This window comes from Nuphar pumila, chromosome 4 (genome assembly GCF_984573655.1).
Source record: "Nuphar pumila chromosome 4, dmNupPumi1.hap1.1, whole genome shotgun sequence".
NCBI classification, from domain to species: Eukaryota; Viridiplantae; Streptophyta; class Magnoliopsida; order Nymphaeales; family Nymphaeaceae; genus Nuphar; species Nuphar pumila.
The window spans coordinates 59840141-59912229 of record NC_143252.1 but is presented as its reverse complement, the minus strand read 5'-3'; positions in this window follow the sequence as shown (position 1 = coordinate 59912229).

The following is a 72089-nucleotide window of genomic DNA, read 5'->3' as shown; positions in this document are numbered from 1 at the left end:
GCGCCATAGCTATGATCAATATTGATTCGCTTCTAGCTTTTCAACATCGTTGAATATTTCTTTCGCTAATCATGCCAAGGATATTTCTTACATCCTTTTGGTTGATCAACAGAGAAAAGATCTGAATTTTATCTCTTTTCGCAAAAAGCTTCTCCCTTTTGGAAAGAATACTAGAGGTAATATGAGATGATTCTTCTGTGCGATAAAATATTGGAATCAACACATTTTTAGCAAATTGGCAAAGTTTTCGAGAATCTCTTTGTGAAATAATCATTCAATATAGATTTTGATGAGAACTTTAGCTGAAATTTACAGGAATGGTGTGAAAATCAGAATTTGGAAGTCTTGACTGGTGAAAGACACTAGATTTTGGAAATCCAGACCAGTTATAAGAAACTAGATTTTGATAATCCCGACCAGTTATGAGAAACTGGATTTTGAAATCTCGACCAGTTATGAGAAACTGGATTTTGATAATCCCGACCAGTGAAAAATACTGGATTTGATAATCTCGACCAGTGAAAAATACTGGATTTGAAAATCCCGAGCAGTGAAAAATACTGGATTTGAAATCCCGACTAGTGAAAACACTGGATTTGAAATCCCAACCAGTGAAAAAAATACTGGATTTGATAATCCCGACCAGTGAAAAATACTGGATTTGAAAATCCCGACCAGTGAAAAATACTGGATTTGAAAATCCCGACTAGTGAAAAATACTGGATTTGAAATCCCGACCAGTGAAAAAAATACTAGATTTGATAATCCCGACCAGTGAAAAATACTGGATTTGATAATCTTGACTAGTGAAAAATACTGGATTTTGTGATCATCGCAAAATTTTTCCTCTCTTATATCTTTCTCTCTCTTCCTTCTCTTTTCCTTTTCGACCTCTATTTTCCTCCTCTTTGAAGGGAGTAAAATGAAAAAAGTCAGAAAAGAAGAGAGAAGAGAAGAGAAAAGAAGAGAGAAGAGGAACTCTTTTGCGGGGTCTCACTTGACCTTGATTTGAAAATATTTAGAAAATAACTCACCTCCGTTTTTGAAATATTTGGCGAGAAAATGGAGAGACGGGATTCGCTCGTCAGTACGAGGTTCGACCGTTCCTGGCGCCTTTACCAGGGGTAATCGAACCAAGAATCGAATTTATGCCTTTTTGCTTTGCCTAAATATTATCTAAGAATTTATCCTAAGTCTAAATGCACAAAAAATCATGCTTGTGCAATGCAAGGATGTATGCTCTTTTCAAAAAAATGGTTTCTTGGAAATCTCCAAGTGTTCTGAGATGAACTTGATGATTGAATCTAACTTAGAACTTGAGATAGATCAGGGATTTGAAGTTCTAAGTCTTTGAAATAATCAGAGCTGGAAAAATAAATCTTTGAATTTTGGAATGATTTGAAGATGAGAGAAAAAGGGAAAAGGAAGGAAATTTCAAAGTCAGAAGATGGACTTTGAACTTAGATTTAGGAGAAGAGATAAAATTTGAAATGGAATTGAGTTTAAGATTTGAAATCAGGATGGATTTGAAAAATCCAAATGGTATTTAAAAATAGAAATGGATTTAGGAAGTTCAGATGAGATCTGAAAATGGAATTGGATTTGAAATCTAGAATTGGGAATGGAATTGGATTCTGGATCCTAAATAGAATTGGATCTTAAAATGGATTTAGGATCTGAAATCTGAGATCCAAGATAGAGCTGGACTCTGAACCCTAAGATGGATTTGGATCTGAAGTCTTAGATCCAAGATGGAGTTGGATTCTGGATCCTAAAAGGAATTTGGATCTGAAGTCTGAGATCCAAAGTAGAATTGGGTTTTGGATCCTAAAATGGATTTGGATATGAAGTCTGAGATCCAAAGTGGAAGTTGAATTCTGAATCCTAAAATGAAATTGGATCTGAGGTTTGGAGATGGATTCTAAATCCAAAATGAAATTGGGTCTAAGGTCTGGAATCTGAGATGTAATTTGGATCTGGAGTATGAGATCCAAAAGTGGAGTTTGTATTTAGAAATCTGGATCCAAGTTGATCTAACTTTGGATTTTGGACTTCTCCAAGTCTAAATAGGACTTTTGAAGATGGATCTGGGTTTTGAAACCCAGATTGATTTTAAAATTTAGGAATGGTCAAGCTTCAAATTTAATCTCGAGCTTTTGATTTTGAAGATAAGAAGATAAACTTGAATTTTGAATTAAAAGATGAATCAGAAACTTTCAAAGTTAATTTGAACTTTGAAGTTGAGTTTGAATTTGGAAATTTGAAGTTTTAGAATATGAATTTGAAAATTTCAAAGTCAAATTTGGACTTTGAAACTGAATTCTTGAATCTTGAAAATAAGATAGAATTGATTGTTGAATCTATAGAGTAAAATTGATTTGAGAAGTGAAGAAAGATACTCAAAATCACTTGGAGTTTTTTTTTAAAAAAGAATTTTGAAAACATGATGTAATTCTACTTTAAATGATGAATGAATTTAAATAATTTTGAAATTGGATTTTGAAAATCATATTTCATTCTTTAAATGAATGTAAATAAGATTAATGATATAATACACTCCTGACTATGGTCATTGGATGTATTATATAATAATCATATCCAAACTCAAATGAAGAATAAAATACCTTTTGGTGCTTTTATAGAGTTTAAAATGAAATTAATTCTCAATATATCCTGACTATGGCCATTGATATATGTATTGAATTAATTTTAAGTTAAACTCTTATAAAAGAAGAAAATATTTAAAGAAAACATGATGAATTTTGAAAAGGATCCAGTGTGGATCTAGTGTTATTTTATAAAAGATAAAAATACTAAGTTTTGTTTACATACTGACTATGGCCATTGATGTAAATCATCAACTTAGGATTAATTACCTCTTACGAAATGGTGCACGTGCCATTCGTGTTTCACCATTGTGAGATTTTGAAAAATAAAGGTAAAAAGCATGAAAATAAGCAATTTATGATATTTACAATGCTCATTCATTCTATCTAAAACAAGAAATGTAAATTTTCATTAAGATATAACTATTACAATACATGAAATTGAATTTATAACTCCAAATAATGACCTTTTTCACATATTCCCTTACAAAACACTTAGTTAGCCAAATGCAAAATTTACAAGATATAGAGGAGGATGTGAGATGCTATGTTTGTGCTAAAATGGCCATGTAAAATAAGAAGTGTATGTGCTAAGTGAAATGCTTAAATACACACACACATATATACATATATACATATATATACATATTACAAGTGATATGTTCAGGAAAGGAAAATTTAGGTGTGCCTTTTATACATGACATGCTTAGGCTAGTGAGGAGGGATATTCTAAAAATGCATGTACCAAATGAAGGGGTGCAGGTACCTTGCTTAGGTATAATCTCTATTGTATGAGTTGAATAAGCAGAGAGGTCTTTGTTGAAAATGGAAGTTCAGGAGGTTCATGAATATGATGCAATGAATATGCCAGTGGTGACACGGAATGAAGCTAAAACAGTGCAGCAAGATGGTGCTACATATGTATGGCCATGGAGAGCTGTAGATGTGAAGCTCGCGCCACTGTAAGGCGCAACTGAAAACATGGGGGGTGTTACCTACAAGGGATCATGCTGCCAATGAGTGTATAGCAATGGGAAATGAGTGCATGGTAGTGAATGTAGAGGGTAACAATAAACAGGGTAAAATATATTGCTGACAGGATGTTTGACAGGTGTTTGTATGGGTTTGCAAGCATGCAGAAAATGAAGTACTGTGTGGGTGTATTATTGTAGGGAAAGAAGAGGCAATTAGCGATATACAGTGATATCCTCAAATGAAAAGGTGATGCCGTAGAGGCATATGCCACTGATGGTGTAGAGGTAATAAGGTACTGAGGGTGATGGTGTTGGTAAGTGAGGAGCTGGAACTATGGGTGACAGGAGCTGGAAATGTAAGCTATATACTGCAGTAAGTGAAGCTATAGATGAATGTAGTGAAAAGGCATAGTGCAGCCAGGTGACAAATAAGGGAAGCATAGGTGCTGTGAATGAAGGGTGCCGAAGGTGACTGTGTTGTTGGTAAAGATGCTACATATGGCTGATGTGGCTGTGCTGGAGCATACTAGATAAATAAAACATACGCTAGAACTGATATTGGTATATATTACAAAATGTTGAAACTGCTATTACATGCTTGGTGGGAAAAATCAAGAAAGCATTAAAGAACAGAAAAAACTTACCGTGAGGGGCAATTAATGAAAGCAAAAGGCATTTGAGAATCACTGCTCCACAACAAACAAAGATATGGAAAGAGAAAAAAAAAACTCAAATGTAATACACAATTAAATTTAGTTGTAAAACAATAGTTATGACACACTGAAAGTGCACTAGGATCGAGGCAACGATCACTAGAGGGGGGGTGAATAGTGCTTTTAAAAATTGTCTGCGGAATATTTAATGATTTTGCAAATCTCAAAGCAAACACACAAAGAACACAAGATTTTATCCTGGTTCGGTCTAACCCGACCTACATCCAGTCCCCAAGCAAAACCCGCTTGAGATTTTCACTATCAACCTTGTAAACTACAAGATCACACAGACCATAACTGGTCCTACTTTCAGTAACAACCCTATTGAAAGCAAACAACTCCTTTACACCAAGGAGTCCTTCTTTTTACAGAAAAAAAGTAACAACTTACAAAAACAACCTATGAGCCTTCCTTTTGAATGCAAATGAGATGCAATTGGCTTTTGAGGTTGTTGAAATACTCTTACTCACGAATTCACTATCTCTCAAAGTGATTTGAGTGAAAAACTGAAGTGAAAATATCACGTGAGTGAGAAAACAAATACTTGAATGAATAGGAGTGAAAAGCAATAAGTAAATGTTTCAAATCGATTGAATTCTTGTTGTTTTTTAGTGTACAATGCACTCATATTTATAGTTAAAGTTTTCCATACGTTGAGAGTATGAAAGGGTGTCAAAACTGTCCATTTTGAACGATCAAAACGTTTGAAAAACAAAAAGACACGCCTTTTTGAAGTTTCAGGAAAAATGGCAAAATTAGTCGACTGAAACATCTGTTAGTCGACTAATAGTTAGTTATTAGTAGACTAACAGTTATCGTCGGTCGACTGATCTGTTAATCTAGCCGTTTGAAAATCTGAACTTTTGAAACTTAGTCGACTTGAGAAAAGTTAGTCGACTGATAATATCATCAGTAGACTGAAAAACTTTTTAGTCGACTGCTGCTAAAATCTCATGAAAAACAAACATTCTGTTCGGTCGACTGATAAAAAGCATTAGTCGACTGCTGCTAAATTTTTCAGAAAACACATGTTCTGTTCAGTCGACTGATAAAACCATTAGTCGACTGTTGCTAATTTTCCAGAAAACAGACATTCTGTCCAGTCGACTGATAAAACCTTCGGTCGACTAATTTGACAAAAATGACTTTTTAGAAAATATGGCGCGAAAGGATTAGTCGACTGGTAAGTCTATTGGTCGACTAATAAACATGAAAATTTAAGAAAAGAGCTTTCTAAAAAGATTTTCATGAGGGTTCTTTTTAGAAAAGTTTTTCTAAAGACTTTTAAGGTGAAATGCAAACTAAATATGCACTCTAAGTAAGGCTCTTACAAGAATCTAAGACTTTTAATGAATTAAACATTTGCACACTAGTCTTCAAAGATTCTTCACTGAATTCTTCAATTTCTTCATAGCCTTAGCTGAAATGCAGTTGATTCTACTTGCTCATCATCAAAACCTTGTACTTGAAGTATCATGTATGGCTTCATTGTCGTAACAATCTCCCCCTTTTTGATGATGACAAACTTAATCAAAGATGAAGCATTTAGATGCATAGATGGAGATTTTACTCCCCCTATCAATATGCTGTAAAACATTAAAAGTTAGCACATTTAAAGCACATATATCACATATTGATTGGTTTGCATTTCCATTCATCATTTCTTCATGCATTTAGAAATAGATTCATTCAAAGCTTTCTGTTTCTCTTAATTTTGCATTTCTCATGCAAGATATCTCCTGCAAATTCAATTTAATGCAAGATCTTTTATCTTTTTCTCCCCCTTTGTCATAATAAAAAAGAATAAGGGCAGAAATAGCATAAGCAAAATAGAGATACACGTTTAAAATATTACAACCCATAAAGTATGAAAGTTTAGACAACAAAGATTAGAAAAGTGAGTTGAGCAAATTCTTAATGGCAGTTATATCCTTCTGAATTGAAGCAAGTTGTTGAGTCACATCTTCACGAAAAGTGTGTTGATGCAGCTCCAAAGCTTCCAGTCTCTGCAAAACTTCATCATGGTCTTGACTTGTCGAAAATTTCTTTCTTTTTGCATGAGATGAAGGTGTCGCAGAAGGTGAAGGTTCAGAAATTGATGGTTCATTAGGATCAGATGGTTCAGTTTGATCAACATTTAAAGGAGGCAGATATTTAATTTTCATTCTTTTAAAAATTGTTTGATCAAAGAACTCTTTTTGCTCAATGTATTTTTCATTTGTTAAAGGAACTTTAAATGTCTAAAAATACGGGTTAAAAGACAACCATAAGGAAGAAATGGTGTTTGTTTCCACAAATTTGTAAAATACACATTGGCCCAGTTTACAGAAATATTTCCAAATAAAACATAAAGAGCCGTAGATAGATCTGTGGAATAATAATCAAAAGAACCAGTTTTAGGTAGAACGTTATGGGCAAGGATTCGTCCAGCAATGCGTGCACGAGTTTGAAGATTAGTATTTTTGAAAGGAGGGCAGTGAGGTGCTCCTGAAAGAAGAATTTGTTCAAAAACTCTTTCATCATTCAATTCAATAGTGTTGAAAAGAGTGTCTGAAGGTGGAATTTCAAGAATTTCTCCAAGTAATTTCGAATCAAACTCAATTTCAACATCACGAACAAGAGAGGACAAAACTCCAGTTTCATGATCCATTTGTAAATTCGTGTAAAACAAGTGAATAAGAAACGGATAGTGAAGGGTATCTGCACAAGCATCAAAAAGATGTGAAATACCAGGAAATAATTCTCTTATTTTGTAACGAGAAAACAAGTGAAATAGAACATTTCGGCCTGGTAGAATAGGTAGTGCAGAAATTGATCCAAAAGTATCATAGAGAAGAGGATTGCGAAGTAATCTTAGTGAAAAACCATGTCTTGAAGTAGGTGTAGGAGGAGGAGAACCTAAACCTTTTGCAGATGCAGACTTCGTACGAGGCATGGTTAAAAAAAATAGAGTTACCAAAAACAATGACGGCTTCCAAATGATTTCTGGCAGAAGTAGAACGCTGTCCGACGATGTGAAACAAAACCAGAGGAGGATACAATGGCTGACGGCGAGTGAGAAGTCGGCCACAAGGGGATTCCGGCAATGCACTGTCACACAAGAGGGTTCCGGCGTGTTTTGAAGATGCGCCAGTTACTGCAAGAGGATTCCGGCGTTTCAAGATCACGACCAGAAGACTCCGGCGTCTCCTTGTTACGGTAAGAAAATCCCGGCGAAAATGGAATCGAACGGCACTCCGAGGGTTTTTCGGAAGAGAGAGAGGAAAGAGACCAAAAGGGGTTTTCGTTTTTAAGGGTTTCGTTTTTAAGAAAAATGAAAAGATACAAAAACGAAGTGAAACGATGCTTATTTTAAAAAGAACGGGTGTTTTAAAAATCCAAGGGGTATCGGGTCCCTTCATTTAAAAATTTAAAAAAATTTAGTCGACTAAATCTTTATCGGTCGACTAAGAATGTGCGACTCATTAAAAATATCATCAGTCGACTAGAAATATATCGGTCGACTAATATGGTGCGATACATTCCAAAATTTAAAACACCAGTCGACTAGAATTTTATCGGTCGACTAATATAGTGCGATTTTGAGATTTTGTTCAAAAATCAACATTTTTATAAATCCAAAAATGAGCAAATACCTAGTTCTCTCCTAATTCTCATAAAATCTTCATTTTTAAGAGGTTTAGTGAAGATATCGGCATGTTGTTCTTTAGTGGAAATAAAATTTAACGAAATATCTCCTTTTAACACATGATCTCTTAAAAAATGATGTCTAACTTCAATATGCTTAGTTCTTGAGTGCTGAATAGGATTTTTCGAAAGATTTATAGCACTAGTGTTATCACAATAAATAGTTGTTGTGGAGTAATTCAAACCGAAATCTTTTAAGGTCTGTTTCATCCAAAGTACTTGTGAACATGCTAAACTAGCCGCTATATATTCTGCTTCAGTTGTTGAGAGTGATACTGAATTTTGTTTTTTGCTAAACCAAGAGACTAAGGAATTTCCTAAGAAATGACAAGTTCCACTAGTACTCTTGCGATCAGATTTACTTCCTGCAAAATCTGCATCACTATATGAAACTAAATCAAAGGAAGATGATTTTGGGTAAAACAATCCAAAATCTGAAGTATCTTTCAAATAACGAAAAATTTGTTTTACTGCAGTTAAATGAGATTCCTTTGGATTAGCTTGAAATCTTGCACACATACAAACACTAAACATAATATCAGGTCGACTAGTAGTTAAGTATAATAGAGATCCGATCATACCTCTGTAGAGCTTAGTATCTACACTTTTACCAATTTCATCTTTATCAAGAGAAGTAGTTGTACTCATAGGATTCCTTCTTGATTTTGATGAGTCCATCCCAAATCTCTTGAGAAGTTCTTTTGTATACTTAGCCTGATTGATGAAGATTCCTTCTTCAGTTTGCTTTATTTGAAGTCCAAGGAAGTAGTTTAATTCGCCCATCAAGCTCATTTCAAACTCTTTCTGCATAGCTTTAGCAAATTCTTTACAGAGAGAATCATTAGTAGAACCAAATATTATGTCATCAACATAAATTTGCACAATAAGAATATCTGAATTAAGATTTTTAATAAATAAAGTGGAGTCTACTCGACCAATGGAAAAACCAGATTGTTCTAGAAAATTTCGTAGTCTTTCATACCACGCACTTGGTGCTTGTTTGAGTCCATACAAAGCTCTTTTCAATTTGTAGACTTTTTATGGATATTTCTCATTTTCAAAGCCTGGAGGTTGCTCTACATAAACTTCTTCATTGATGTGTCCATTTAAGAATGCACTCTTGACATCAATTTGATATAACTTGAAGTTCATGTAACTAGCAAAAGCAAGCATCATTCGAATTGACTCTAATCGAGCCACTGGTGCATAGGTTTCATCAAAATCTATGCCTTCTTCTTGATTATAGCCTTGTGCCACTAGCCTTGCTTTGTTACGAATGACTTCACCATTTTCATCCAGCTTATTTCGGAAGACCCATCTTGTTCCAATTACCGGATGATCGTTTGGTCTATCAACTAGATCCCAAACATCATTCCTAGTAAATTGGTTAAGTTCTTCAGACATGGCCAAAAGCCAAAATTCATCAACACAAGCCTCATTGATATTCTTTGGTTCTAATTTAGATATGAAAGCAACATTTGCAATATATTTTTCTAACTGCCTTCTAGTTTGGACACCACTCTTTATTTCACCAATAACTTGTTCATGTGGATGATTAGGAACTTCTTTCCAAACCGGTTGAAGAGGAATATTTTCTTGAGAAGTACTCTCTATCAAGGGTTCTTCTTGAAGTATTACTTCTTCTCCTTCGCTTAGAGGTATAACCTGCTCACAATTCTCATCAAATGCAACATGTAAAGATTCTTCTACCCAGAGTGCTCTAATGTGGTCATAAACAAGAGAGTTAATAAAATCAGAAATAACAACAGGAAAGAGAAAAAAAAACGAGAAAAAGGGGAATGAAGAAGAAGATAAAAAAAAAAAATGAAAGATAGATGCTGAAAATTAAACAAATTAAAGAGAGAAAAATTGTTATAAGGGAGAGAACACATCGGAATCTGGTAATTCCTATTGATATAGCAATTGATGGGTCGATCCTGCTATACGCAGGTCGATCCCATCCTTAATGCTTCGTAAGTGGGAACAAAAGAGAAGACCAAAAAAAGATCTGAACAGAAGGAGAGAATGCAATAAGGAGAAAAGGAATTTTTGTAGAAGATCGAAAGGAAGGAGGAGCGCTTACCTTCTTATGACTCTATTAATGTTCGGCCAATCTTCAGCCGGGTGAAGCGGGAGCATCGGAGGAGGGGTAAAGACGATCTGAAAGAGGAGAAGGGGTCGAAAAGAAAGGCTGTGGAGGGGTAGAAGACGGGTCGTAATGGAGGCCAGAAGGGGGAAGGGTGAAGATGGATACCGATTGGGAGCCCTGCGTGCACTTTTTAAAGAGGAAAAGGGGAAGGTTCGGGAGGGTAGTCGGTTGAAGATAAGCGGCGACGGAGAGAGGGGTTGGGAAAAAGGGTTTCAAGAGTTGAGAAGGGGAGAGAGGCGATGGGGAAAAGGGTTTCAAGCCGAGAAGGGGAGAGAGGCGATGGGGAAAAGGGTTTCAAGCTGAGAAGGGGAGAGAGGCGATGGGGAAAAGGGTTTCAAGAGAGACATCCTGACGACTTTAGGGCTTTCTTTTTTTCTTTTTCTACACCCCCCTTCGATTTTACTGATTTTTCCAAAACGAGCCTTTTCAAAAATGGATTTTATCAAAAGAATTATTTTTCAAAAAGGTGGTTTTTTTAAGAACTTTTTGTATTTTCTTTTTTGATTTTCCTATCTTTTTTTTTCTTTTCTTGAGATTTTGAATTTTCGCTCTTTTTCTTTGAAATTTTCTATTTTTTTGTATTTCTTGAAAACAAAACTCTAAAAACTTATGGGATTTCTAGACCATTTATAAAATTTTACAAATATTTACCAAAGAAGGCTTTACTGAGGATTTGAGTTTATTTTTGGAGAATTTCTTCAGAAAATGGGTTAGGAAAAGTGAGTTTGGATCCCAGCGAATCCGAGAAATGAATGAAATTTTTTGTTAGAAATTTACCTGATTATTCAGAGAAGGTGAGTCGAGGCAAAAAGGGGATGTTGGAGTTTTGGAAAATTTGGGGTGTTCACAGATGCCCCTCTTTGCTGCTAAGCCGGTTGTAAGCCGAGCTTAGTGGCAAAGAAGACACGCCAAATTTTCTAAAAAAATGCCCCAGTCAGAGAGGCTGAACTGGGTGTGAAAGAATTGGTTTTGAAAAGCTTTATTTTTCAGGTTTTGTACCTTATCTTGAAGAGGTTTTTGGGGAAGAGAACGAGATCCTTGAGAATGAAAATAATTTGAACAGAAGAAATTGAGGAAATCGTGATGGGACTTTGGGGTGAATATCCTGAAATGGTAAAAGGAGAGATTTTAAAGAAGTCTCATGACTGAGACAAAGATACAAATTTTTGAAAAGACACAGGCTTTAGCCATTAACCTGGATGGGACATTTTTGAAAAATACCTCGTGAGACAAGGTTCAGGTAAAAAATCTTTATTTTGACTGGATATACAAAGCACAAATTCCTTGATGGGGAAAACCATGATAGGACTGGGAGAAGTAACCTCACCGGAATGAGGCAACTCTCTTTGAAAAATACAAACAACGCTAGGTTGCATCAAAAATAGACATTGAGCATTTATTTCATTTTTGGATAACCAGAAAATTTTGCCAATAAGATGGAATTGCAATTGATTCAAATGTTTGAAAGTGTGCACGTATGTGCGAAAGATATTCCCTCTTTTTACCTAGAGCATTTTCTCCAACGAGGTTAACTCCCTGGATTTCAGAGTCAGATTCAAATATTAAAGTTGTTGAGTTTCTTCAAGGAAATTATCCATTTCCTTCACACGAATAGAGAAGAAATATTCTTAATTTCATAAAAGCAAGTAGTGAAAAGACATTGATGAAAGGGATTTCGCATAAGAAAAGATGATTTCTGGCAATTTTGGCAGTTTGATATCCTGGGACTTTTCCATAATGATCTTTTTGGCACTCCTTTTGAGACATTGGGGAAGTTTGTTACATCATCCTTCATTTTGGAGATGTTCTGGCTTTTCTTTCTTTTTTGAGGAAGGGTACGACACAAACTCTTTCATCTTAGAGATTTTCTGATCCTTCTTTTTCTCAGGGATTATATTGGCTCATTGGTTAAAAAATCTCTAGATGATAGCAGCAATCAAATATCTTTTAGGGTTTGTCGGGAGGCTCAGCGCAGTGGCCTTCATCTTGGCGGTGATCTGAACGTTCCCTAGAAGGATTTGTCACAAACTCCTTCATTTCGGAGATGTTTCGAATCTTCTTTGGCCCAAGGGGTCAAACTCACATATTCGTCTTCATCTTGACGACAATTAAGAGATCTCCTTTGCGAATATTTGATTGAAGCTTAAATGAATGAAGGAAGAGATACAAATTGAGTGGATTCTTTTCATCGCTTAGGGTATTTCTACTGCCTGATTGCCAGAAAATCAACTTAAAACATGCGCCATAGCTATGATCAATATTGATTCGCTTTCGGCTTTTCAACATCATTGAATATTTCTTTCGCTAATCATACCAAGGATACTTCTTACATCCTCTTGGTTGATCAACAGAGAGAAGATTTGAATTTTACTCTTTTTCGCAAAAAGCTTCACCTTTTTTAAAAGACTACTAGAGGCAATCCGAGGTGATACTTTTATGAAAACAAAATATTGGAATCAACGCATTTTTAGCAGATTGGCAAGATTTTTAAGAATCCTTGGTAAAATAATCACTCAATATAGATTTTGATAAGACTTTTGGGCTGAAAATTTTTATTTTGGCAATTTTGATCAGTAAGACTGGATTTTACAGGATCAACATAAAAATGAGGTTAAGTTTAAAGAATTTGGTAAAGGACCTTGGAAAAAGAACTTTGCTAAAGGAACAATGTTAAACTAGAATTTGAGAAGGATTTTGCTAAAGGAATTTTTGGAAAAAAAGATTTTGGTAAAGGATCTTGGTAAAGGACCAGCGTTAAACTGGAATTTGAAATTTGAGAAAATTGGAATTTTGAAGGACCAATGTAAACATTGGAATTTTTTGAAGGACCAGTGTAAAACTGGAATTTTGAAGGACCAATTTGAGCAATTGAAATTTGGAAGGACCAATGTGAACATTGGAATTTTGAAGGACCAGTAAAAACTTGAATTTTGAAGGACCAATTTATGAAATTGGAATTTTGGAAGGACCAATGTAAACATTGGAATTTTGAAGGACCAGTGTAAAACTGGAATTTTGAAGGACCAATTTATGAAATTGGAATTTGGAATTTGGAAGGACCAATGTAAACATTGAATTTTGAAGGACCAGTAAAAACTGGAATTTTGAAGGACCAATTTATGAAATTGTAATTTTGGAAAGACCAATGTAAACATTGGAATTTTTGAAGGACCAGTGTAAAACTGGAATTTTGAAGGACCAATTTATGAAATTGGAATTTTGGAAGGACCAATGTAAACATTGGAATTTTGAAGGACTAGTGTAAACCTGGAATTTTGAAGGACCAATTTATGAAATTGGAATTTGGAAGGATCAATGTAAACATTGGAATTTTGAAGGACCAGTGTAAAACTGGAATTTTGAAGGACCAATTTATGAAATTGGAATTTTGGAAGGAGCAATGTAAACATTGGAATTTTGAAGGACCAGTGTAAAATTGGAATTTTGAAGGACCAATTTGAGAAAATTGGAATTTGGAAGGACCAATGTAAATATTGGATTTTTTTTTTTTAAGGACTAGTGTAAAACTGGAATTTGATGAAGGATTTTGATGGAGGACCAGTGTTGGACTGGAAGGATTGGGAAGGACCAATGTGAGAATTGGATTTGATGAAGGACCAGGGTTAGACTGGATTTGGAAGGACCAATGTGAGAATTGGATTTTGAAGGACCATTATAGAAGGTCACACTGCTTCTACGAATGGTTTCAGGATTATCCCTTATCTTGAACGAGAAACTCAGGTTTATCCCTTAACCTGAAGGGGAAAGAAGGAATTTTAAAGAGAATAAACCTGAATTCGGATATTCAAGAAGATGGAGTATATAAAGGGGAAAACCCGAGTCGGAACCCGGATCTTCAAAAAAGAGAAAATTGAGTTAGAAAACTCGAATTTTTGACGCAACGACTGGTTCCAACACGAGCATTGGATCCAAAAGGAAGTCCGAGTCGGAACTCGGAACCTCAAACGAAAGATAAAAGGAAGACCCGAGTCGAAACCCGAATTCTCAGGATAAAAGATAAAAGAGAAAATTGAGTTTGGAAAAACTCAAATTTTTGATGCAACGATTGGTTCCAACACGAGCATTGGATCCAAAAAGGAAGTCTGAGTCGGAACTCAAAACTTCAAACGAAAAGATAAAAGGAAGACTCGAGTCGGAACCCGAATCTTAAAAGGAAAAGATAAAAGAAAACCTGAGTTTTGGAACTCGAATTTTTAAGGAAAATGATTGGTCTAATGCAAGGATTAGGACTAAAGGGAAGCTCGAGTCGGAACTCAAAACTTCAAAAGAAAAGATAAAAGGAAGACTCGAGTCGGAACCCAAATCTTAAAATGAAAAGATAAAAGAAAACCCGAGTTTTGGAACTCGAATTTTTAAGGAAAACGATTGGTCTAACGCGAGGATTAGAACCAAAGGGAAGCTCGAGTCGGAACTCGAAACTTCAAAAGAAAAGATAAAAGGAAGACCCGAGTCAGAACCTGTGAACACCCCAAATTTTTCAAAATTTTGTAAAAATGACCCTTTTGCCCCTAACCTCGTTTTCTGAGAAAATCAAGTCATTTCTTTAGATTCTCTGAATTAAAATCCATATTGGTATATTCAAAATTAATCTCGGATCCGAATCCAATATTTTAAATCTATATTTCCTCAAAATCCGGATCCAAAACCATTTTCTGAAGAAATTTTCTCAAAATAGCTTTTTATTCTCAGAAAATTTCTCTTTTTGTAAATATTTTCGCAAAAACACAAAAATTAGTTTTAAACCTTTGATTCCTCGTAAAGCTTTAGGATTTTATTCTAAAATACAAAAAAATATATATATATATATAGAAAAATAACATAAAAACCAAAAAAATCGAGAAAAGCCACAAAGAAAACGGGTGATTTTCAAGCTTTTGAAGCCATTTTTGCCAAAAGGCTCATTTCTTAAAACCATATTTTTAAAATTTTTAAAAGGGGAACCTCCTTTTTGAAAAAAGGAAACTTTCAAACGACCGTCTCCTCTCTCCATCGCAGATCTGCAAACGGCCTCCCCTTTTCTCCGCCCTCGATCTTCAACGAAACCACCTTCCGGATCCTTCCTCTTCCCTCAATAAGAAGAGGTGGAGGAGGAGGGGTCGGGGATCGAAAAATTTTGGCCTCCATACCCCCTGCGCATTACTCTCGAGCCTCTCTCTCTTTCCTGGAGAAAACCCATCTTCTTTACATCATCCATTTTTTTTGAAGTTCATCATCTGCAAGCATTCATGGAGTTTTCTCTGCTTTAAACAATCCGAAGGAATAGATAGAATACCGGCGGTCTTTTCCTCCGAATTCCAGTAATTCGAAAAGCCCTGTAGCAGAGCTAAGCAAAAGCAAAGTCCCTCTTCTGATCGCCCGGAGGAGCCTGACCTACGGTTCATCCCTCCTTCTTTCTTTCAAAACCCCTGCAAGCCAGGTAAGAACCCCTTTCATCTTCGGATTTGTTTGTTTTTTTTTTTTTATTATCATTATTTATGCTGGTTTGGAGTTCGATTTCTCATGTTCTTATAATTCTGCATCATTGATTCCTAATGTCTATCTTCATTTCAAATTCACCATGGAATTCTGATTTTCATCTTCCCTTATAACCTGATGACCGACGATGCCTCTCAATGGCATCGCCGATCCACCCAGGCTTCAAAATTTCCATCTACTTCTAATCTTATTTCAATCCCCGCCTGTTCAACTTGGATTTTTTTTCCCATGATTTACTTTTTTTTTTCTTTCTCTGTAATTTCTGATTCCCCCTTTAATCTTTAGGTCCCATTAAAAGCACCATGGATGATGTTAGGTTGCCAGCAGCAACCCCAACACATCCCTGTGCTACAACATAGGAATTATATATTCCAACATTTTTCTTCTCCTTTCATCTATCATCTTTGAGTCTGAGTATTCTCTGCATCTTTTTTTATTTTTCTTTTCTCTTTCTGTTCTGAAGATATATTTATGTGGCTTAAGTCCATCATGCTTTTGTGAGTCATCGTAGATCATCCAATCGTATTTTACAAATCTGCGTTGTATTTGTTAAACCCATTGGAATCTAAAGATGCTGATTCATACTGGGGTCATCATGTCAAATGAAGCCATCCAACTATGACTCATCTTGAAATAGTGATGTCCAGTAGGGTGCCTCACCGTGATTGTGAAGCCTCATTATCTTTGTTACTGAAGTCCCTTAAGATACATGGTGGTAAGGAATCAGGTGATCTACTGGAGATATGAAACACTTTTAGCCCAAACGTATATTAAGCCTGAGACCCTTTTCCTCCAGCTCCATCAGCCATATCTGGGAGATGTTCCGGTTTGCTCTTACATTCTTCATCCTGTGTTGTATTTGAAGTAGCTAGGCTTCATGTGTGGGCATTTGTGGTTCCTCGTTGCTGTCAAAACACACGAAGATAGCTAAGGTCGATCTGGGGATATGTTAAGCAGTCTGGTGATGCTAACATCCATTTGTATTATTGGAAATTTGAGCTCAAATTATATCAATAGATGCGTAAACTGACCAGAGTACATTTCACCCATTTCTATATCCTATAGCTCAGTATCTCCATTATAGTTTCATGCATGATGTTGGTATTCTTGCTGCTTATGAGTCAGTGTATTGATACTTGTTTGTTACGTGTTACAAATTATATTTCCATCATTATTCTTTAATCCATCCTCTCAAGTCAGTCATGATCAGTAATGAAAAGTTTTTTTTTTAGTTACCTTTGAAATATGTTGATTTTCATCTGAAGGTATGTTACAGGTTATCATTATCTATAGATAATGTCTGCCACTCATGTCATTAGAATCGATGCCAGGCTACCATGCAACAGGGCAGTTCATAAACCCTCAAAATGCAAGAACCAAATTTCTTGCTAAATCTATTGTCTATGTTGAATTAGAATCAAAATTTTGTTTCAATCTACCATACTTTTGATAGCATTTTAATATTCCAGTTTAATTTCTTCATATCAGTATTTCATCAGATGTTGTATTTCAATGCCCATTATGTGCTCATTCATTATGATTTATATTGGTCGTTGCACAAGATCTGCTTAAGTCCTATCAGTAGCACAAACCGTGTCCACCTCTTGGTTATGAGAGATTGCTAGAAAATGCGCTGGATCACTGGTGCTGTCTTTTTTTTTTTTTTTTGCTTTGGAGGAAATCTGCCCCCGCAGGAAAACTTAACTGCTGCTGAGAAATATCCCTGTAAATGCACTTGTTCTCCCCTTTTCGTTCTTTGCAGTAAGAGGAAGAGATCACTTGATCCCTGTATACCTTATTTGATCCACGTTGGTGGCTCACTACACCTGGGAGCTCACCCTTTTGTATATTCAGCAGTAAAACACTGATATACTAAGCTGAATCATGTTCAATCTGGAGCTAATTCCAATCCACTGGAGTCGCTTATGAGCTTTCTAAGTCAGAAGCGCTCAGCTCAAATGAGGCAAGATGCTGGTACAGAGGTTGTTTCGATATAATATCTATTCAAGATATTATATCGCCAAAAAAAAAAAATCAATCAATAGGGTCATGAAAGATCTCATGTAGGCATTGAAAACACTGGTTTGGTGTATGTTTCTTGTCACTTTCATTTCTTCTTGCATAATCCTGCCCAAATCTTGTTGAATTTTCCTCTTTAGAAACATCTGAATATTAGTCCCTTTTTTTTTCTTTGTTGTTTGTTTTAGGTGTACTCATATTCCTGTTCACCTTCTCTGATTCATAAACCTTCAGTTCTGAATTCTGGGGAGGGGCCTGAAATCCACTTATTAGTTATGCTTCCCAGCATAGCATTGTCCCCTGGTTGGAAAAGATGTCCGACCCTTTGAAAATCTCTGGAAGGCTCTACACCTAGTGAACATTGGCACTCATTGCTGCCTACAGCTGTACATCGTTAGTAGCATTCTTCATTTGAACATATGTCATGTTAGAGACACATTTTTTTTTACCACTCTGATCTACTATGGATCTTTACTCTACATTGTTCTTATCCATTGTTCATATATTATTTATCATTAGGTTCACCATCCTCATCCTCCAACTGTGCTTACTTCTGGCTTTGACAGAAGAACCACTGTAATCCAGATTTAGAAGAAGTCAGCAAAGGTATTTTGCTGTGTGACATTACCAAACCCACCAGATCTTGCTGCCACATGCGTAGCAGCAGGACCTTCACTTGCACCAGGTCCCCTGTTAGTTCCAACAATCATTCATCTCACCCTATCTGCTGTCACATACAACCTTCCCATACGCCATCTTCTGTGCTGTTCTCTTTTGGTAATTGCTTAGCACTGTGCGAACACATGTACCCTCCCTTCTTTAGCGTCAGCAGAACCGCTACCACATCATCAACATACCTTCTTTATGGGAGAGAGCTACCAGCATCTTGTTTAGTGAGAGTCCTATTGTAAAAATTGATAGACTTTGGGCTGTCAAACTGGGCCAATGCTTGGTAAAAGTTGCATTAATGTAAACAATGAAGGAAAACCCAGGTTTTTGTCACAATCTAGGATCCCTTGAGGGACGACCATCCAGCCCCATCTTAACATTGTCAGATAGTGTAACCCTTCTTAGGGCAGATCACCTAAGTGATTTAGATCCAATTAGAATTCTAACCATTGTCTCCTTTGTTCCATATTCATATTTTCCTACCTTGCATTCATACTTCTTCCCCTTTATTCCCTGTTTTGCATTCAGCACATCCCTTTACTATGCTGCCCACAGCCCTTTATCACTTCTCATATTTTCATAAAGCATAGTACATGCCCTACATCTATATATATATATATATATATATATATATATGCATAAACGTATAAGTGTGCATGTATCATTTCCCATTTCCTTCATCATATATATCTTGGCATCTTTCTTTGACTTCCACATGACATAGGTAGTTTTCCTCTATTTTCATACTAACCAAGTATTTTTTGCAGGAAATACGTAGATAAATTCATCATTTGGGGCTGTAAATTTGATTTCATGTGTTGTAATAGCTAGATCTAAATGAGAATTTACCTTTCATGCTTTAGGTAGAATGGATGAGCATTGTAAATATCATTGAATTATTTGTTGTTCATACATTTTTTTCCTTTATTTCTCAAATTCTCACAATGGTGAAACACGAATGGCACGTGCACCATTTCATAAAAGGTAAGTTAATTCTAAATTGATGATTTACACCAACGGCCATAGTCGGGGTGTAAACAAGACTTAGTATTCTTATCTTTTATGAAATAATACTGGATCCATACTGGATCCTCTTTCAAAAATCATCATATTCTTCAAATATTTCACCTTTTATCAGAGTTTAACTTAGAATTAATTCAATATATATACCAATGGCCATAGTCAGGGTATATTGAGAGTTAATTCCATTTTTAACTCTATAAAAGCACAAAATATGTTTCATTCTTCACCTGAGTTTAAATATAGATTATTATATGATACATTCAATGACCATAGTCAAGGATGTATTATATCTTCAATCTTATTTCAATTCATGTAAAGAATGAAATACAATTTTCAAAATCTAATTTCAAAATTTAAATTCATTCATCATTTAGGGTAGAATTGCATCATATTTTCAAAATTTACTTTTTCAAAAATCCAAGTGATTCTTCTTCTTCATTTCTCAGATCAGATCTTATTCAAATCTAATTCTATCTCATTTCAAAGATTCAAAATCCAATTTCAAAGTCCAATTTAACTTTGAAATTCCAAAATCATTTTATATTCAAACTTCAAATTTCCAACTCAATTCAAAATTCAATTTCAAAGTTTAATTTAACTTTGAAGTTATCTTCTGATTTAAAAATCAAGTTCACCTCCTTTATCTTCAATCAAGATTTGGATTTGAATCTAAAAACTTAAACTTTGGGTTTCTAAGAACCCAGATCCCTCTTTTTAAGGTCTTATTTGGACTTTTCATAACCCAAATCCAAAGTAAAATCCTAGTCTCAAACTTGGACCCAGATTTCCAAAGTGTAGGACCCCATTCCACTTTGGATCTCCAATCACAGATCCGAATTCCATTTAGGATCTAGAATCCAATCCAATATTGGATCTCAGACTTCAGATCCAAATCCAATTCTTAGGATCCAAAACCCAACCCTATTTTGGGTCTCAGATTCAGATCCAAAATCCAATTCTTAGGATCTAGAATCCAATCCTACATTGGATCTCAGACTTCAGATCCAAATCCATTCTAGGATCCAGAACCCAATTCTATCTTTGGATCTCAGATTTCAGATCCAACTCCATCTTAGGATCCAGAGTCCAACCCTATCTCGGATCTCAGATTTCAGATCCAAATACCATCTTGGATTCCAAATCTTGAATCCAATTCCATTCAAAATTCCAAGTCCAAATTCCACTTTAAAATTCCAATTCTCAAATCCAATCCCCTTTTCAGATCTCGTCTGAATCCATTTTCTACTTTCTATATATCATTTTGGATCTCTCAAAGCCTGTCCTGATTTCAAATCTTAAGATTACATTTTCAGATTTCATCTTCTTCTCCTAAATCCATGATTAAAATCAAAGTCCATTTCTGACTTTTGAAATTCCATTTTCTTTCATTTCAAAGCTTCAAATCTTTCTCTTCAAAATCAATATTTATTTCCCAACTCTGAAAACTTAGAACTTCTCTGATTTATCTCAAAGTTCTAAAGTTAAATTCAAACATTTCTTCATTTCTTTACCAAGTTCATCTCAGAATACTTGGAAATTTTCAAAACATTCTTTTCAAAAGGAGCATACATTCTTGCATTTGCACAAGCATGATTCATTGTGCATTCTTAGATAAATTCTTTGCAAAACAAAAGGCATAAATTCGACCCTTGGTTCGATTACCCCTGGTAAAGGCGCCAGGAACTGTCAAACCTCGTACCGACGAGCAGATCCCGTCTCTCAGTTTTCCCGCAAATATTTCAAAAATGGAGGCGAGTTATTTCAAATATTTTCAAAATTAAGGTCAAGTGAGACCCGCAAAATAATTCCTCTTCTTCTCTTTTTTTCTTTTCTCTTCTCTCTTCTTTTTCTTTCTTTTATTTTACTCCCTTCAAAAAGGAGGAAAATAAGAGGTTAGAAAAGGACAAGAGAAGGAAGAGAGAGAATATTACGAGAGGAAAAATTTTGCGATGATCACAGGTTTGGCGACCGAGATGGGACTCGTCTCCGTCCGGTCGAATTTAATGCCTTTTCTTTTGCTTTGATATTATCTAAGTCTTTATTCTAAACATATGTCAGCTTCATTTCCATGCAAACCTTAGGAGCCTAGATTTTGTCCTAAGCTGACATCATTGCATATAGAATCTAAGTATGGTTTGATAGGACCATATTGAGGAGATTATTCCATGCTCACATTAGACTTAGGTCTGAAATACAACTCTCCTCAATTTTAGAGATTGAATGCAAAACAATGTATGCAAGTGTATGCTTCTCTTCATTTTAAATCTATCTCTTTAGGACTTGCATTAGAGCCATCTGATTTCTTGCATGTTGCACATATTTTGAAAAACCTCCTTACCTATATTATCCCGGTCTTCACGTTGCTGGGCTGTCTCACTGAACCATAGTTCGGGAGAGAGCCTCACAACTGGACCACTTATTTGGGTTTGCGCCCCCCTACCACGTACCTAAGGGCCATAGTCCGAGGTATATCGGTAGGTGCTCAAGGATGTTGGGAAGCCATTACCTTAGAACCGGAGAAATATTTCTATGCCACGTACTTCGAGCTTCGGCTTGAGTATATCGGCGTATCTTGATCGGAATCAGATAATTTGAACCCTAGAGTTAGGATTAAGGTCCTACAAGCCATTTCAAATATTGCATTTAGAGTCAGCCTTTAGGGAGTGTTGTATGCGCATCCTTGTTTGTGCAGCTTTGGTCGTGTGATATTTCTCTTATTCTCTCATATATGTATCAAACCTTTTTAAAAAACCCTGGGTGTATTATTCAAAACTTACCTTTATTTTCAAAAACCCCAGGTGTATATTTTCTATCTACCTACATTTCTTTTTTCTCTTTTAGATCAAATTTTCTTCAAAACCCTGGAAAACTCCTTTAAAATTTTATCAACCTTTTTCAAAATTCCCAGGTTGATTCTTTAAAGAGTCTATCCATAAGTCCTGCATTCTATCTAATTCTCCTCATTTCTTCTTTTTTTTACCCCAGTATCATCTCAATGGCGTCAAATTCCCTCGATGCTGTCTTCCCCCAAGATCATGTCTTCTATCAGATCCAGGATGGACCCCCGGATCTGCGGGTCATCCAGTCTCGTCCTTTCTTCCCACGGTGGTATTATTCTTGGTTTGCCACCTTCTCACATATGTTCCCAGACCACTTGGATGACTGTGGGTTGGAAATGGCATCAACGGTAGGCAAGCGAACCATCAATGGAGCTTTGATTCAAGCCATGGCAGAACGGTGGAATCCACGTACCTGCACATTCTGGTTTCCCTGGGGAGAAATGACTCTACTAATGGATGAGTTCAATGACATTATGGGGTTGCCCGAACCAGCTAGTCAGCCAGATGATCTTGTCGAGCAGCAGTTTTTGATCAACATCAAAGGGGTAGATGTTCGAGAGGCCTTAGCAAGAGCAACAGGGAGCAGATCCTGGCCTCTCACTGAGATTGGTGGAAATCAGTTCATCGACCTATTTGAACTATATCAAAAGTACGGAGCCTACAAAGAGGTTGACACTTTGTCCCGAGCAGCGAAGGACAGAATTCAGCACGCCATGATCCTGTGCACAGTGGGGTTAGCCTTCTTCCAAGATGGTCAAAATTTTATAGACATCAGAGTTGCACAGCTCTTTCGGAGATGGGGAAGCAAGCAAACCCGTCAGCTCTCAGTCTCCATGGCCGCATTAGCCTTCCTTTACAGAGGTTTGGCTCGATTTGCCCTTGGGGAGACCATTCTGGTAGAAGGATGCACTTACGCCCTTCAGTCATGGTTCCTGCGACACGTTCCCTCGAAGGCCAGTTCTTTCAGGTTCAACAGTAAGCAGCCAAAAACAGTCATCCAATGCCGAGCTCTGATCGAGAAGCTGCATCAGGAGGAGATCACCTGGGATTTCTTTGACAGAAGAGAGACTGTTCCTCGATACACTTATGCCCGTGACAAGCGCTACAAGTTGATGGGCCCTTTCTTTTGTATTGATTATCAGCCGGAACGATGTCTGAGGCAGTTTTCACAGCGTTAGGTCCGTGCCAACACCCGTTTCTCGACAGGCAACGTGTCAGAATTCAACCTGCAGTTGGATCAGTGGTCTGGGGCATATCCTGTCGCTAAATATACCTGGAACTCCTTTATTTCTCTGTCTATATTTCCTGGACCAAATGTATCATATGAATATCAAGAGTGGTGGCAAACTGTCTGTCCACCCTCTCTTTGTCTTTGAATGTTAAAAATATCAATAAAATTTTACTTTTTGGCCAAAATGTTGTTTTCTGTATTTTGTTTATAGCACAAATAAAAGTCACAAATTTTGGATGACGACCTAATCCTGGGTAAAAGGGATATTCCTTCAGCATTTCTTCAATATATCTTATCATGGTTGAAGACCTCGCCTAGGTAACAAGGCACATTTCTCTGTTATCATCAAATGGTAACACAATTATCACAAATCGTGTGATGACCCAAATCCCGGGTAATGGGATAATCTCTTGAAATTGTCTACCAAATCTCCTCATTTCTTGCTTTTTCTCAAAGAAATTGTGATTTTCAAAAAGGCTTCTCCATACTCTAACCATTCCCATATTCTGCAGGAAGCTTAGGCATCTGAAAAATGGTCCAGACAAGGGCTGCTCAACAGCACAGTGACAGCGAGTCAGAGGAGGTGAATTCTCCTAGATTGTCTAAGAAGAATAACTCCGGAGATGAAAGCGACGTTGATCCGGCCATGTATCAGATCTTTCAAAAAATGATGACTAAGATGATGGCTGAGCAGGCCAAAGCTGCTCCCAAGAAAGCAGCTTCTAAGAGCAAAGCGAAGAAAAAGCCCATAAAGAAGCCAGTCAAGATCAGCAAGCAGAAAAAGCAGCATGACAGTACTTCTGAGGATTCTGGGTCAGCTGGAGAAGTCTCTGAAGAAGAAGAACAGTTGATCTACATTCCAAAGCACCTGCGGCAGTCCAAGAGGCCAGTGGAAGAGCCAGTATCAGTAAACAAGCCCAAGTATGGGGCCCCCGCAGAGGATTCAATTCAAGCTTTAACCAAGATAGTCAAGGACCTGCAAATCCGTGACAAAGGAAAGAGGTCGTACACCAGGCAGGACTTCTATCTCGGTTTAGAAGAGGACAAGGATCTGGAGAACCTCCCCCGGAAGTTCATCAAGTTTGATGGAACCGGCGACTCGAAAGCCCATTTAGCAATGTTCTTCGCAGAATGTGCCCGGTTCAGTGAGGATAACCGCGCCCTTTTTCTCTGTTTTCCCCGCAGCTTGGACGAGATAGCGGCCAAGTGGTACGCTGAACATGTTAATCCCATCGAATTGAGGGATTTTGATAAAGTTGTTAATATGTTTGTTGAACGCTTCCTGTTCAACACGGAGGCTGTGCCTACTCTAAACCATCTGTGCAACTTGAAGCAAGAGCCCAATGAAAAGGCCAAGGATTTCATCCATAAGTGGAGAAGTATTTGCAATAAGATGAGGAATCCCATTTCTGAGGAACATGCCCTCCAGGTCATCCTCAACAATTTCTGTCAGCCCCTCAAAAGCCTCCTCTTCCCATATCCCTCCAAGTCCTTCATCGAATTAACCGAGCGAGCAGAATGGCTCGAAATGGGGGTAGAAAATGGGATGTACGAAGGTGTCTCTTCAGCAAAGAACATCTTGGACCCAATGAAGAAGGCCCATTTTACCTACTCGGCTGATATCCCCGAAGACCATCCGGGCAGCAGCAGCAGGAATGACAGTGGCAGCGGGTTGAAACCTGAGCAGAACAGGGGAAGAAAGGGCAAATTCTTCAAGAGCAATGACAAATCTCTCCCAACCGGTCCTCAACAAAAAGGGGACTTTCAAGAAAAACCAAAACACATCAATTGGAGCAAAGATAGGAAATTCACCCCCTTGGACCAGCCTCTGGAGAAAGTGCTGGAATACCTGCTATCCCATGGGATGGTAAAATTGCCCAAAATTGCGGATCCTCCAGTGTTTATGGGTAAGTACAGAGAGCAATACTGCAAGTTCCATAGAGCCATGGGACATGATACAGAACACTGCTTCGTCTTAAAGCATTTGGTCCAAGACTGTATCGACAAAAGCATCCTCATAGAAGATGGAGAGGAAGGCAAAATGGAAATATTGTCTGCTCCATTCCCGAAGCACTCGGCATCAACCATCTCCGAACACCCTATCCTTCCCCAAAGTCATATCCACCCATGCTCTAGTGAAGAGCTAAAACTCCAGCATCAGTTAATGGTTCTACATCAGGATCAGCCTGTGTATCAGAAAATAGATATCTTCTCGCTTCTCGACCAAGCTAGTGTGCCAGTAAAGAATGAAAGGATCCGAATCTTCCCCAAGAGCTTTCTTAAGAAAGAAGCCTGTGCGGAGAAGGCAGAAACCTCTAAAGCAGCAGAGGAACAGGCTGATGATTTCCAGAAGCCCATTACGGCACTCTCCAACATTTCCATCTTCGAATTAACTCATGATTCTCCCAAGCATCAGGAAAAGTTGGATGATCTGTTAAGAAAGATCAAGGTGAAGCCGGGCACCACACCCGAGGATATGGCGCAAATAGTAAATCAAGCGATGACTAATGCGCCTATCACCTTCTCTGATGAGGATTTGCCTAAACCTCATTCATTTCATAACAATGCACTGTACATTGTGGTCAGGACCAGGGGCATGACTGTCCCACATGTTCTTGTTGATGGGGGCAGCAGCTTGAACATTTGCCCAGAAATGACAGCAAAGGCCCTGGGATTAAAAGAAGAAGAGTACGTGCCGGACCCCATCACCATTTACGGTTTTGACAATCACGGGCAGACCGCCAAGGGCAAGATCTTTTTGAAAATTTTTATTAACTACTCAGTGCATACGGTGCTATTTCATGTCGTCAATGTGCCGCCAACATACAATCTTTTGTTGGGACGAACATGGATCCACAATGCCAATGCCGTTCCATCAACTCTCCACCAGTGCATTAAATGGTCCAAAGGTGGAATGATCACTACCATTTTGGGCGAAGATCCTGAAGAAAGGCTTCCACAGCCTATGATTCCCCGTCCAACATTTACAGCTGATATTCCAAGCATCCGAGAAGCGGATGAGATCAATCTCAGTGACAGTCTAGAGATGCTGAAACTGAAAGATGTCATGGAAGAGGAAAATATGGCAGCTACGGTCCAATGGCAGGGACCTTGTTTCTTCAAGTTAGCAGGACGCATTGATTACGCCTCCTTCAAAGATCACCCTTTATTCCCCCAGTTCTCCAAAGCTAGAAAGGGATTTGATCTGCTGATAAAACATGGATACCAGCCATTCCGGGGCATAGGAAAGAACGAAGATGGTATAGTGGAGCCAATCGTTCCTACTCAGCATTCAGATAGTTCAGGGTGGGGATTCACCGGCCAAGATTCTAGCAAAAGGACAGTTTTTGTCAAAGGAAGACAATGAAGAGATGATGCTTTAGTTTTCCTGCTTTTTCTGCTCTTGTTTCTTTGTTTAAATCTTGTAGGGACAACACGATCGCATCTTTTGTCAATGTCTTGTAAATACTTCATTTCCAATCAATGAAAGATCAACTTTCTCTTCACATTTTGAGCATCTATCATTTCTTCTTATATTTTGTCTATATCATTGTTCTTTACTTATACAAAAATTTGATTTGGCTTATACTTTCTTTTAAATAAAAACCTTTCTTGCATTTTCAGGACCATTAACTCCTGAATCAATGACAAGATTCGTTATCAATCCCAAATATCTGAAATTGGCAAGGTTCCCCGAGATGAAAGACAGAGCGGAGGTCAGTCAGGCAACAGAGCAGACTGAAGAGCCAGCTGAATTTGATTCCACTATTCAGGATTTGCCAGAATTTGCTCACATTCAGAAGCAGGATGAACCCTCATCTTTTGTGCAAGATCCAACTGAGGATGTCAACATTGGATCGGAAGATGATCCAAAAATTCTCAAAATCGGGTCAAGTCTAAGTGAAATTGAGAAAGCTAGACTCATCCAATTCCTCAAAAGGCATCAAGAAGTATTCGCCTGGACTTACGAAGATATGCCAGGATTAGATATCAAGCTGGTTGAGCATCGACTCAAGTTGAAACCAGAAGCCAGACCAATCAAGCAGAAATTGAGGAAACTAGACCCTCGAATTGAGCAGCAAGTCAAGGAAGGACTTGAAGATTTATTAAAAGCAGGCTTCATCCGGGCCATTGATTATCCAGATTGGTTGGCAAATATCGTAGCATTCCCTAAAAAGAACGGAAAAGTTCAGATTTGCATCGATTTCAGGGATCTAAATAAAGCCACCACGAAAGATGATTATCCACTTCCTAATATTGACCTGTTGATCGATAGCACAGCGGGTCATGCCATGTTTTCTTTCATGGACGGATATTCAGGTTATAATCAGATTAAGTTGGCCGTTCGTGATCAGTCAAAGACTTCATTTACTACCCCATGGGGAACCTTCTGCTATACAGTGATGCCATTTGGGCTCAAGAATGCCGGGGCCACCTATCAAAGGGCGATGGCCGTCATTTTCCACGATCAAATGCATAAGAATATGGATGCATATGTGGATGATATTTTGGTTAAGTCTAAAGAAGAAGAGGATCATCTCGATGCTCTTAGTCAAGTTTTTGAAAGACTTATTCTTTACAAATTAAGACTTAACCCTCAGAAATGTGTTTTCGGAGTTGAGTCCGGCAAATTACTCGGCTTCATCATCAGCAAGAAAGGAATCGAGGTGGATCCGGCCAAGGCAAAAGCCATTATTGACATGCCACCTCCGACTAATCTCAGGGAACTGCGAAGCCTTCAAGGGCGTATTCAGTCTATTCGCAGGTTCATCTCTAATCTGGCCATGAGATGCGAGCCTTTCAACCACTTGCTTAGAAAAGGAGTTAAATTTGAATGGGGGTCGGAATGTCAGCTCTCGTTTGAGCACATCAAGCAGTATCTCCTTAATCCACCAGTTTTGAAGCCGCCAAAGCTGGGAAAACCTCTCCTACTATATATTTTTGTCAATCAGAATGCTTGTGGTGGATTCCTCGCTCAGTATGAAGAAGGCAGCCTGATAGAGCACGCCATCTACTACGTGAGCAAAACATTCATTGATTATGAAAAGAAGTATTCTCAGATGGAGAAAACTTGTCTAGCTCTGGTTTGGATGTGCCAGAAGTTAAGACATTACCTGTTGGCTTCTGAAATCAAATTCCTATCGAAGCTCAATCCTCTCAGATACATTTTGGAACAACCATTCCTCACTGGACGGATTGCGAAGTGGCAAGTCCTTCTGATGCAATATGACTTAGAGTATGTCTCTCAAAAGTCGATTAAGGGCCAAGCGATCGGAGATCAGTTGGCAGATTTCCCTCTGACTGAAGAAATTAAAACAGAAGATGATTTTCCTGCTGAGCACATCTATAATATCCAACAGCCCCCAGTTTGGAATATGTTCTTTGATGGCTCTAAAAATATGTCTGGCATCGGGATTGGAGTCTTGCTAATCACTCCAGAAAAAGAAATGATCCCTTATTCTCTTAAGCTTGGTTTCCAATGCACTCATAATATGGCCGAGTATGAAGCTTTAATACAAGGCCTCAAAATCTTGCAAAATTTCAATGTCAAGAGAGTACATGTCTTTGGTGATTCCCTACTTGTTGTCAGTCAAGTTAACACTGAATGGCAAGTGAAAGACTCCAAATTGATTCCGCATCAGAAGATCATCCTCGCTCTTGTGGACAGCTTCGAAGAATTTCAGCTCAGTCATATCAGAAGAGAGCATAATCAAATAGCCGATGGTTTAGCCAGTTTGGGCTCCATTCTATCCTTCAAAGGTGGTGAGTCATGTCGCTCTTTCGAAGTTGGCAGACTCGAGCAAACCGCTTTTGACTCAATTATGCAAGTAAACCAGGTCAATCCGAAGGAGAAGCCTTGGTATCAAAGTATCAAGAATTTCATTGAAACTGGGGAATTTCCACCAGAGATGCCAAAAAGGGAGCAACGTGCAATTCAGCGTATGTCTACCCGATATTTCATTCTTGCCAATGTCCTTTACCGCCGTGGTTTCAGCTCTGAGTATGCAAGATGCTTAGACAAAGAAGAAGCTATGGAAGTTATCCAAGAGGCGCATGAAAGGATTTGTGGTGGCCATGTCGGTTATCAGACTCTCGTCAAGCAGATCGTTCGAGCAGGGTACTATTGGAATACCATGCAGCAAGACTGTCATAGATTTGTGAAGAAGTGCGTCAAGTGCCAATTACACGCGCCTTATATTCATGCTCCGGCCGCATATCTACAATCAGTTGTTTCTCCTTGGCCATTTTCTATGTGGGCTTTTGACGTCGTCGGCCCGATTACTCCTTCTGCTTCCAACGGCCACAAATACTTCCTGGCTGCGACAGAGTATTTCACAAAATGGGTTGAAGCTGTTACTCTACGCACAGTAGAAGGCCGTCATGTGGTTTCTTTCATTCATAAGAACATCCTTTGCCGCTTCGGCATACCACATGATATTGTCTCAGATAATGGAACCCATTTAAAAAATGAGAGGATGAAAACCTTCTGTTCTAAATTCAGGATTTGCCATCACTTCTCAGCTCCTTATTATCCTCAAGGGAATGGCCAAGCAGAGGCCACCAATAAAATTTTGATCCGTATTTTGGAAAGGACTGTGAAGACAGGTCGAGACTGGCATGAGAAGATTCATGACGCACTTTGGGCATATCGGACCACCATTCGGACTCCGACTAATGCCACTCCTTCAGAACTTGTTTACGGGACTGAAGTAGTATTGCCTCTCCATGTCCAAAAGCCCGCTCTCAAATTCGCTTCTCTCATAGAATTGCCACTTGATCAGTATCAGCAGCAGAGATTGGTGCAGCTAGATTTACTGGATGAAAAAAGGCTCAAGGCAGCAGAGCATGCTCAAGCTTATCAACAGAGGATAGCTCGACACTATGCCAAGTCTGTCATTGAGAGAAAATTTTGAGTTAATGATTGGGTACTCAGATCAACGGCTCATCTCAAGCATCGACCACAGGGCAAGTGGTCACCCAATTGGGAAGGCCCTTATGTGGTTAAAGAAGCACTGCCTCACAATTCGTATCGTCTAATCAACGCAGATGGAGTGGAAATGCCAGATCCCATCAATGCTCTACATCTGAAGAAGTTTTACACCTGAAATGTTCATTTTAAAGCCTGTGTACTTTTCAAAGAGCCATTTCAATAAAATAACAATCTTCTATCAATTCTTACATTCTTCTCCATGATACTGGGGCATTTTATTTTGATCTATAATCATCTTCCTTTATCATATGCAGGTAGGATTAGACAAAAGCTCTTTTTCTCGAATTTTGTTAATTCTCATTTTGATCTTATGATCTTTATTTTCATTCCATTTGACTTACCTTTTGGTTTGAGCAAATTTTATTCAAGCTATTGCTCCTTTATGCCAAGTTTTAAACAAATTTTCGTCAATCTTATTAAAATTTTCATCTACCTTTATCTTTAAAAACTACCCCTTCAGGTTAAGGGATAAACCTGATGCCTCCTTTCAATGAGGTATTCCTTTTATTATTCCCCCCGTTCAGGACAAGGGGATAAAATCCTGAAAGTCGACCACATGCAATTAAACTATGATGGTCCATTAAATTTTACCAAAGAATCTTTATTCTCTGAAAATTTCGCTTTGTTTTAGCTCATCTTTTACAACCCGGTCCTCGCACTAGGGTATTTCTCAAAATCTTCAATTATATATTGAGCTCATTTGGAGGATCCGATCCTCGCACCAATAACTTTCTACATTCAATCTTTTGATCGAAATCCTTTCTTCTACAAAATTCAAGTTCTGATTTAAAATCTCCCAAAAACTGATGTATTTAAAACATCCCAGTTTTTACTGGTCAGGTATTTCAAACGTCCCAGTTTTTACTGGTCAGGTATTTCAAACGTCCTAGTTTTTACTGGTCAGGTATCTCTGAAAAGATCCAGCAACTTGTTGGTCATATATTTCAAACGTTCCAGCTTCTTGCCGGTCAGGTATTTCAAACGTCCCAGCTATTGCTGGTCAGGTATTTCAAAAGATCCAACACTCGTTGGGCATGTATTTCAAACGTTCCAGCTTCTTGCTGGTCAGGTATCTCAAACGTTCCAGCTTTTTGCTGGTCAGATCCAACACTCGTTGGTTATATATTTCAAACGTTCCAGCTTCTCGCTAGTCAGGTATTTCAAATGTCCCAGCTTCTGCTGGTCAGGTATTTCAAAAGATCCAACACTCGTTGGGCATGTATTTCAAACGTTCCAGTTTCTTGCTGGTCAAGTATTTCAAACGTTCTAGCCTTTGCTGGTCAGGTATTCCCAAAAAAGATACAACACTCGTTGGTCATATATTTCAAATGTTCCAGTTTTACGCTGGTCAGGTATTTCAAACGCTCCAGCTTTTCGCTGGTCACGTAGTTCAAACGTTCCAGCTTTGCTGGTCATGTATTCCCAAAAAAGATCCAACACTCGTTGGTCATGTATTTCAAATGTTCCAGTTTTACGCTGGTCAGGTATTTCAAATGCTCCAGCTTTTCGCTGGTCACGTAGTTCAAACGTTCCAGCTTTGCTGGTCATGTATTCCCAAAAAAGAACTCAGCTTTTGGTCGTGTATTTCCAAAGGACCCAGCTCTCGCTGGTCATATATTTCTGAAGGTCCCAGCTCACATTTGTCGAGCTCCCAAATCAACCTATTTTCACAAATTAAACCTTCAGGGTGCGATTTCCCCATTCTCCCATTTCCAAACCTTCTGGTTTCAATCTCTCAAACCTATCATTTCCAAAATCTTCATATATCTAAATCTCTCAATTCTATCAATTCTCCAAACCTCTGGGTACAACGTCTTTCAAAATTTCATCATTTTTTCCAACCCTCGGGTTATAATCTCCCAATTACATTTCAAAAGATTTCAAAAACCTATTTGTCATATATTTCAAAAGTTCCAGCTTTCGCTGGTCATGCATTTCAAGAAGGCTCCAGCTTCTGCTGGTCATGTATTTCAAAAGGTTCCAGCTTTCGCTGGTCATGTATTTCCAAAGGTCCCAGCTTTCGCTGGTCATGTATTTCAAAGGTCCCAGCTTTCGCTGGTCATGTATTTCAAAGGTCCCAGCTTTTGCTAGTCATGTATTTCCAAAATCAAAGACTGCAACTCAAGGTCTCGTCAAAATCTATATTGAGTGATTATTTCACAAAGAATTCGTGAAAACTTTGCCAATTTGCTAAAAGCATTTGTTGATTTTAAAAATCTGACTACACAAAAAGAGTTTTCTCAGATTACCTCTAGTATTTCTTTCCAAAAAGGTAAAACTTTTTGCGAAAAAGAGGTAAAATTCAAATCTTTTCCTGTTGATCAACCAAAAGGATGTAAGAAATATCCTCGATATGATCAATAAAAGAAATCTTCAATGATGTTGAAAAGCCAGAAGCGAATTGATATTGATCTTGGCTATGGCGCATGTTCTAAAATGACTTTCTGGCAATCAGGCAGTGGAAATATCTTGAACCATAAAAAGAATCCACTCAATCCATTATTTCCTCATTTATTCATTTAAAAGCTTTAATCAAATATCCGCAAAAGAGATCTCTCGATTGTCGTCAAGATGAAGGCGAATTAAGCGAGTGGATCCCCGGGGCCAAAGAAGATTTGAAACATCTCCAAGATGACGGAGTTTGTGACGGATCCTTCCAGGGAAAGTTCGGACCACTGTCGAGATGAAGGCAGATGCGATGAACCTACCGACAAACCCTAAAAGATATTTGATTCCAGCTATCATCTAAAAGACCTTTTTGGGCCAATATCATATATAATCCCTGAGAAAAAGAAGGATCGGAGCATCTCCAAGATGAAGGAGTTTGTGACGTACCCTTCCCTGAAAAAGAGAAAAAAAAAAAAAAGTCAGGACATCCAAATGAAGGATGATGTGAAAAACCGAGAAAGCCCAATGACTCAAAAAGAGTGCAAAAACATCATCATGGGAAAACACCCAGATATCAAACTGCCAAAGTTGCTAGGAGTCATCTTTTCTCATGCGAAATTCTTTTATCAATATCTTTTCATTACTTGCTTTTATGAAATTAAGAATATTTCTTTTATTCTCATATCAAGAAAATGAATAGCTTCCTTGAAGAAAATCATCAGCGCTAAAAATTTGAATCTGACTCTTAGAACTAAGGAGTTAACCTCATTTGGGGGAAATACTCTAGGTAAAAGAGGGAATATCTTTTGCACATACATGCACATTTCCAAGCGTTTGAATCTACTATGATTTTATCTTATTGGCAAAATTTTCTAGCTATCCCAAGAATGAAATAAACATTCGATATCTATCCTGATGCAACCTAGCATTGTTTATATCTTCCAGAAGAGTTGCCCCATCCAGTTGAAGTATCTCTTCCTGTCCCATCACAGTTTCTTCAGCCGAGGATTCCGTATGGTGTTCCCACTCAGGTTAAGGGTCGAAACCTGAATTTTCTGCGAGAGGTCATTGATTTCAAAAAGCTATCTCAGTCTCAACAAATGAGACGCCCAAAATCATTCCTTTTTCCAAGCTTTAGGGAGCCCTATATTTTTCTCCTTTCGCAAACCCCTTTTGGATTTGTTCGTCCAAAATTCCGAAGGTCCCATTATGGTTTCTCCGTTTGAGAAACCCATATGGTAGATTTCCTGTCCAGGTTAAGAGTTAACCCGGAACCTCGCTTTGCGAGGTATCTTCCTTGCAGGTTTGGGTTAAACCTGAGTCTCGTTCCAACGAGATCCCTCGTTTGGATGAGATGATTTCTTCCAGTCCCATCATGGCTCCTCCCATCAGGGAACCCATACTTCATACATTCATCCAAAGAAAGGATCATACTCGGACTTCATTTCACAAAGCATTTTCCAAAATGTCCCATCAAGGTCCCCGTATATCCCTTTCCTCAAATTCAAATTCATCTTGATATATCTTCGCCCCATCCAGGTTAAGGGCTAAACCTGAATCATTCCAAAAAGAGTATCTCGTCTCACCCATGAGACCTGATCAAAATTTTAATTTCCCACCATTTCAGAATTTCCATCTAAAGTCCCATCACGATTTCCTCATTCTCTACTCAATCATATCATTCTCGAGGATCTCGTTTCCTCAAAACCATTCAGGATAAGGTTTCAAAGCCTAAAAAAACCATATTTTCAAAATAATTCTTCCACACCCAGTGCAGACCTGCTGACTGGGGCATTTTCAAAGTTTGGAGTGTTGTCTTTGCCACTAAGCTCGGCTCTCAACCGGCTTAGTAGCAAAGAGGGGCATCTGTGAACACCCCAAATTTTTCAAAGTTTTGTAAAAATGATCCTTTTGCCCCTAACCTCGTTTTATGAGAAAATCAAGTCATTTCTTTAGATTCTCTGAATTAAAATCCATATTGGTATATTCAAAATTAATCTCGGATCCGAATCCAATATTTTAAATCTATATTTCCTCAAAATCCAGATCCAAACCCATTTTCTAAAGAAATTTTCTCAAAATAGCTTTTTATTCTCAGAAAATTTCTCTTTTTGTAAATATTTTCGCAAAAACACAAAAATTAGTTTTAAACCTTTGATTCCTCGTAAAGCTTTAGGATTTTATTCTAAAATACAAAAAAATATATATATATAGAAAAATAACATAAAAACCAAAAAAATCGAGAAAAGCCACAAAGAAAACGGGTGATTTTCAAGCTTTTGAAGCCATTTTTGCCAAAAGGCTCATTTCTTAAAACCATATTTTTAAAATTTTTAAAAGGGGAACCTCCTTTTTGAAAAAAGGAAACTTTCAAACGGCCGTCTCCTCTCTCCATCGCAGATCTGCAAACGGCCTCCCCTTTTCTCTGCCCTCGATCTTCAACGAAACCACCTTCCGGATCCTTCCTCTTCCCTCAATAAGAAGAGGTGGAGGAGGAGGGGTCGCGGATCAAAAAATTTTGGCCTCCATACCCCCTGCGCATTACTCTCGAGCCTCTCTCTCTTTCCTGGAGAAAACCCATCTTCTTTACATCATCCATTTTTTTCGAATTTCATCATCTGCAAGCATTCATGGAGTTTTCTCTGCTTTAAACAATCCGAAGGAATAGATAGGATACCGGCGGTCTTTTCCTCCGAATTCCAGTAATTTGAAAAGCCCTGTAGCAGAGCTAAGCAAAAGCAAAGTCCCTCTTCTGATCGCCCGGAGGAGCCTGACCTACGATTCATCTCTCCTTCTTTCTTTCAAAACCCCTGCAAGCCAGGTAAGAACCCCTTTCATCTTCGGGTTTGTTTGTTTTTTTAATTTATTATCATTATTTATGCTGGTTTGGAGTTCGATTTCTCATGTTCTTATAATTCTGCATCATTGATTCCTAATGTCTATCTTCATTTCAAATTCACCATGGAATTCTGATTTTCATCTTCCCTTATAACTTGATGACCGACGATGCCTCTCAATGGCATCGCCGATCCACCCAGGCTTCAAAATTTCCATCTACTTCTAATCTTATTTCAATCCCCGCCTGTTCAACTTGGATTTTTTTTCCCATGATTTACTTTTTTTTTTCTTTCTCTGTAATTTCTGATTCCCCCTTTAATCTTTAGGTCCCATTAAAAGCACCATGGATGATGTTAGGTTGCCAGCAGCAACCCCAACACATCCCTGTGCTACAGCATAGGAATTATATATTCCAACATTTTTCTTCTCCTTTCATCTATCATCTTTGAGTCTGAGTATTCTCTGCATCTTTTTTTATTTTTCTTTTCTCTTTCTGTTCTGAAGATATATTTATGTGGCTTAAGTCCATCATGCTTTTGTGAGTCATCGTAGATCATCCAATCGTATTTTACAAATCTGTGTTGTATTTGTTTAACCCATTGGAATCTAAAGATGCTGATTCATACTGGGGTCATCATGTCAAATGAAGCCATCCAACTATGACTCATCTTGAAATAGTGATGTCCAGTAGGGTGCCTCACCGTGATTGTGAAGCCTCATTATCTTTGTTACTGAAGTCCCTTAAGATACATGGTGGTAAGGAATCAGGTGATCTACTGGAGATATGAAACACTTTTAGCCCAAACGTATATTAAGCCTGAGACCCTTTTCCTCCAGCTCCATCAACCATATCTGGGAGATGTTCCGGTTTGCTCTTACATTCTTCATCCTGTGTTGTATTTGAAGTAGCTAGGCTTCATGTGTGGGCATTTGTGGTTCCTCGTTGCCGTCAAAACACACGAAGATAGCTAAGGTCGATCTGGGGATATGTTAAGCAGTCTGGTGATGCTAACATCCATTTGTATTATTGGAAATTTGAGCTCAAATTATATCAATAGATGCGTAAACTGACCAGGGTACATTTCACCCATTTCTATATCCTATAGCTCAGTATCTCCATTATAGTTTCATGCAAGATGTTGGTATTCTAGTTGCTTATGAGTCAGTGTATTGATACTTGTTTGTTACGTGTTACAAATTATATTTCCATCATTATTCTTTAATCCATCCTCTCAAGTCAGTCATGATCAGTAATGAAAAGTTTTTTTTTTTTAGTTACCTTTGAAATATGTTGATTTTCATCTGAAGGTATGTTACAGGTTATCATTATCTGTAGATAATGTCTGCCACTCATGTCATTAGAATCGATGCCAGGCTACCATGCAACAGGGCAGTTCATAAACCCTCAAAATGCAAGAACCAAATTTCTTGCTAAATCTATTGTCTATGTTGAATTAGAATCAAAATTTTGTTTCAATCTACCATACTTTTGATAGCATTTTAATATTCCAATTTAATTTCTTCATATCAGTATTTCATCAGCTGTTGTATTTCAATGCCCATTATGTGCTCATTCATTATGATTTATATTGGTCGTTGCAAAAGATCTGCTTACGTCCTATCAGTAGCATAAACCGTGTCCACCTCTTGGTTATGAGAGATTGCTAGAAAATGCGCTGGATCACTGGTGCTGTCTTTGTTTTTTTTTTTTGCTTTGGTGGAAATCTACCCCCGCAGGAAAACTTAACTGCTGCTGAGAAATATCCCTGTAAATGACACTTGTTCTCCCCTTTTCGTTCTTTGCAGTAAGAGGAAGAGATCACTTGATCCCTGTATACCTTATTTGATCCCCGCTGGTGGCTCACTACACCTGGGAGCTCACCCTTTTGTATATTCAGCAGTAAAACACTGATATACTAAGCTGAATCATGTTCAATCTGGAGCTAATTCCAATCCACTGGAGTCGCTTATGAGCTTTCTTAGTCAGAAGCGCTCAACTCAAATGAGGCAAGATGTTGGTACAGAGGTTGTTTCGATATAATATCTATTCAAGATATTATATCGCAAAAAAAAAAAAATCAATCAATAGGGTCATGAAAGATCTCATGTAGGCATTGAAAACACTGGTTTGGTGTATGTTTCTTGTCACTTCCATTTCTTCTTGCATAACCCTGCCCAAATCTTGTTGAATTTTCCTCTTTAGAAACATCTGAATATTAGTCCCTTTTTTTTTCTTTGTTGTTTGTTTTAGGTGTACTCATATTCCTGTTCACCTTCTCTGATTCATAAACCTTCAGTTCTGAATTCTGGGGAGGGGTCTGAAATCCACTTATTAGTTATGCTTCCCAGCATAGCATTGTCCCCTGGTTGGAAAAGATGTCCGACCCTTTGAAAATCTCTGGAAGGCTCTACACCTAGTGGACATTGGCACTCATTGCTGCCTACAGTTGTACATCGTTAGTAGCATTCTTCATTTGAACATATGTCATGCTAGAGACACATTTTTTTTTACCACTCTGATCTACTATGGATCTTTACTCTACATTGTTCTTATCCATTGTTCATATATTATTTATCATTAGGTTCACCATCCTCATCCTCCAACTGTGCTTACTTCTGGCTCTGACAGAAGAACCACTGTAATCCAGATTTAGTAGAAGTCAGCAAAGGTATTTTGCTGTGTGACATTACCAAACCCACCAGATCTTGCTGCCACATGCGTAGCAGCAGGACCTTCACTCGCACCAGGTCCCCTGTTAGTTCCAACAATCATTCATCTCACCCTATCTGCTGTCACATACAACCTTCCCATACGCCATCTTCTGTGCTGTTCTCTTTTGGTAATTGCTTAGCACTGTGCGAACACATGTACCCTCCCTTCTTTAGCGTCAGCAGAACCGCTACCACATCATCAACATACCTTCTTTATGGGAAAGAGCTACCAGCATCTTGTTTAGTGAGAGTCCTATTGTAAAAATTGATAGACTTTGGGCTGTCAAACTGGGCCAATGCTTGGTAAAAGTTGCATTAATGTAAACAATGAAGGAAAACCCAGGTTTTTGTCACAATCTAGGATCCCTTGAGGGACGACCATCCAGCCCCATCTTAACATTGTCAGATAGTGTAACCCTTCTTAGGGCAGATCACCTAAGTGATTTAGATCCAATTAGAATTCTAACCATTGTCTCATTTGTTCCATATTCATATTTTCCTACCTTGCATTCATACTTCTTCCCCTTTATTCCCTGTTTTGCATTCAGCACATCCCTTTACTATGCTGCCCACAGCCCTTTATCACTTCTCATATTTTCATAAAGCATAGTACATGCCCTACATCTATATATATATATATATATGCATAAACGTATAAGTGTGCATGTATCATTTCCCATTTCCTTCATCATATATATCTTGGCATTTCTTTCTTTGACTTCCACATGACATAGGTAGTTTTCCTCTATTTTCATACTAACCAAGTATTTTTTGCAGGAAATACGTAGATAAATTCATCATTTGGGGCTGTAAATTTGATTTCATATGTTGTAATAGCTAGATCTAAATGAGAATTTACCTTTCATGCTTTAGGTAGAATGGATGAACATTGTAAATATCATTGAATTATTTGTTGTTCATACATTTTTTTCCTTTATTTCTCAAATTCTCACAATGGTGAAACACGAATGGCACGTGCACCATTTCATAAAAGGTAAGTTAATTCTAAATTGATGATTTACACCAATGGCCATAGTCGGGGTGTAAACAAGACTTAGTATTCTTATCTTTTATGAAATAATACTGGATCCACACTGGATCCTCTTTCGAAAATCATCATATTCTTCAAATATTTCACCTTTTATCAGAGTTTAACTTAGAATTAATTCAATATATATACCAATGGCCATAGTCATGGTATATTGAGAGTTAATTCCATTTTTAACTCTATAAAAGCACAAAATATGTTTCATTCTTCACCTGAGTTTAAATATAGATTATTATATGATACATTCAATGACCATAGTCAAGGATGTATTATATCTTCAATCTTATTTCAATTCATGTAAAGAATGAAATACAATTTTCAAAATCTAATTTCAAAATTTAAATTCATTCATCATTTAGGGTAGAATTGCATCATATTTTCAAAATTTACTTTTTCAAAAATCCAAGTGATTCTTCTTCTTCATTTCTCAGATCAGATCTTATTCAAATCCAATTCTATCTCATTTCAAAGATTCAAAATCCAATTTCAAAGTCCAATTTAACTTTGAAATTCCAAAATCATTTTATATTCAAACTTCAAATTTCCAACTCAATTCAAAATTCAATTTCAAAGTTTAATTTAACTTTGAAGTTATCTTCTGATTTAAAAATCAAGTTCACCTCCTTTATCTTCAATCAAGGTTTGGATTTGAATCTAAAAACTTAAACTTTGGGTTTCTAAGAACCCAGATCCATCTTTTTAAGGTCTTATTTGGACTTTTCATAACCCAAATCCAAAGTAAAATCCTAGTCTCAAACTTGGACCCAGATTTCCAAAGTGTAGGACCCCATTCCACTTTGGATGTCCAATCACAGATCCGAATTCCATTTAGGATCTAGAATCCAATCCTACATTGGATCTCAGACTTCATATCCAAATCCAATTCTTAGGATCCAAAACCCAACCCTATTTTGGGTCTCAGATTCAGATCCAAAATCCAATTCTTATGATCTAGAATCCAATCCTACATTGGATCTCAGACTTCAGATCCAAATCCATTCTAGGATCCAGAACCCAATTCTATCTTTGGATCTCAGATTTCAGATCCAACTCCATCTTAGGATCCATAGTCCAACCCTATCTCGGATCTCAGATTTCAGATCCAAATACCATCTTGGATTCCAAATCTTGAATCCAATTCCATTCAAAATTCCAAGTCCAAATTCCACTTTAAAATTCCAATTCTCAAATCCAATCCCCTTTTCAGATCTCGTCTGAATCCATTTTCTACTTTCTATATATCATTTTGGATCTCTCAAAGCCTGTCCTGATTTCAAATCTTAAGATTACATTTTCAGATTTCATCTTCTTCTCCTAAATCCATGATTAAAATCAAAGTCCATTTCTGACTTTTGAAATTCCATTTTCTTTCATTTCAAAGCTTCAAATCTTTCTCTTCAAAATCAATATTTATTTCCCAACTCTGAAAACTTAGAACTTCTCTGATTTATCTCAAAGTTCTAAAGTTAAATTCAAACATTTCTTCATTTCTTTACCAAGTTCATCTCAAAATACTTGGAAATTTTCAAAACATTCTTTTCAAAAGGAGCATACATTCTTGCATTTGCACAAGCATGATTCATTGTGCATTTAGACTTAGGATAAATACTTAGATAAATTCTTTGCAAAACAAAAGGCATAAATTCGACCCTTGGTTCGATTACCCCTGGTAAAGGCGTCAGGAACGGTCGAACCTCATACCGACGAGCGGATCCCGTCTCCCAGTTTTCCCGCAAATATTTCAAAAACGGAGGCGAGTTATTTCAAATATTTTCAAAATTAAGGTCAAGTGAGACCCGCAAAATAATTCCTCTTCTTCTCTTTTTTTCTTTTCTCTTCTCTCTTCTTTTTCTTTCTTTTATTTTACTCCCTTCAAAAAGGAGGAAAATAAGAGGTTAGAAAAGGACAAGAGAAGGAAGAGAGAGAATATTACGAGAGGAAAAATTTTGCGATGATCACAGAACCCGAATCTTAAAAGGAAAAGATAAAAGAAAACCCGAGTTTTGGAACTCGATTTTTTAAGGAAAAACAATTGGTCTAATGCAAGGATTAGAACCAAAGGGAAACTCGAGTCAGAACTCAAAACTTTAAAAGGAAAAGATAAAAGAAAACAATTGGTCCAATTAGAACCAAAGGGAAGCCCGAGTCGGAACTCGAAACTTCAAAAGAAAAGATAAAAGGAAGACCCGAGTCGGAACCTGAATCTTTAAAAGGAAAAGATAGAAAGAAAAGAAATTATGGAAGATGATTCAGGTTTATCCCTTAACCTGAAAGAGAAAAAGAATAAAATTGACAAATTTGACAAAATTTAATAAAAGGTTGATAAAGAATTAAAAGAATTGATAACAAATGATAAAGAATCAATAAAATTAATAAAGAATCAGAAATAAAGAATTGACAAAGATTGACAAAGATGGTGAAATTTGGTAGAAAAATTGAAGATACTTGGAAGATGATGAAGGACTTAAGGATTATCCCTGATCCTGAAGGAAGAAGGACCTCGCGGGACGAGGTTCAGGTTTATCCCTTAACCTGAGCGGGAAATTCAGGTTTATCCCTTAACCTGAGTGGGTAATTGAAAATAAAAATTGACAAGAAAACTTAATAAAATTAATAAAGAATCAATAAAATTGACAAAATCGATAAAGATGAAAACATGGATAAGACTGTTAAAAATCGACAAATGAAAAGAGTTGATTAAGGAAAAGAATTTTGTTTGATCCTGCATGCATGTGGGATCTTTGAAATGAGATGAAAATGTTTATGAGAAAATTATTTTTGGAAAAAGAATCAACTGTGAGGTTGATTTTGAAGAATGGTCAACACGAGAGCTGATCTTTGAAGAAGAATCAACACGAGGGTTGATTTTGAGGAGAGATTATCATGAGGGTTAAATTTTGAAAATAATGGTTTGAAACTGATCAACATGCTGGTTGATTTTGAAAAAGGTTGGACCAAAATTTTGAACTTTTGGTGATTATTATGAAGATTTTGCAGAAATTCTTCAGATTTTTATGATTTTTTAAAAAAAAACCTCATAGGTAATATCATTTCTCTCATGGAGGATTTGTCGGGATTGTCCCTCATCCTGAAAAGAATGGGAATTTGATGGTAAAAGAATATTTTGAAGTATAAACATAATTTTAACAATAAAAGATGCCCCAATATGACGAAACAAATGAGAATTGAACATAAAAAATAGGAAGGAAATTGCCATTTCATTGATAAGTAATGACTGAAAACAAAACTTGGATATTTACAAGTGATAAAAAAAGAGATCACAAAAGACTGGGGCTGACTTGCCCCTACAAGATGACTACTAAGAAAAAGGAGAAAAACAGAGGAACTTTAGCATCATTAGTTCTTGGAGTGGTCCGGGAAAGGCTTGGTTAGGACAGCGGGCTGCACTTCTTCTTCGTCCTCTATCAGAAGATTTTTATCAATGCAATCCTGGATGATATTCTTTAGGACGAAGCAGTGCTCTGTGTCATGCCCCACTGCTCGGTGAAACTTGCAGAACTTGTCCTTCCATTTTCCCAGGGAGACCGGAGGATCAGCAACTCTCGGAAGTTTAATCATATCTTTGCTTAACATGTACTCCAGAACTTGCTCGAGGGACTGTTCCAGAGCAGTGAATTGGCGGTCATAACCCCAACCTTCACGTTTTATCTTCTCCTTCTGCTTGGCATGAACTGGCTTGTCATTCTGCTTGAAGGGTTCCTTTTGTTGACCCATCTGTTTGGTCTTGTTATCTTTGCTGCCACTGCCCCCAGAGTTAGCTGAAAAGGTATAATTTACCTTCTTCTTGAGGTCTTGACCACCCTTGATGAGAGTGATACCCTCATAATTCCCATTGTCCATCCCCATCTTGAGCTACTTAGCTCGTTTGATAAGCTCTATGAATGATTTAGATGGGTAAGTGGAAATGAGGCTTCTAAGAGGTTGAGAAAAATTATTCAAGATAACATGGAGTGTGTGCTCCTCTGAAATGGGGGTTCTCATCTTGTTGCAGGTATCTCTCCACCTCCGAATGAAGTCTACGGCCTTTTCCTTATCTCCTTGTTTCAGGTTATACTGGTGATTGAGGGTTGGCAGTGCCTCAGTATTGAACATGAATCTTTCTACAAACAGATTAACGACCTTGTCAAAATTTCGCAGCTCAACGGGGTTGATATGCTCTGCGTACCATTTTGCAGCTATGCCTTCTAAGCTGCAAGGAAAGCACAAGAAGAGGGTCCGATTGTCTTCACTGAATCTGGCACATTCGGCGAAGAACATCGCGAGATGGGCCTTTGGATTGCTGGACCCATCGAACTTAATAAATTTTTGGGGGAGATCTTTCAAGCCGCTGTCCCCATCTAAACCATGGTAGAAGTCCTGTCTGGTATATACCCTCTTTCCCTTATCTCAGATCTGTAGGTCTTTCACCATCTTTGTCAATATTTGAACTGAGTCTTCCGTTGGGACCCCATCTTTAGGCTTGTTGAACGATTCAGGTTCCTCTACCACCTTCTTGAATTGTCGCAAATGTCTCGGGACGAACACAAACTGTTCTTCCTCGGAATCCTCTTCTGCTGATTCTGTGCCCTCAGATGTACTATCCTGCTGAACCCTCTTCTTTCTGATCCTGACATGCTTTTTCACTGGCTTCCTTTTGACCTTTGTTTTAGAGGATGTTTTCTTTGATCCTGTCCCAGCTTGCTCGGACATCATTTTTGCCATCATCTTTTGAAAGATTTTATACATCGCTGGGTCGACATCATCCTCATCTGAATCATGTTTTCGGGACAACCTGGAAGAATTCATTTCTTCCACTTCGCTGTCATTGTGTTGCTGAGCTGCCCTTCTCCCTGCTCTCGTTTGAACCATGATGGAATGTTGGTATTTTCTGTAGAATGAAGGAAGGATTAAAACTCGAGGCATTTTTTGGGAAAAAGAGACGATGAAGGAGATACTTAAAAGGTTCTGATAAGAGATCTCTTTGATAAAAAGGGGTCTTGGATGGGAAGATAGAGATTTAAAGACATATTTTTGAAGATAAATGACAAGACCCGAACATTTTGGAGAATCGCAGGCAGGATCAAAAGAAATTAAATAAATCAAAAGAAAAGAAGAAAATACGCCTAGACTTTTTGAAAAGATAGGAAAAACTAAAAAGACATGTCCAGGTTTTTAAGCAAATGAAAGAATAAAGAAATGAGAAATATACAATCCTGGTTTTGAGAAAATGAAAGAATTTTTATGAAATAAATATCCAGGGTTTTGAAAGATAAGAATTTTCAAGATAATATCTACAGAAGAATCAATTTATACAAGCAATGATGCATAGAATAGCATTCCCTAGAAGCTGACTCTAAATGCAAATATTTTGGAATGGCTCGTAGGACCTTAATCCTAACTCTAGGGTTGAGATCATCTGATTCCAATCAAGATACGCCGATATACTCAAGTTGAAGCTCGAAGTACGTGGCATAGAAGTATTTCTCCGGTTCTAAGATAATGGTTTCCCAACATCCTTGAGCACCTACCGATATACCTCGGACTATGGCCCTTAGGTACGTGGTAAGGGGCGCGAACCCAAATAAGTGGTCCAGTTGTGAGGCTCTCTCCCGAACTATGGTTCAGTGAGACTGCCCAACAACGTGAAGACCGGGACAGTATAGGTAAGGAGGTTTTTTCAAAATATGTTCAACATGCAAGAAATCAGATGTCTCTAATGCAAGTCCTAAAGAGATAGATTTAAAATAAAGAGGAGCATACACATGCATATATTGTTTTACATTCAATCCCTAGTATTGAGTAGAGTTGTATTTCAGACCTAAGTCTAATGTGAACATGGAATAATCTCCTCAATATGGTCCTACCAAACCATACTTAAATCCTATATGCAATGATGTCAGCTTAGGACAAAGTCTAGGCTCCTAAGGTTTGCATGGAAATGAAGCTGACATTTGAAGAATAAAGACTTAGATAATATCAAAGCAAAGCAAAGGCATAGATTCAACCGGACGAAGACGAAGTCCCATCACGGTCGCCAAAACTGTGATCATCGTAAAATTATTCCTCTCTTGTATCTTTCTCTCTCTTCCTTCTCTTTTTCTTTCCGACCTCTATTTTCCTCCTCTTTAAAGGGAGTAAAATGAAAAAAGTCAGAAAAGAAGAGAGAAGAGAAGAGAAAAGAACAGAGAAGAGAAAAGAACAGAGAAGAGGAACTCTTTTGCGGGGTCTCACTTGACCTTGATTTGAAAATATTTAGAAAATAACTCGCCTCCGTTTTTGAAATATTTGGCAAGAAAATGGAGAGACGGGATTCGCTCGTCAGTACGAGGTTCGACCGTTCCTCGGGCCTTTACCAGGGGTAATCGAACCAAGAATCGAATTTATGCCTTTTTGCTTTGCCTAAATATTATCTAAGAATTTATCCTAAGTCTAAATGCACAAAAAATCATGCTTGTGCAATGCAAGGATGTATGCTCTTTTCAAAAAAATGTTTTCTTGGAAATCTCCAAGTGTTCTGAGCTGAACTTGATGATTGAATCTAACTTAGAACTTGAGATAGATCAAGGATTTGAAGTTCTAAGTCTTTGAAATAATCAGAGCTGGAAAAATAAATCTTTGAATTTTGGAATGATTTGAAGATGAGAGAAAAAGGGAAAAGGAAGGAAATTTCAAAGTCAGAAGATGAACTTTGAACTTAGATTTAGGAGAAGAGATAAAATTTGAAATGGAATTGAGTTTAAGATTTGAAATTAGGATGGATTTGAAAAATCCAAATGGTATTTAAAAATAGAAATGGATTTAGGAAGTTCAGATGAGATCTGAAAATGGAATTGGATTTGAAATCTAGAATTGGGAATGGAATTGGATTCTGGATCCTAAATAGAATTGGATCTTAAAATGGATTTAGGATCTGAAATCTAAGATCCAAGATAGAGCTGGACTCTGAACCCTAAGATGAATTTGGATCTGAAGTCTTAGATCCAAGATGGAGTTGGATTCTGGATCCTAAAAGGAATTTGGATCTGAAGTCTGAGATCCAAAGTAGAATTGGGTTTTGGATCCTAAAATGGATTTGGATATGAAGTCTCAGATCCAAAGTGGAAATTGAATTCTGAATCCTAAAATGAAATTGGATCTGAATCCTAAATGAAATTGGGTCTAAGGTCTGGAATCCGAGATGTAATTTGGATCTGGAGTATGAGATCCAAAAGTGGAGTTTGTATTTAGAAATCTGGATCCAAGTTGATCTAACTTTGGATTTTGGACTTCTGCAAGTCTAAATAGGACTTTTGAAGATGGATCTGGGTTTTGAAACCCAGATTGATTTTAAAATTTAGAAATGGTCAAGCTTCAGATTTAATCTCGAACTTTTGATTTTGAAGATAAGAAGATAAACTTGAATTTTGAATTAAAAGATGAATCAGAAACTTTCAAAGTTAATTTGAACTTTGAAGTTGAGTTTGAATTTGAACTTTGAAGTTGAGTTTGAATTTGGAAATTTGAAGTTTTAGAATATGAATTTGAAATTTTCAAAGTCAAATTTGGACTTTGAAACTGAATTCTTGAATCTTGAAAATAAGATAGAATTAATTGTTGAATCTATAAAGTAAAATTGATTTGAGAAGTGAAGAAAGATACTCAAAATCACTTGGAGTTTTTTTAAAAAAAGAATTTTGAAAACATGATATAATTCTACCTTAAATGATGAATGAATTTAAATAATTTTGAAATTGGATTTTGAAAATCATATTTCATTCTTTAAATGAATGTAAATAAGATTAATGATGTAATACACTCCTGACTATGGTCATTAGATGTATTATATAATAATCATATCCAAATTCAAATGAAGAATAAAATACCTTTTGGTGCTTTTATAGAGTTTAAAATGAAGTTAATTCTCAATATATTCTGACTATGGCCATTGATATATGTATTGAATTAATTTTAAGTTAAACTCTGATAAAAGAAGAAAATATTTAAAGAAAACATGATGAATTTTGAAAAGGATCCAGTGTGGATCCAGTGTTATTTTATAAAAGATAAAAATACTAAGTTTTGTTTACATCCTCACTATGACCATTGATGTAAATCATCAACTTAGGATTAATTACCTCTTACGAAATGGTGCACGTGCCATTCGTGTTTCACCATTGTGAGATTTTGAAAAATAAAGGTAAAAAGCATGAAAATAAGCAATTTATGATATTTACAATGCTCATTCATTCTATCTAAAACAAGAAATGTAAATTTTCATTAAGATCTAACTATTACAATACATGAAATTGAATTTATAACTCCAAATAATGACCTTTTTCACATATTCCACTGCAAAACACTTAGCCAAATTCAAAATTTACAAGATATAGAGGAGGATGTGAGATGCTATGTTTGTGCTAAAATGGCCATGTTAAATAAGAAGTGTATGTGCTAAGTGAAATGCTTATATATATATATATATATATATATATATATATATATATATATATATATATATATATATATATACACACATATATATATATATATACATATATATATATACATATTACAAGTGATATGTTCAGGAAAGGAAAATTTAGGTGTGCCTTTTATACATGACATGCTTAGGCTAGTGAGGAGGGATATTCTAAAAATGCATGTACCAAATGAAGGGGTGCACATATCTTGCTTAGGTATAATCTCTATTGTATGAGTTAAATAAGTAGAGAGGTCTTTGTTGAAAATGGAAGTGCAGGAGGTTCACGGATATGATGCAATGAATATGCCAGTGGTGACACAGAATGAAGCTAAAACAGCGCAGCAAGATGGTGCCGCATATGTATGGCCATGGAGAGCTGTAGATGTGAAGCTCGCGCCACTGTAAGGCGCAGCTGAAAGCATGGGGGGTGTTACCTACAAGGGATCATGCTGTCGATGAGTGTATAGCAATGGGAAATGAGTGCATGGTAGTGAATGTAGAGGGTAACAATAAACAGGGTAAAATGTATTGCTGACAGGATGCTTGACAGGTGTTTGTATGGGTTTGCAAGCATGCAAAAAATGAAGTACTGTGTGGATGTATTATTGTAGGGAAAGAAGAGGCAATTAGTGATATACAGTGATATCCTCAAATGAAAAGGTGATGTCGTAGAGGCATATGCCACTGATGGTGTAGAGGTAATAAGGTACTGAGGGTGATGGTGTTGGTAAGTGAGGAGCTGGAACTACGGGTGACAGGAGCTGGAAATGTAAGCTATATACTGCAGTAAGTGAAGCTACAGATGAATGTAGTGAAAAGGCATAGTGCAGCCAGGTGACAAATAAGGGAAGCATAGGTGCTGTGAATGAAGGATGCCGAAGGTGACTGTGTTGTTGGTAGAGATGCTACATATGGCTGATGTGGGTGTGCTGGAGCATACTAAATAAATAAAACATACGCTAGAACTGATATTGGTATATATTACAAAATGTTGAAACTGCTATTACATGCTTGGTGGGAAAAATCAAGAAAGCATTAAAGAACAGAAAACACTTACCGTGAGGGGCAATTAATGAAAGCAAAAGGCATTTGAGAATCACTGCTCCACAACAAACAAAGATATGGAAAGAGAAAAAAAAAACTCAAATGTAATACACAATTAAATTTAGTTGTAAAACAATAGTTATGACACACACCCATTGCTAATCATACTCTAACTTTGTTAATAATATTCTGATATATACTGACTGCTAATGTATATATATATATATATTGCTAACAAATACGACACTAACCCCTCTTTTAACTTTTAGTAATACAGACCATTAACTGCCAATGCTAGTGTATATTCGCAACTAATCGTGACTTACATTGGTTGTCTTAACCATAAACCCACTGCTAGCCTAACTGCAAACACCATACCATATTGCCTTGATGTTAACAAAACCAGCATTTTGTATTAACACAAGACATACTGACAAGCACCTACATTATAACACATACTCACGATCTAACACCCTGCCAATATACCTATCCACCAATGTTTAATATTCAACTTTTAATTGCACTGTATACATTACATCCTATCATACTGAAGATACAATTTATTTGCTACACATATTTACAAAGACTGACACACCATACTAGCAAAATATAAATATACTACACGGATCAACTACCTCACACAACACTAACACATTCTCCTGGCGCAGGTTTAATCCTATAAAATATTATTAGCTTCACCAGACAAAACAGAAATTCCAATGAATAAAGAGACTCGCCGATGTCTGCAACAAGCTGAGTGTGCCACTTTTAACAAAATTTTTGGTATGTGAAAACTAAGGAAAATTTTGAATGTAAAATGAAAGATCATGCGTTTATGTTCTCTTTTTTTTTTTTTGAAGATATGAGCATGATAACAATCTCTACTTTCAGGAATCTAAAAGAAAAAGAGAAAAAAAAAACAAATGGGGTTATATGAGCATACAGTGAAGAGTGAAAAAGAAAATGCTAATTCATGGGTCAAGCAAGCTGATATTGAGCTCAGTTCAAAACATTCAATCAACTGAATCGTTACCTCCAGTTGCTGGAATCACTTTTGTTGCAAAACACAGATTGACAATGTTATGAGCAGGAATCCTTTGGAGTTAGAAGTCCGGGTTCATGAAGGAACTCTGGAGACACCAAACGCTTGAATCATTCCTTGCTTTTATGCCAAGGTGTTAGTATTGGTTAGAACTAAGAAATGCACTGAAAGAGAGGAGGGGTCCTCTTGTTCTGACGCAGTTTCAGTAGGTGAAGGTATCAATTAGTCTGATTCCTCGTCATAACAATGAATTTTCAAGGTATAAAATTTAACAAAAAACACATTTTCCAAGATATATCATGCTGGAGCAACTTACCATCCCCACCCTTTACTTTCTCTGTGATATTAATTTGATGAGTACTTCAAGAAAATGACCATTGAAAATATGAAAGAGCTATTGGGGTTTGATTTCTGTAACTCTATCAACAGATAATTCTTTCTGCTAAAGATGGTGTTTATTAACATAAATAGCCAATGGAATGAGTCTGCATCAGATTTTAACCAGCGTAAATATAATTCATACAGAGGTTACACAATGAATACCAGTCATGGATCATTATAACAAAAGAAAGAGAGAATTGCTCTATCACAACACTCTTCAGAAACGTGAATCATTGTGAGATGAATGCTATGAAGCTGAATTAAAAAAAAAATGATTAGTTATGCAGATTAAGCGGGTAATGATACTATAACAACATGAATAGAAAGAATATCCAATCGTTACCATCCCATAGATTTTAGAGAGGAAATCGTTGCTGGTCAAATACAGGTAACATAACATAAGACCTGAGGTTAAAGATCAATCAAATATCAGAATGAACACAAGAAATCAATACTACTGGTAGGAAATCACATGCAATGGAGTGGAACCAAGGTTGGTTCTACGAGGTAATTACAAAGAAAGAAAGAAAAAAAAAATCTGCAGATGAATGCTAAAGTAACTAATAGAACAATAATCATTAAAGGGAAAGAAAGAAGACGATGAAAGAAAGCTTAATCTAAAGAAAATGCCAGGACATGCATGCCCAGTCATAAGAATCAGGTTTGTCTGTCCATTAGGTATTGTTCATCACGACTAGAATCACCAACCGAGCCCCTCCCCTCAGTTAGGGCACTTGATTTTCAAATTCCTCACCTTAGAAAAGTGCTCCATCTTACATGGTGATCTTGGAGACACGGTCCTTTCATTGATGTCCAGGTCTGGAAATCCTTTCTCCCATAACCCCATCAATTCACTAAAAGGCCACAACCGATCTTCATTTGTAGAGCTTAATGGTGCCTTATATTTGATGAGATGCAATGTGTCAATGTAGCATTGGGGAAAAAAAAAACCTAGTAGAGCCGAAAAGTGATTAAGTACATCTAGATTCGGGTTGATCGATCATCTGCTTTCATGCACCCATTAATAAAAAAAAAATTCTTGATGTTACAACATGGACAAGGAGGAAGATAAAAGATAATTTAATGATTCCAGCAATGTTACACGGTTGATTCTTCATAACCGAGCATATGAATGTGACTCATGTAACAACGACAGAGCAATATTGTGGAGGATGTTAGCAGAGATACAGTAAAGTAACGAAGCATATGATGAAGCACAATGTATAAAACCATGATATATAACAGAGGGATGACAAATCAAAGTGAACGGCATGATAAACCAACTACATTTACGAAATATTACAGGGAAAATTCAAAGAAAACAAAATCGAGACGATAATATACAATGCAAACAAGAAATTGAAGAACTAAAGAAAAATAACTAAAAAAAAAATGTTGGAATCTGGGGATTCCTATTAATATTGCACAGGGGAAGATCATGGTTGCTATAAGCAACCCAATGCTTACCCAGAGTGCTCTAATGTGGTCATAAACAAGAGAGTTAATAAAATCAGAAATAACAACAGGAAAGAGAAAAAAAAAACGAGAAAAAGGGGAATGAAGAAGAAGATAAAAAAAAATGAAAGATAGATGCTGAAAATTAAACAAATTAAAGAGAGAAAATTTGTTATAAGGGAGAGAACACATCGGAATCTAGTAATTCCTATTGATATAGCAATTGATGGGTCGATCCTGCTATACGCAGGTCGATCCCATCCTTAATGCTTCGTAAGTGGGAACAAAAGAGAAGACCAAAAAAAGATCTGAACAGAAGGAGAGAATGCAATAAGGAGAAAAGGAATTTTTGTAGAAGATCGAAAAGAAGGAGGAGCGCTTACCTTCTTATGACTCTGTCAATGTTCGGCCAATCTTCAGCCGGGTGAAGCGGGAGCACCGGAGCAGGGGTAAAGACGATCTGAAAGAGGAGAAGGGGTCGAGAAGAAAGGCTGTGGAGGGGTAGAAGACGGGTCGTAATGGAGGCCAGAAGGGGGAAGGGTGAAGATGGATACCGATTGGGAGCCCTGCATGCTCTTTTTAAAAAGGAAAAGGGGAAGGTTCAGGAGGGTAGTCGGTTGGAGATGAGCGGCGACGGAGAGAGGCGATGGGAAAAAGAGTTTCAAGAGCTGAGAAGGGGAGAGAGGTGATGGGGAAAAGGGTTTCAAGCCGAGAAGGGGAGAGAGGCGATGGGGAAAAGGGTTTCAAGCCGAGAAGGGGAGAGAGGCGATGGGGAAAAGGGTTTTAAGAGAGACATCCTCACGACTTTAGGGTTTTCTTTTTTTCTTTTTCAACACCCCTTTTCGATTTTACTGATTTTTCCAAAACGAGCCTTTTCAAAAATGGATTTTATCAAAAGAATGATTTTTCAAAAAGGTTGTTTTTTTAAGAACTTTTTGTATTTTCTTTTTTGATTTTCCTATCTTTTTTTTTTTCTTTTCTTGAGATTTTGAATTTTCGCTCTTGTTCTTTGAAATTTTCTATTTTTTTGTATTTCTTGAAAACAAAACTCTAAAAACTTATGGGATTTCTAGACCATTTATAAAATTTTACAAATATTTACCAAAGAAGGCTTTATTGAGGATTTGAGTTTCTTTTTGGAGAATTTCTTCAGAAAATGGGTTAGAAAAAGTGAGTTTGAATCCCAGCAAATCTGAGAAATGAATAAAATTTTTTGTTAGAAATTGACCTGATTATTCAGAGAAGGTGAGTCAGGGCAAAAAGGGGATGTTGGAGTTTTGGAAAATTTGGGATGTTCACAGATTTGATAATCCCGAACAGTGAAAAATACTGGATTTAATAATCCCGACCAGTGAAAAATACTGAATTTGATAATCCTGACCAATGAAAAATACTAGATTTGATAATCTTGACCAGTGAAAAATATTGGATTTGAAATCTCGACCAGTGAAAATACTGGATTTTGATAATCCCGACCAGTGAAAAATACTAGATTTGAAATCCTGACCAGTGAAAATACTGGATTTTGATAATTCCGACCAGTGAAAAATATTGGATTTTGATTTAAAAAGGTTTTATCTGAAGGTTTGAAAATAATTGAAATTGGGAGATTATAACCCGAGGGTTGAGAAAATGATGAAATTTTGAGAATATTGCAACCCGAAGGTTTGGAACTGATAGAATTGAGAGATTAAAAATCTGAAGGTTTGGAAAGGATTTAAAATTGAAAAACTGAAACCCGAAAGTTTTGGAAATGATAAATTTGAGAAATTGAAACCCGAAGGTTTGATTGTGAAGTAGATCGATTTGGGAGATCAACTAGCATGAGCTGGGACTTTTGAAATACATGACCAACTAGAGCTGAATCCTTTGGAGTACACGACCAGCGGGAGCTGGATTCTTTGGAATACATGACCAACGAGTGTTGGATCTTTTGGAATATATGACCAACGAGTGTTGGATCTTTTGGAATACATGACCAACGAGTGTTGGATCTTTTGGAATACATGACCAACGAGTGTTGGATCTTTTGGGATATATGACCAACGAAAGCTGGGTCCTTTGAAATAAGTCGAATTAGGAAGTTCTAGTCAAAACTCGATTTGTAGAAGGAAAAACTTTGATCAAAAGGTTGAATTTAGAAAGTTACCGGTGTGAGGACTGGATTTTGAAAATGAGCTTGATGCATAGTTGAAAATTTCGAGAAGTAACCAGTGCGAGGACTGGATTTTCCAAATGAGCTCAATATATGATTGAAAAGTTTGAGAAATAACCAGTGCGAGGACTGGGCTTTAAAGATGAGCTTGATTTTCAAAAAGAATTTAGAAAGCAAAGATTCTTGGTGAAAATTCTAAATTCAATAGACCATCATAGTTTAACTGTATGTGGTCTGCTTTCAGGATTTATGCCCTTATCCTGAACGGGGAAAAGAATAAACAAGTACCTCATTGAAAGGAGACATCAGGTTTATCCCTTAACCTGAAGGGTGATAGAAATAAAGATTGATAAAAATTTAAAAATAAAATTGACGAAAAATTGCTAAAATTTGAAAAAAAATTCCAATAGTTTGATGAAAATTCGATTAAATTGAGAAATGAACAAAATGAAATCAATAAAGATCATAAGATTAATTGAAAATTGGTAGGACTTGAGAAAAAGAGTTTTTGTCTTATCCTGCCTGCATATGATGAAAGAAAGACTGATGAATCTAAAAATAAAAGTGCCCCAGTATTATGGAGAAGAATGTGAGAATTGATAGAAGATCATTGTTTTATTGAGATGGCTCTTTGAAGAGTACAAAAGGCTAGAATTAACATTTCAAGTATAAAACTTCTTTAGATGCAGAGCGTTGACAGGATTTGGCATTTCCACCCCATCTGCGTTGATCAGACGATATGAATTGCGAGGCAATGCTTCCTTAACCACATAAGGGCCTTCCCAATTGGGTGACCACTTGCCCCGTGGTCGATGCTTGAGATGAGTTGTCGATCTGAGCACCAAATCGTTAACTCAGAATTTTCTCTCAATGACGGACTTGGCATAGTGTCGAGCTATCCTCCAACGATAAGCTTGAGCATGCTCTACTGCCTTGAGCCTCTTTTCATCCTGTAGATCCAGCTGCAATAATCTCTGCTGCTGATATTGATCAAGTGGCAATTCTATAAGGGAGGCAAATTTGAGAGCGGGTTTCTGGACATGGAGAGGTAACACTACTTCAGTTTCGTAAACAAGTTCTGAAGGAGTGACATTAGTCGGAGTCCGAATGGTGGTTCGGTATGCCCAAAGTGCATCATGAATTTTCTCATGCCAATCTCGACCTGTTTTCACAGTCCTTTCCAAAATGCAGATCAAAATCTTATTGGTAGCATCTGCTTGGCCATTCCCTTGAGGATAATAGGGAGCTGAGAAATTATGGCAAATTTTGAATTTAGAACAGAAGGTTTTCATCCTCTCATTTTTTAAATGGCTTGCATTGTCTGAGACAATGTCATGTGGTATGCCGAAGCGACAAAGAATGTTCCTGTAAATGAAGGAAACCACATGGCGGCCTTCTACTGTGCGCAGAGTGACAGCTTCAACCCATTTTGTGAAGTACTCTGTAGCTGCCAAAAAATACTTGTGGTTGTTGGAAGCGGAAGGAGTAATTGGGCCTACGACGTCGAAAGCCCACATAGAAAATGGCCAAGGAAAAACAACTGATTGTAGATACGTGGTTGGCACATGAATGGAAGGCGCGTGCATTTGGCACTTGACGCACTTCTTCACAAATCGATGGCAGTCTTGTTTCATGGTATTCCAGTAGTACCCTGCTTGAATGATCTGTTTGATGAGAGTTTGATAGCCAACATGGCCACCACAAATCCCTTCATGTGCCTCTTGGATAATTTCCATAGCTTCATCTTTGTCTAAACATCTGGCATATTCAAAACTGAACCCACGGCAGTAGAGAATATTGGCAAGGATGAAATAACGGGTAGACATACGCTGAATTGCACACTGCTCCCTTTTTGTCATTTCTACTGGAAATTCACCAGTCTCAATGAAATTTTTGATATCTTGGTACCAAGGCTTCTCCTTCTGATTCACCTGGTTTACTTGCATGGTTGAAATGAAAACAGGTTGCTGAATCCTACCAACTTCGAAAGAATGACATGATTCGCTGTCTTTGAAGGATAAAATAGAGCCCAAGCTGGCTAAGCCATCGGTTATCTGATTGTGCTCTCTCCTAATGTGATTGAGCTAAAATTCTTCAAAGTTGTCCACAAGAGCTATGACGATCTTCTGATAGGGGATCAATTTTGAATCTTTCACCTGCCATTCAGTGTTAACTTGACTGACAACAAGTAATGAATTGCCAAAGGCATGCACTCTCTTGACATTGAAATTTTGCAGAATTTTGAGGCCTTGTATTAGAGCTTCGTATTCGGCCATGTTATGAGTGCATTGGAAACCAAGTTTGAGAGAATAAGGGATCATTTCTTTTTCTAGAGTGATTAACAAAATTCCAATCCTTATACTAGACATATTTTTAGAGCCATCGAAGAATAGGTTCCAAACTGGAGGCTGCTAGACATTGTAGATGTGCTCATCAGGAAAGTCATCCTCTGCTTTAATTTCTTCTGTTAGGGGAAAGTCTGTCAGCTGATCTGTGATAGCTTGGCCTTTGATTGACTTTTGAGAAACATACTCCAAGTCATATTGCATTAGAAGGAACTGCCATTTCGCAATCCGTCCAGTGAGAAATGGTTGCTCAAGAATGTATTTGAGAGGATTAAGTCTTGACAAAAATTTGACCTCAGATGCCAACAAGTAATGTCTCAATTTCTGGCACATCCAAACTAGAGCTAGACAAGTCTTTTCCATCTGAGAATACTTCTTCTTATAGTCAATGAAAGTTTTGCTCACATAGTATATGGCATGCTCTATTTGGCTGCCCTCTTCATACTGTGCGAGAAACCCACCACACGCATTCTGATTGACGGAAATATATAATAAGAGAGGCTTCCTCAATTTTGGCAGCTTTAAAACTGGTGGATTAAGGAGATACTGCTTGATGCGTTCAAACGAGAGTTGACACTCCGATCCCCATTCAAATTTTACTCCTTTTCTAAGTAAATGATTGAAAGGTTCGCATCTCATGGCCAAATTGGAGATGAATCTGTGAATAGACTGGATACGCCCTTTAAGACTTCGCAGTTCTCTGAGATTAGTTAAAGGTGGCATATCGATGATTGCTTTTGCTTTAGCCGGATCCACCTCTATTCCTCTTTTGCTGATAATGAAACCGAGCAATTTGTCGGACTCTACTCCGAAAACACATTTCTGAGGATTAAGTCTCAACTTGTAAATAATGAGTCTTTCAAAGACTTGACCAAGAGCATCGAGGTGATTCTCTTCTTCTTTAGATTTGACCAGAATGTCATCCACATAAGCATCCATATTTTTGTGTATCTAATTACGAAAAATAACGACCATTGCCCTCTGATAGGTTGCCCCGACATTTTTGAACCCAAATGGCATTACTGTATAGCAGAAGGTTCCCCATGGTGTAGTAAAGGAAATTTTTGACTGATCACGAATGGTCAATTTAATTTGATTATATCCTGAATATCCATCCATAAAAGAAAACATGGCGTGGCCTGCCGTGCTATCAATCAAAAGATCAATATTGGGAAGTAGATAATCATCCTTCGGGGTAGCCTTATTGAGATCCCTGAAATCAATGCAAATCCTAACCTTGCCATTCTTTTTAGGAACTGCTACGATATTTGTCAACCAATCCGGATAATCAATGGCTCGAATGAAGCCTGCTTTTAACAAATCTTCAAGTCCTTCCTTAACTTGTTGCTCAACTCAAGGATCCAATTTCCTCAATTTCTGCTTGATTGGTCTGAAATCTGGTTTCAATTTGAGTCGATACTCAACCAGCTTGGGATCTAATCATGGCATATCTTCATAAGTCCAGGCAAATACTTCTTGATGCTGCTTAAGGAATTGGATGAATCTTGCTTTTTCATCTGCATTTAGACCCAAACCGATTTTGAGGATTCTCGGATCATCTTCCGAACCAATGTTGATATCCTCAGTTGGATCTTGAACCAAAAATGATGGTTTATCCTGCTTTTGAATGTGAGCAAATTCTGGCAATTCTTGAATAGTTGAATCAAACTCTGCTAGCTCTTCGGTCTGCTTTGTTACTTAGTTGACCTCTGCTCTGACCTTTATTTTATGAATCCTTGCCAGTTTTGACTTCTTTTGGTAGAATTTGGGATTGATAATGAACTTCTTTATCGATTCAGGAGCCATGTTTTGACGGTCCTGAAAAAGTTAAGAAAAGATTTTTAAGAGAAAGTATAAGCCCAAAACGAATTTTTTGTACAAAAGCCAAGAACAATGGCACAGACAAAATATAAGCAAGAATGATAAATGCCCAAATATGAAGAGAAGATTAAGTTTTCATTTGATTAGAGAATAAGATATTTACAAGACCGACAAAAAGATTGGGACTGTGTTGTCCCTACAAGATTAACTGAGCAACGATAATAGAAAAGCAGGAAAACTAAGGCATCATCTTCCTCATTTGGTCTCTCTGACAAATATTGTTCCTTTGTTGGAGGCTTGGCCGATGAACCCCAACCCTAAATTATATGAATGTCGAGCAGGAATGATCGGCTCCACTATGCCATCTTCATTTTTTTCCATGCCTCGGAATGGTTGGTACCTGTGTTTTATCAGCAAATCAAATCCCTTTCTGGCTTTGGAAAACTGAGGAAATAAGGGATGATCTTTGAAGGAAGTGTAGTTGATACGTCCTCCCAGCTTGAAGAAACAAAGTTTTTGCCATTGAACTATTGCTGCAATGTTTTCTTTTTCTTGGACATCTTTCAACTTCAACATTTCTAAACTCTCACTGAGGTTGATTTCATCACTCTCTCAGATGTTGGGGATGTCTGCTGTAAATGTTGGACGGGGAATCATAGGCTGTGGCAGCCTCTCTTCGGGATCTTCTCCCAGAATGGTGGTGATCATTCCTCTCTTAGACCATTTTATGCATTGGTGGAGGGTTGATGGAACAACATTAGCATTGTGGATCCATGTTCGTCCCAACAGAAAATTGTAGGTTGGCGGCTCATTGACGACATGGAATAAAACTGTGTGTACTGAATAATTGATGAAAAATTCTAAAAAGATTTTTCCTTTTGCAGTCTGCCCATGATTGTCGAAGCCATAGATTGTAATAGGATCGGGCACGTATTCTTCCTCTTTCAATCCCAAGGTTTTTGCTGTCATTTTCGGGCAAATATTGAGGTTGTTGCCTCAATCGACAAGCACATGTGGGACAATCATGCCCCTGGTCCTTACCACGATATATAACGCAATGTTATGAAAAGAATGAGGTCTTGGCAAATCCTCATCTGAAAAGGTGATAGGCGCATTGGTCATCACCGGGTTTACAATCTGTGCCATATCTTCTGGAGTGGTGCCTGGATTCACCTTGATTTTTCTCAATAGATCATTTAGCATTTCTTGATGCTTTGGGGAATCATGAGTCAATTCCAGGATTGAAATGTTGGATAGCGTCGTGACTGGCTTCTAGAGCAGATTGGCTCGCTCTTCAGCTGCCTTAGAGGTTTCTGCTTCTTCTACAAAGACTTGCTTTTTGATGAATTTCTTGGGGAATACAGGGACCCTTTTGTTCTCAACTGACGAGTTCATCTGACTCAGGATCGAGATGATGTTTATTTTCTTGAGTGTAGGCTGGTCCCGATGCAAAACCATGACCTGATGTTGGAGACTTATATTCTCACTAGAGCATGGACATATATGGCTTTGTGGTAAAAATGAGTGTTCTGAGATGGTTGCTGCGGAATGATCTGGGAATGGAGTTGACAGGATTTCTATTTTACTTTTCTCTTCATCTTCTATGAGGATGTTCTTGTCAATACAATCTTGGATCAAGTGCTTCAGGACGAAGCAATACTCTGTATCATGCCCTATTGCCCTGTGGAACTTGCAGAACTGCTCTTTGAATTTTCCCATGATCACTAGTGGATCTGCAATTTTGGGAAGTTTAACCATTCCATGGGACAGTAAGTATTCCAGGACTTTTTTCAGAGGCTGATCTAAAGGTGTAAATTTGTGATTCCTACTCCAATTGATGTGTTTAGGTTTTTTCTGAAGATCCCCTTTTTGTTGGGAACCGCTTGAGAGAGGCTTATCGCTGTTTTTGAAGAACTTTTCTTTCCGTCCTCTGTTCTGATCAGGCTTCGTGCCATTGCTATTACCGTTCTTGCTGCTACTGCCATGACTGTCGCCTGGGGTATCGGCCGAGTAAGTAAAGTGTGCCTTTTTCTTTTGATCTTGGGCATTCTTGACCAAAGTAATGCCCTCATACACTCTATTTTTCATTCCCATTTCGAGTCATTATGCTCGTTCTGTTAGCTCAATGAATGATTTGAAGGGATATGTGGAAATGAGGCTTCTCAAAGACTGCAACAAGTTGTTGAGGATAATCTGGAGGGCATGTTCTTCATAGATGGGATTCCTCATTTTGTTGCAAATACTTCTCCATTTATGGATGAAATCTTTGGCCTTCTCATTGCTTTCTTGCTTGAGGTTGTATAAGTGATTGAGCGTAGGCAAAGCTTCTATATTAAACATAAATCGCTCAATAAACATGTTAAAAACCTTGTCGAAATCTCTCAATTCAATGGGGTTGACATGCTCTGCATACCATTTGGCAGCTAAGACTTCCAAACTGCGGGGGAAGCATAGGAAGAGAGCACGGTTATCTTCGCTGAACCTGGTGCATTCTACGAAAAACATTGCAAGATGGGTCTTGGGATCACCAGATCCATCGAATTTGATGAACTTCTTGGGGAGGTTTTCTAGATTAATATCCCCTTCCAATTTGAGGTAGAAGTCTGGTCTGGTATATGATTTCTTTCCTTTGTCTCGGATTTGCAGATCCTTGACTATCTTGGTCAGCACTTGGATTGGATCTTTTGCGGGGGGGCCATATTTAGGTTTGCTTACTGGTGCAGGATCTTCAACTGCCCTCTTAGACTGTCATAGATGTTTCAGAATGAACATCACCTGCTCTTCTTCTTCAGAACCCTCGTCTGTGTCCTCAGAGGTGCTGTCATGCTGGACTTTCTGCTTACTGATCTTGACATGCTTTTTCATGGGTTTTCTCTTGATTTTGCTTCTAGATGATGTTTTCTTTGGACCAACACCAGCCTGCTCAGACATCATTTTTGACATCATCTTCTAAAACACTTTATACATGGCAGGATCAACATCATCTTCCCCTTCTGAGGTATGTCTGGACAATCTAGGAGAGTTCATTTACTCTTTCTCGCTGTCGCTGTGCTGCTGCACGGTTTGCTTGTCAGTTCTTGTCTGAACCATTTTGAGATGCCAAAGTTTTCTTATAGCAGAAAGGAGTGGTTAGAGTGCGGAAGAAACTTTTTGAAAACCAAAATTTTTGAGAAAAGAATGAAGGGCTTTGGTTGACAATTTTAAGTGGTTATCCCATTACCCGAGATCGGTTATCACAAGACTTGTGAAAATTGTGTTACCATTTTTATGATAACGAAAAGATGCGCCTTGTTACCTAGGCGAGGTCGTCAACCATGATAAAAGATATTGAAGAGAAATAGGAGGAATGTCCCATTTATCAGGGATGAGGTCGTCACCAGAATCGTGACCATTTTATGCTATAAAACGAATAAAAAAATAGAATTTTGGCCCAAAAAGCTTGTTAGTAGAACAAAAGTAAATTTTATTGATAATAAATTCAAAGACAAAGAGAGGGCGGGCAGACAGTTTGCCACCACTCTTGATATTCAGAAGATACATTTGATCCAGGAAATACATATAGAGAAATGAAGGAATCCCAAGTATTGTTACATGGTATGCCCCAGACAATTGATCCAAGTGCAGATTCAATTCTGGCATGTTACCCGTCGGGAAGCGAATGTTGGCATGAACCTGCCACTGCAAAAACTGTCTGAGACACCTTTCTGGCTGATAATCGACACAAAAGAAGGGGCCAAGCAATCTGTAGTGCTTGCTACGAGCATAAGTGTAGTGGGGAATTGATTCTCGCCTGTCGAAGTAATCCCAAACGATCTCTTTCTGATGCATTTTCTCGATCAAGGCTCAACACTGACGGGCAAACTTTGGCTTCTTACTGTTGAACCTGAAAGAATTGGCCTTTGATGGCATATGTCGCAAGAACTATGATTGCAGAGCATAAGTGCATCCTTCCACCAGAATGGTCTCTCTAAGGGCAAACCGAGCCAAGCCTCGATAAAGAAAAGCCAAGGCAGCTATGGAAACTGAAAGCTGACGAGTTTGCTTGCTTCCCCATCTTCGAAAGAGTTGGGCAACTCTGACGTCGATAAAATTTTGACCATCTTGGAAGAAAGTTAATCCCACTGTGCATAGGATCATGGCATGCTGAATTCTATCTTTTGTTGCCCGAGACAAGGTGTCAACCTCTTCGTAAGCTTCGTATTTACGATAAAGTCCAAACAGGACGATGAAGTGACTTTCACTGATCTCAGTGCGAGGCCAAGATCTGCTCCCTGTTGCTCTGGCTAAGGCTTCTCGCACATCTACCCATTTGATGTTGATCAGGAACTATTGCTTGATAGGATCATCTGGCTGACCAGCTGGTTCGGGCAATCCCATAATGTCATTGAATTCGTCCATCAGTATAGTCATCTCTCCCCATGGAAACCAAAATGTACAGGTATGTGGATTCCACCGTTCTGCTATGGCCTGAATCAGACTTTCGTTGATGGTTCGCTTGCCCACTACTGATGCCATTTCCAATCCGCAATCATCCAAGTGGTTTGGGAACATACGCGAGAAGGTGGCGAACCAAGAATAATACCACCGAGAGAAGAAGGGATAAGACTGGATAACCCGATGATCCGGGGATCCATTCTTTATTTCATAGAAGACATGATCTCCGCGAAAGACATCATCGAGGGAATTGGACGCCATTTGGAATGATACTGGGGCAAAGAAGAATGAAGAGAATCAGATAGAATGCAAGACTTATGGATAGACTTTTGAAGAATAGATACAAAACTGGAAATTTTTGAAAGATCAAGGGAATTTAGAAAAGGGATTTCCAGGGTTTTTAAAGAAAATTTAATATAAAAGAGAATAAAAGAGTGTAGATAGAGGAGAAATATATACCTGGATTTCTGAAAATAAGGGGAAATTTTGAAAAGGTTCAATACATATATATAAGAAAATAAGAGAAAATATCGCATAACCAAACTTGCACAAACAAGGATGTGCACACAACACTCCCTATAGGCTGACTTTAAATGCAATTTTTGAGATGGCTTGTAGGACCTTAATCCTAACTGTTATCATCACAAAATTTTACTTTTGCAAGTCAAACTGACCTTTAAAAAAGATTTTGAAAATAACTCGCCTTCGTTTTTAAAATGTGGGATAATTCCGAGGAATGGAACTCGCCTGTCGGTACGAGGTTCAACCGTTCCTGGCGCCTTTACCAGGGGTAATTGAACCAAGGATCAAAAGTGTGCTTAGCTTTGCTCAACTTGTCTAAATTGTGTTCTATTTCCTAAATGCATAAAGAATCAGGCATGTGCTATGAATTTTCTGAAAAATGCAAATTTGAAAACATGATGATGAAATTTTTGGTTTTCTGATAAGCAAATGATGAAATTTAAATAGAAATTTTGAAAATCAGTGAAAATGAAGTGAGAAAACAAACTTTGGATAGAGTTCTGATTCGATCAGGACTCTGGGACAAAGTCTTGATTCTATCAGGACTCTAGGATAAAATCCCAGAATTTTGAAATTCTTTGATAAATGTGTAATAGTTTTGATAGATGGAAAGATTTTTGAAAGATTCTCTCAAAATTGAAATCAGGATCAGAGTCATGATCCAACTAGGACTCTCTGAACAGAGTCCTGTTTTGACTAAAACTCTGAGTTTTGACTCATTTTGAAAGATTTGGTTAAAAATAGGTAAAAATAGTGACAAAAGATAGAGTCCTAATCCGACTGAACCTCTGAAGAAGAGTCCTAATCCGACTGAGATTCTTGAAGAAGAGTCCTAATCCAACTAGGACTCTGGGATTTTTGCCAAAACGGAAGATTTTGAAAGGTTTTCTCCAAAACAGGTAGAAAAGGTAGTAAAAAGTAGAGTTCTGATTTGACTGGGACTCTAGAAAAAGAGTCCTAATCCAACTAGGACTCTAAGATTTTGGCCAAAACAGAGGAAATGGACAAGGGATATGACGATGACTAGTTTAAAATCAGAATGATGTTTTAAAAAGGTTCAAAAAGATTCAAACAGATGGAAATACAGAGTCTTGATCCAACTAGGACTCTAAAATTTTTTAGATTTTTGATAAATGAAGGAATCCAGAAGCGAAACCACCTAAATGGGTCTCATCTAAGAATTGAAATCAGTTGAAAATTGAGTTTAAAACGAATCTAGATTGTCTTCTGAGAAAACATTTCAAAATATAAGATCCTGGGGGTTGGCAAATGACAAAATGCTGATTAAAAACCCAGGTTTTAAAATTGATTTTGAAAGAAAAAAATTTTAAAACTCGAATCTGGATTAAATATTTTGAAAACAAGAGTGTTGGATCTCGAAAATGAGATGTAATGACATACAATGCTATGCAATGCAATGAAATGGTATGTCGAATGCATGCAATGATATGCAATGACACATGAAATATATAAACACTGGATGAGGGTGAAAATTTGGGGTGTTTACAGATGCCCCTCTTTGCTACTAAGTCGGTATAGGGCCGAGCTTAGTGGCAAAGAAAAACACACCAAATTTGGACTATAAAAAAATGCCCCAGTTAGGAGAATCCGACTGGGTGTGAAAGAATTAATTCAGATGATGATGGTAGACTTAGAATGGAGAATAAAGAAGAAGATTCACCTAATCGAAATGAGGCTCAGGCTTAGCCCTTAACCTAGATGGGACGGAAAATGAAATACCTCATCAGAATGAGGCTCAGGTTTAACCCCTTGACCTGATTGGGGACGATACCTCATGGAAAAATGAGGCTCAAACTTAACCCTTAACCTGAAAGGGGACGATACCTCGTGGAAAAATGAGGCTCAGGCTTAACCCTTAACCTGAAAGGGGACGATACCTCATGAAAAAATGATGCTCAAGCTTGACCCTTAACCTAAAAGGGGACAATACCTCATGGAAAAACGAGGCTCATGCTTAACCATTAACCTGAAAGGGGACAATACCTCATAGAAAAATGAGGCTCAGGCTTAACCTGAAAGGGGACGATACCTCGTGGAAAAATGAGGCTCAGGCTTAACCCTTAACCTGAAAGGGGATGATACCTCGTGAAAAAATGAGGTTCAGGCTTAACCCTTAACCTGAAAGGGGATGATACCTCATGGAAAAATGAGGTTCAGGCTTAACCCTTAACCTGAAAGGGAACAATACCTCATGGAAAAACGAGGTTCAGGCTTAACCCTTAACCTGAAAGGGGACGATACCTCGTAGAAAAATGAGGCTCAGGCTTAACCTTTAATCTGAAAGGGGACGATACTTTGTGGAAAAATGAAGCTCAGGCTTAACCCTTAACCTGAAAGGAGACAATAAACGGAATCCTAAAATGAAGAAACCATAATGTGACCTTCGAATTTTGCACAATAAATCCGAGAGGGGTTTACAAAAGGAATAAAGGGGGTTCCCTAAAGCTTGAAAAGGGATTGATCTTGGACGTCTCATTACTAACACTAAATGGCTTTTAAGACAGATGACCTTTTTGCAGAAAATTCAGGTTTAACCTTTACCCTGAACGGGAACTGTCTATGGTGGGACAGTGGGGAGCACAGGGAAGTGTGCAAATCTGAGAGCCCAGGCACTCAGATTAAAATAAGAAGGGAAGGATCTTGGACAACTCCCATCATCCGATCCTAAAAGGGATAACAACAATGCCTGGATACATCAAAATAAACATCAAGTTCTCACTTCATGTCAGGATAACTTGAAAATTTGTCAATAAGATAAAAAGTGTAGTTGATTGAAATATAAATATATTTATATGAAAAATATTCCCTCTTTTCTACCTAAAGTATTACCTCCAACGGGACTTAACTTCGTAGAATTAATATTCGAATTCAAATTGCTTGCAATTGACTTTCTTTTAAGGAGGCTAGTGATTTCCTTGATATGAACAAAAAAGAAAGGATTCTTATTGTGAAAGCAATTAGTGAAAGGATATTGATAAAAGAATTTCACAAAATTAAAGAAGATTTATGGCAAATTCGGCAGTTTGATATCCTGGGATTCTTTTCTCAGAATGGTCTTTCTGCATGTACTCTCTTTTTTTTTCGACAGAATTGGAGCTTTTAGAATTTCTGGAGAATTCATTACATCATCCTTCATTTTGGAGATGTCCTAGCTTTTTCTCTCTTTTTAGAAGGGTACGTCACAAACTCCTTTATCTTGGAGATGTTTGAATCCTTCTTTGCCTCAGGGATTATATTGACGATATTGGCTCATTGGCTGGTGGTCTCTTGATGATAACTGAAATTAAATATCTTTTAGGGTTTGTCGGGAGGCTCATCGCAGTCGCCTTCACCTTGACGATGCTCTGAACTTTTCCTGGAAGGATCCGTCACAAATTCCTTCATCTCAGAGATGATCCAAATCTTCTTTGACCCTGGGGGTCTAACTCACATAATTTGTCTTCATCTTGACGATAATTGAGAGATCCCGTTTGCAGATATTTAGTTACAACTTGGGTGATTGAGGAGATATGGAAATTGAATGGATTTTTGTGTATCACCCAGGATATTTTGACTGTCTTGTCTTTACAAGAATGATCTTTAAAAATGTGTTATTGACTGCGATCAATATCGATCACTTATGGCTTTGCAACAACATTGAATTTTCTTCGCTGGCCATATTAAGGATTTATTCTTCTTCCCTTTGGTTGGTCAATAGAAAGAATTTGGATTTTGAATCCTTCTTCGCAAAAGCTTCACTCTTTTGGAAGTAATACTGAAGGTAACTTAAGGTAATTCTTTGGTGTAATAAAAGATTTTTTAGATCAACAACTATTCTTTATGACAAATTGGCAAAATATTCTTGGAATCCTTGGTGAAAGAAATTGCTTGAGGTCTAAATGACACATCCGCGGCTAGATTCTCCTCCCCTTTCCCCAAAGAAGAAACTCAGGCTTGACCCTTACCTGAACGGGTAATAAAATGATACTTCTCTCTTCCCTTAAGAGGAGGTGTTTGCAAAATGAACTTTCGAAGAGAAATAAAGTTTTCATCAAAACTCCCTATTTCTAGGCTTCTCTTATGGAAAGGGGGCCGTGGTTTGACTTTTGGAGATGATATTTTTAAAAGATTATTTTTCAATGAAAACAAAGGAAAATCGTTAACCAAAGATATAAAAACCGACTTTCCACATAAGTGACGAGTAGGGGTCGAATCCACAGGGAATGGGATACTTTTGAATTAATTCTAAAAAAACACTTTATTAATAAAACAAAGGTTACAACTATGTCAATATTATAATTTAAATCAAATTATAATCTAAACTATAAAAATAAACTACAATAGGCGGCTAAGTCTTTTGTAGGTCTCCAGGGGCATTTCTGTCTTTTCATAACAAGTGCAGTCACACAACACAATTGAATTACATCTGTGAACCTGTTCTAACTTAACAACCTACATAATAAAAACATGAAGTCAGTAACTAAATCAAGAATTAATATAAATTACATCTATAACTAATGCTAAACTGAGTCAGGAATTAAATTAACTTAAACAAATAAATAAAACTAAAATTACACTATCTATCTGAACTAATTAAGAACATCAACTCTAATTACTCTAAATACTGTTAATCTACTGACTATAATGCTAGAAAACCCGAAAACTACACTAAATCAGACAAATGGTTAAAAGATTGTTTTGTCCTTAAAGAAGGCAAATGTGGACTCTGACAGCTTTTCGCAAAACGACTGTTTGAGGGGTCAAACGAATTCCAAAATTCATCAAATCACTTATATTCTATAAAAGACAAATCCAAAAAACTGACACATTTTACAGAAGTGAAAAATACGTTCTGGATCTCTAGAACTAAACGTTTCAAAATCGGGATAATCTGGGAAATCGCTGGACCCAAAATTTCAAAATCCGAAAAAGCTGTTTTCATAATATGCTTAATGACCAGACCAAATCAACTCAGATCGAGCTGAAATTTGGTCTTCAGACAGTAAACATACAAATGCAGTGAATAGAAAAATAATTTTCATAAAATTCAAGAAAAAATCACATACGATGATGAGTGCACGATTGGGTAAAAATTAGGGTTTTGGTTCAGTGCACTATTCATCCCTTTGAATCCACTAATGCATTTATACATTAAATCACATGAACTAACAGTCCTAAATTACACCTAAGCTACTGCTAAACTACAGAAAATAATAACAATTAAACTACATATCTAAAATCTAATAAATTACATAAACAACTAACATTAAGTCTAATCTAAACTACTTGTTAAATCTAAGTTAACATGAACTCACTAACTCACTAATTCTAAGTCTAAACTATTGTAAACACCCCAAATTTTCACTCACCTCCCCCAACATTTCCACCAAGTATCATCATCCAGCCTCTGAAATCACTGGAGGGCAAAATGGTCATTTTCTGAGCCTGGACCTTGAAAAAGTCTAAATTTCATCTACAACTCTCAAAGTCTCCCTATCTTAGCTCAGATGTTCAAAATTTTATTCCTGACAGGAGACAGGCATCTCCAAGTCTTGGTTCAAGATTATATTGCATAAGACATGACATTGCCTATCATTGCATGAGCATTTCAAATCACTGCACTGCACAGCATGTCATTTCGAGGTCCAGAACTCTTGATTTCAAAATTTTCAATCCAGATTAGAATTTCAACTCTTTTCAAAATTGATTTCAAAACCCTGGGTCTTCAAAATTATCAGTTCTTCCCATTTTACCCCCAGGGCTCTGAATTTTAAAATATTTCCTCAGGAAAATGATCTGGATAGTTTTAATATGGATTTCAGCCACCTTATCTCAGATTTTGCACTTTTGACAATTTCAAATATCTTCCTTTTAAAAAATTGCCCTACAGGGGCCAACTCTTTCCAAAAATTCCTGTTTTACCAATTAGCCCAGATTTTATGAAAATTCCAAAAAGAGGTTGTTGTCTTGTTCTTATTTCAATAAAGAAGCAATGTGGGACCCACACTGAGGTGGTGTCACATAGACTTTTCTTTTGAAAAACCTGAACTTTGAAAAACCCAAAAAAATAGGAACCTTGTCCCCTAGATTGGTGCCACTTGTCCTTTCTCTCTCCTCCCATTTACCTGCCATGTGTCAGCATAGGGTTCACCTAGAGTTGGCGCCACATGTCACCTTCTCTCTTCTGCCACCCTTTGACACGTGTCAGTGTGGGACCACCTTAAGATGCCGCCACATGTCATTAGTCATCCTCTTTATTTTATGCCACGTGTCAATGTCTACCATCTTCACCCTGTGCCAAGTGTCATTTCAAGGTCACCATGAGATGCCACGTGTCATGTGTTGTCCTGTTCAGAAAAAGTAGAACTTGTCTCCCCTGAGGTGGCACCATTTGAATTATGTCTCCTGCAAGTGACACATGTCACTCTCTCCTTTCCTCATGAAAAGCAAGCGACACGTGTCAATCTCTGCTCCTTTCAGAAAAAGCAGAGGACACATGTCTCCCTCCTATTTTTCTCAGAAAAGTAGATGACACATGTCATCTCCAGCTTCCTTTAGAAAAAGTAGAAGACACATGTCACTCCCTGCTTTTCTCAGAAAAAGCAAGTGACACATGTCACCCTCTGCTCTTCTCAGAAAAAGCAAGGGACACGTGTCTCTCTCTACTTTCTTCAGAAAAGGCAAGTGACACATGTCACTTTCTGCCTCCTTCAGAGAAAGCTAGAATTCAAATGTTCAAACTCCAGTCTGAGGTGGTGCAAATCCTGAACTTCACCTTTTCTATTTTGTGTGAGATGGTGCCACGTGTCCCTTTTCCTCCCTCTTGCCACATGTCATTGTAGGAGTCACCCTGAGGTGGTGCCACATGGCAGTCTCTCCTTTCCTCTAGAAAAAGCAGAAATTTAAATTTCAAACTCTCTCTGAGGTGGCACCATCTGAATCCTCTGCCTTTCCTTCTGACACATGTCAATGAAGATGCTCTGAGGTGGTGCCACATGTCAGTCTCTCCTTTCATCAGAAAAAGTAGAATTCAAACCCCTCTGAGGTGGCGTCTTCTGCTTCCTCTGCTCCTACCTTCTGACACATGGCAATGTGGATGCTCTGAGATGGCGCCACATGGAAGTCTCTCCTCCTTCCAGAATAAAGCAGAATTTGAATTTCAAACTCCAAGACAACACCCTCTGAGATGGCGCCACATGGAGGGCTCAGATTAAGCTTCTTTGAATTTCAAAATTTTCCAAAAATCTCTATAAATACAAGGCCCCATGCCCAGCCTAGAGGAGCTTCTTTTGGATTTAGCATTTTCACTCTGAGAGCCCTGTTTGAGAATTGAACTTCAGAATTCCATTTTCATTCTTTCTTGGTTTCCTCTGGATTCACGCCCCTCTGGAGCCCATTATCAAGGTAGCCACTCATTTTGGGAGTTCCAAAACCGCTGGAGAACACAAGGTAAGCTTCCATTCCTATTGATTTCACTATGATAATTCTTTTGGTTTGATTCGTGTTGTCGTTTGAAGAAAGAGCTCATCCGAGGGATGGATTGAGCTATTCTCATAAAACGACATATATAAAAATACATAATTATACTTCCTTGATGATTTTAACATGCATATAGTTAGCTAGATTTAATTTGCATTTTATTTCATTCATTTAGTACATTTCATGAATTAATTAGGATTAATTTAGCATTTATTTCAATTCTGCTTATTTTCAGTAGGTCCCTATTTTTGTCAGTCAGTCCACACGTCATTTCATGCATTTATTTTTTATTAAAAATCCCCAAAAAATCACGGAATGCGCCGTTAGGTGTCCCTGAAATTTTGCCAAAAATTCGGAGGCATTTGAATTTGTTTACTGCGGTAAACATTCAAAATGGCAAGTCGGGTTTTGTCACCCGGGATGCATTTTGAAAATCATTTTCCGACTTGTAAAATCTAGATATCCCTCCGGGAAGATCCGATTTTTGATTCGAAAAATGTTATGAATTAGGGAGAATGTCTAGCTTTTTTTGTGATTTTTTAAGATTTTGCTGATTTTTTTTATATCTGAAAAAAATCCGAGAGTTCGGGACACGTGTCAGAGCCTAATTTGGGACTCTGAGATCTTGGATCGACTTAGGGCTATGGTTTCTCTTTGTGTGTTGCTCCAAATCCTAAACTGTAAAAAGTGAAAGTGGTGTCTAAGATGTCCTCTGTTTGCATCTGAAAGACTGTAATTTTTAGAACAGTGTTGACCACTGATTCGGATTTTTCTTGTCAGTCCTCTGTTTTGCTATATTTGTCTATTCTGTTAGTTTAGGCAGGAATAGTTATATTTTTCTCTGTGTTTCTGTTAATCAAATGCCGAAGGCATAAACATGAAAGTTGTTCATGTAGGTGTCGTGCATAGCTCTGATTAATTTCAAAAATTTCCATGGCTGTTTTATATTTGTTTGGCATTTTACATCAGATTAGGGTGATTTTTACCTCTATCAGAACTAAATCCCTGTTATTGAACTCACCATGGCTCAAATCCCAAGGCTGTAAAAACCAAAAATGTTCCATTTCGGGTCTTTTAGCAGTCTGCAAAATATCAGAAGTTTTCATGGTGTAAATCTTGCATTATCATTTTAAGCATTGCATTTGGTTCGGATCCATAGGCAAAATCCAGCATTTTAGGACTTTCTTTGAATTGTAGCATTTAAATCATATCATTTCGTGATTTTTAGCATTCTAGGCTGTTTATCAGAGTAAGTAGATGCTTCATACCGAATTTAGTGCAATTTGGAATCCATTTGAGGTTCGGATTAGCCACAATACCAAAACAGGGTCCCGCAGGACCCGGATCCAAGTGAAAAACAAGCGAAATTCGTTATTTTGAGTAAATTGCAAAATGCCAAATTCTGATTTTACAGTCCTAATGTGTTTAGCAGCATGTCATACTGCATTTCATCATCATTGAATTCAATTTTAATTTCGAAATCCCAATTTTACTAAGTTTTTCTTCAAAAAACCCTGATTTTAAAGGTGTAACTTTAATTTTAAGGGTATTTTGGTCATTTTGACC